General features: G+C 36.4%; 1 non-coding gene across 1 annotated transcript; it reads left to right on the plus strand.

Moving 5' to 3' along the window:
• Positions 1 to 33292: 33292 nt before the first annotated feature.
• Positions 33293 to 33400, plus strand: LOC111900336 (small nucleolar RNA R71). Its single transcript, XR_002853183.1, has one exon. It is a non-coding gene; the product is annotated as a small nucleolar RNA R71 (small nucleolar RNA).
• Positions 33401 to 72089: the final 38689 nt, after the last annotated feature.

The raw sequence follows: 72089 nt of genomic DNA on the forward strand, positions 1-72089 counted from the left end.
CGGTGATGGATGCATCACAAAATATTTCAAAGTCCTCAATTCCCTTCGGGAGGGTCAATACTGGGGCCTCACATAACCTCTACTGAAGGGTCTTAAATGCCGACTGCTGCTCAGGAAACTCCTGACATTCGAGGGAGATTTCAGAACCTCCCATTGCATCACGACCTGAATCTTGACCAGATAGACCAAAATCCCTTGCTGGTTAATGAGGTGACCAAGGAACTGGACCTCTCGTAACCAGATTTCGCATTTCGAGAACTTGGCATAGAGTCGTTCTCATCGTAGAACTCCCATAATCTCGCGAAGATGCCCCTCATGCTATTCTCTAGTCTTGAAAAACACCAAGATATCATTGATAAACACAATAACTGGGTGATCAAGCATCAACCTGCATACCCGATTCATCAAATCTATAAACACCGCAGGCGCATCAGTGAGCCCAAATGGCATCACCTTAAAGTCGTAGTACCCATAACGAGTCTGGAATACGGTCTTCTCCATGTCCACCTCCCTCACTCTCACCTGGTGATACCCAGACCTCAAATCTATCTTGGAGAACCAAGATGCACCCTGAAACTGATCGAAGAGGTCATCAATCCACAGGAGGGAATACAGGTTCTTCACCGTTAACTTGTTCAACCCCCAGTAATTAATCATATTCAGTGTGAACCATCCTTCTTCTTGATGAACAATATCGGCACACCCTACGGAGAACTGCTCGGTCTGATGAACTACATGCCCAACAATTCCTGCAGCTGAGATGACAATTTGTGCATCTCAGGCGGTGCCAAACGGTATGACACCTTGGAAATCGGGGTTGCACTTGGCACAAGGTCAATCTTGAACTCACCTGCCTCTCGGCAGGCACTTCGGGTAACTCCTTTGGATACACATCTGCAAACTCCCTGATAACCGGGACCTCTAAAACTAAAATATCATCTCCAACATGCATATCCACCACATAAGCCAAGTAGCCCGCACACCCAAACCTGGTCGCGGAACAAAACCGTGAACCCATCCTTGTGCCCTCTCCATAGATAACCGGCTCTCCCCTACTTGGGGTTCGAACTACCAATCGCTGACCCTCCAAACTAATTATAGCACAAAACTGACTCATCGAATCCATGCCTAAAATCAGGAAAACATACCCCATGGGAATAGGAATCAAATCGATCGGGTAAGGCACCCCAAAGATCTCTAATACGCAACCCTGATACATTGATTACACATAAAGCCTGTGTTCTTTGTCGATAGAAACCCGCAATGGACACTCTAACTCCCCAATAGGCATATCAAACTCTCTACTAAATGAACGAGATACAAAGGAAAAACTCGCACCCAAGTCAAACAACACAAGAGCAGGCAAAGACTTCATTTAGAACGTACCTAACAGAGGTACATATATAAGCATAACACAAAACATAATCAACAAGATAATGAATAGAAAAATACCAGTCAACACATCTAGAGATGCTCTGGCCTCCTTGGCAATGAGCTGAAAAGCACGAACTCAAGCCCTCGGGAGCTCTGCCTTCCCCTAGAACCCATCTATGATCCTCAAAGTAGCTGGCGCCGGGGCCTACGCTGGCTTGGCGGTGAGAAATGGATAGTTGGCTTTCACACGGCCAACCTGATCACAATGATAGCAAATCCTGATACTCAAAGCTAGGGCTAGCTGATGGCAATCCATCGCATAATGCCCCTCCTTGTTATATTTTTGGCACCCACCTGTTGATCGACAAGTCCTGTCATGAAACTTACCACATTTCGCACAAGTGTGGCCTCTCTGACCCCCAGATCAGAATCATTGGCCTTGAAGGGCTTCGGTGTTGGTTGCGACTGCGTCGTGGCCGATCTCTACTCTCTCGTCTATAGCTCTATCTCAATCTCACGCCGCATGCCAGCCTCCTGCATCTCCAACAAAGAATTATATCGCTAGGTGGAAACAAACTGCCTGATATCCATCTTTAGCATGCTCAAGTAATGGGTCATCAGAGCCTGCCCTGAATCAAACTAAGGGTAGAACATGCCCCTCTTAGTAAACATCATGGTTAACTCCATCACCACTCAGTCCCCTGCCTCAGGTCCAAAAAGTCTTGGGCCCATCACTCGCGCTCCACCCACGACACATATCTAGTACGGAACATCTCCGAGAACTGCTCCTAAGATACATCAGCTCTCTGCTCAGCAGAAGACTATCCTCTAACAAGTCTCCACCAATCCTTCTCTCCGGACCTCAAGAGGTTTAGAGCGCACCTTCCGGTCATCTGGGAAAGAGCAGGTGAAAAAGCATCCCTCAACATCAGATAGCCATCTCATGGCTATGATCGTCTCTTGAACTCCATCAAAAGCCGGGGGATTTGTATTTTCTAAGTCCCGATATTGAAAAACTCTCCCAGCACCAACGCTAGCAGCCACGACGGCTACGGTGGCAGTAGCAGCAACAGCCTCTTTATACAAAGCAGCATATCTGTCATCAAAGAACTCCATCATCGCGGCCTTGATAGACCCAAAACTTCCGGTATCTGACCCTGAAAGATAGCCACAACCTCCTTATGAAGGATCTCCCTGATGTTGTCCACAAACACAGCTGGTTCACCCTGACTGCCAACTCCTGATCCCAATCCAGATCCAGTCTCGAATCGTCTCATCGTCACCATATTGAAAATATACCAAGGAGATATCAGATAACACACATATCATTACAGGGGAACCAACTTCCCCACAAATCCCTTGGGGCTGTGACTTACTTGCTACACGTACAGGTCCTGTTCTTTCAGTAGTATGGGCCCATAGTACCTTGCACACCTACTCGTATTTGTCTCGAGGATCATCACAACAACCGTGACAAGACATAATAGCATGCTCACACACGAAATCCTCACACCCTACAGGAAGGCGACACATCTCGAATCTGGCCAGCTTACCCTACACAACCCATCCTACCACTAACTGCCACACGACCCTCCATTGAAGCCATATCATGATCAGATGAATACAATCACATGCCACATATTTTAAACAATCTTAGGCTAAAAGATTCAATCCCATAATGGTTGGACTCGGACAAGAGCTTCATAACATGATCAAATCCCTTATCCTCATTTCATTTAAACCATGTAGCATGTGACTTAGCTTATCCATTCAATAGCTAGTTCACACGTGAAAGAGTCACACAACAATTAGTTAAGGATTCTATAAGAGATAAGGCATCATATATCAGACAATTCTATCATACAGTTCCTAAAGATCCCTATCCTAACACTAGCATGTTGTTCTAACATATAAAAACATAATCTCAAATAACTGTGCGATAATTTGGGGTATACTTACTAGCTCCGAATGATCGTACATGTCACATCCTCCTTTATTATTTTGAAAACTATTTGATAATTGTTTAAAAAATATTTTTTTCTTAGTTTGATATAGGATTCACACGAATGTTTCATCCAATTCACTCAAACGAAGGCTCTGATACCAAATTGTAACATCCATAAAACTCATGAAAAATTTAAACTTTTAAAACCAATCCACGAATCATCATTGTTTACAAAATTAGTTTTCAAAACATGTTTAATATTAGAGTTTTCCCAAAATCATAAAAAAACACGAGGAGGTTCACGATCACACCTTTACCTTACCGAGATCATTTGAGGTACCTGAAACATAACCCAAAACTGTAAGCTCAAAGCTTAGTGACTTCCCCTAAAATAACAACACATCACATAATCATAATAATAACAGTAAACATCATCCGTGAAGACCCTTAAGTCTGACTGGAATGCCCCACCGACCTACAGTCTACCTGGTACGCTCACAAAATCTTCAACATGACTGGCACGCCTCACCGGGCCTTCAACTTATCTGGACCATGCTCTGGGCCTTCGACATGACTGGTACGCCTTACTGGCCTTCATTCTATCCGGGCCACCCTGGTTCTATTGGCCTTCAGCACAAAGCCGGACCGCCTCAACCCAACCACACATACACCGTGTCGACACACATATATATGACAGACATGCATACTAATAACCAGCCAATAACAAATAGACAAATCTTACATATCACTAAGCATAGCATCATCATATCTACCAGGATACAAATCTAACACATCACAAAACAAAGTGCTGACATTGGTGCCTTCGACCCATAAGTACAGTGAGGAAAACTTACATCGCAAGCTGAACCTAACTGATAAGGTCCGACTTCGAGTCTCAGCTTTCGAGTCGATACCTAATTCCATCAAATGACCAATTCCATCAAAATCCCAAAATACCAAAAGTACCCTCAAGGTTAAACTTAGTCAAAGTTAAAGTCCAATGGTCAAACCCACTAAGCCATATGAGTTAACCCGTTCGAGTGAACTCAACCGAGTCACTCAGCTAACTCGTGCGAGTACAGGGGGCGTACCCCGGAGGTATGTTTAGCGTACGCGAAGCCTCGCATTGACCACCATTGGGGTGGTTGACCGAGTACATGGGCGTACTCCACTTACGCGGGGTGTAACCTCGCAAACACCAAAATCTTTCATTAAGTGCTTAATGGGTTAAGTACTCAAGCCTGTTTTCCAGATCCACGTCTAAAACACACCATGGAGTCATAAAGTTTCCAACTTTATGACTTTACATGCCTAATAAGAGCTTAACATAAGGTTTTAATCCATTAAGACCTCTTACGAGATGCATGGAGAAAAACTAACTAAAAGGACTTCATTTTTATGGCTAAGGACCCTTGTTCAGGTCTGAAAGGACAACTCAAATGTCCAGAACATGCCATGCTCAAGATGATTTTTTTGGGACCAGAAAGATGACATAAAAACATCCAAAATGAGATCTAGCAAAAAGGTCATCAATGTATGAACTTTATACCTTGAGATGATGGAGAGAGGAGCAAGAATTCCAAATCCAAGCCTTGCTTCAAGCTTCAAGCTTCCAAGCTTTAACACCACCTTCTTCTTCTTCTTACGAAGAACTCATAAACACACACTCAACCTTACAAGGGCTCAAGAAAGGATAAGGTTTCAAGGGAAATCGACTTTTGCTAGTGAACGCTGAAAATGAGGGAAGGAATGAGATTTAAGGATGTTTAAATACTTGCCAAACCCAACAATTGGGGTTCCCACTTTTAGGAAGTACACCGAGCATACCAAGATGTACGCCCAACATACACCTCGTAAGCATGGCATACTCCAAAGCCATAATTACCATATTCCCATTTAGGCCCTTATGCTTATAACTCTTGAAATTTAAGACGAATTGTAATACAATTAAATTAAAGGACTGGAAAATAGGATTTCATTGACATCAGGATGTTGCATTATATGTCACACCCCCAGTCAGCGGCGGAAACACCGAGCGGAAAGACAACATCATGGATCATAATCATTTCCATACATAGAGTAGTACAACAACATAACATAATGTATAAACTTTTATTATTGAAAAAGGGTAATTACATCATCTTTAATCTAGGGGTACATGATAATCTGAAATATTGAGTATGCCTTAAGAATTAGACAACTATGAAAATACGACAAGATGATAGATAAACTGTAATTCCATGATTATTTTGTTGTGTATGATTTCTAGCTTCTTAGTTTCTTGAGAATACTTGCATTTCGAGAGAGCATCAACACAATGTTGGTGGGTTCATAGGTTTGACTCAATGTACTTTGAAACAACAACTATGTTTTTACTGTATATAAGTTCTTTCCCCAATATATATATATATATATATATATATATATATATATATATATATATATATATATATATATATATATAAAGTGAGAATGCTGACATGAGTAACGATAAATCCTGTGAAAAACACGATCGCCTGCCAGTGGAAGGTTTATATATACACACACACACACCAAAAAGTATGTTTTGACTATATATAATTGCTTTCCCGACTATATATAAATGCACTTTAAAACCAAAAAGTGCGTATATAAATGGCTTCCCAACTTATAAATAAATACACTTTTTAAATCAAATATGTTTTGACTGTATATAATTGCCTTCCTAGCTTAAATATAAATGTAGTTTTTAAACCAAAAAGTATGTTCTTACTATACATATAAATGGATTTCCCTATCTTATATATAAATGCATTTAGAATGCTCTCAACGTTACAATGAGTTCTTATAACCGATCTACCGACCAGTTGTTTCCCATCCTGACACTTGATCAGACATCATAAAGTTTAAACAATTATCACCAATTGTGACTCTTCCATCAAGGTTGTAGCTGATGAGTTTCGAGCCTATCAAAGATCAACCATTGAGCAACGGAAAAAACGGACAATTGTGGTCTAAGAATCAAAACATCTAGATCTAACTCAACTATCCATGCAACTTATAGAAGACAATAAAATAGAATCATACATTTGCTTTCTTCGTAGGCTTCTTCTTTTGACGCGGCAGTTAAATGGACTAAAGAACCCAACGTATAGTTCCTCTTCTGAAACCGCACCCAAGACACAAGATAAAAGTATATCTAAGTAAATCTCAAACTGCAAGCTTCAAAAAGAAACAAAAAATCGATTCTGCGGCCGACCACAACGTGGTAAAGAATCTGCCACAACATGGGAAGTGCACTTTGAGATTCTTTAGGGTTTTTGAGGATTCCAAACTTTTGAGACTAAGAGGTATTTTTCACAAGTACCAAAAACGGATTTGTAGTCCTCTATTTTAGAGAGGTGATTTGAAATCCTAGAGATAATTACCAAACATAATTATTATTATCTATGTAATTCAAATCATTCAGGAATATGTCATATTCCTTTATTTACTATTAATTAATTAGGAAAATATGTTCCTAAAAGAAATATATTTTTAGATCAACTTTATTTTGTTCTTGCGTGTATCCCAAAAGGACATTACTATTTATAGTAATATTATAGGGTTTATTATGACTATGTGTGCTACTCTCCATTAGTAGGTAGCAACCATAGGTGAGGTTTCATCCTTTATAGATCTATACATAGTTCTCCCTCTCAATTAAGATTTAATGGTTATCGGTCAATGACCTTGCTAAGAATTGCACTTAGGTAATGAAATGTCTCATGTAAGCCACTGAGTGTGTATGGTTCTAAGCGTTTGTGTACCCTAACTTTAAATGTCAAAGTTATTAGGAAAACGTTTGTTAGTGTATACCATTGATATGTTTTATAACCAACTTATAAACTCAAGTTACAAGGGATATGTTTGACAACATATAATTACCATATATGTAATGAAATCAGTGTTTTGTATCAAAGTTTCGATAGCGTAACTATTGTATATGTTTTTGACAGAGTATTGACGGTTCATAACTATTGTACAAGTTATGTATCAGTTTAAATAAACATAGTTTATGTAACGAATAAATAGTAGTTTAAATTTATATAAACAATAAATAGTTGTTTATATAAAAATTTATATAAATAATAAATATTAATTTTATGCATGTGCTCCCCATAAAACTATAAAAAGTTTTTCAAAATAGGGTCGTGAAACTCGCTTTCGAAACATGCTTTAAAAATCATGTTTTCTTTTTTTTTTGAAATCGCTGGATCACATTGGAAAATAAATCGGAGAACGCTTCATCTGTGAAAACGGTCGGAAAATGGCTCAAGAACTGCTCGAATCAGATCTGGAAAATGGCCGTAAAATAACTGGGAAATGGTTGGAAAAATCACCGACGGTGGTCGTCAGCAGTGGCGCTACAATAGCCATCGGTCGTTGGCGATGGTAGCAATGACTGTTGGAGGTCATCGTAGGAAGGGTTGGATGAAGTTCCAACGATGGAGGGAGGCGGCGATTCATGGCGGCGTCGGTGGTGGCTGACGGTGGTGCGTTGCCAGAAAAGTTTGAGAGAGAGAAGGGGGTGGGGGGAGAGATGATGATGATGAAAAAAATGGCTGATCCCTCTCTTATTTATAGAAAAGAAGTTGATGATGTGTATGAACAACAATGTGACGTGTGGAACGTTCTTGGTTCATGTGCAACGGGCCGACGAAAACCGACATGCCGTAAATTTTTCGAAAAATCTAGGTTGATGTCTATGATATTAAATTTTGTAATATGTAAAAATGTATTCCAAATGAGTCCCTCAACTAGGTGAACAAAGCATTTGAATTGTGATTACGGTGGATTCCCGATTGTAGTGATTCGACTGTTTTTGCGAAAGGACCAAAACTTTGCGAAAGTGAAAATCTGATAATAGAATCAAATACTAGACCTTTACTTGGTCCGTAAAACATTATCATGTTCGTCTAATGAGTTATGAAGCTAAACTAACGAATCGTTTGAAGATTCGTTAACGGGGAAGCCAATGTTACACTGTCCGATCCGTAAGGATTTTCTGAGAAAAATGAGTTAAGTATAAAATTGAATACTCGACTGTAATGTGATCGAGGGAAGGAAAATTATTCAGAAATGAAAATTAATCATTTAAGGCACCTAACGAAGCATTTTAAGTTTCGTTAATTGTTTTGTTAGAGAGATAACATGTGCATTTTCTTCAAAAGATCGTAAATTTTGCATACGAACTCTGTTTTTGGTGAACATAATCGTACTAACAAGAACTTTCTGATCATGGAATTATTTGTACAAAATAATTTTCAATACATATATCTATTTCAAATACGTGCATTAATTTACCTTTTTTGTATAACGTCGAGGGTTTATTCATCAAATTTTTCATAATTTGATGATTTATTTGATATGTCGAGCGTATCTCAAAGTATAATATTGAGTTTACATAAAAAATAATCGAATATTATACATTAGGCCTATTACATTGGGTGTTCACGGTGATTTTTATCGACGAACGTTGGCTTAATCTTTATGGTTTTCACAATATATTTGCAAACTCTATCAAGGTTAGGAGTAATGCTTAATTATTATCATGCACATATTATAGGTGTATTCTAGGAAATATGATCTTTATATATATATTTCCAATTTCTAATTATTAGATTATTAGGAAGTGGAATTTGATAGTTTGTTAGTGGTGCTTCATCTTCAGTGAAATATGCATTTTTCTTTTCTTCCAGTAAAACAATAATGAAACATGTAGTTTTTTTCAGGAGTGGGTGAAGGTGAATGTCAATTCTCCTCATATGTAAAAAGAAGCTACTTGCAAAATGAGTTAATTATGTACAAGCATCCATCATGATTGCTAAATTAACGTATAATTTAGTAAAAGTAGATATTTTTATTTGTTTTGTAATTCTATTTCCTTTTGTTTGAATTTCAGGTTTAGATTGCATTGAAATATATTTGGAGTTACAAAAGGTTACAGTCAACAAATATATTGAGCAAGAAAATGTTCTCAAGGTCATAACAAAAACAGGAAGGACAAGCGAGTTGTGGCCATTCAATAAAACTGATATTCATGTACCTTTAACAATTATAGGCCGGTTTATTATACATTAACCATAGCAATCATGTGACTTACTTCCAAACTGAACAACTTGATACCACATAAAGGTACCTTGTTCATGGCCATGAGCATCATATTCATCAAGAATTACCATACATAACCATCCATAGTTAAGTAACATATTTTTTCATTCATTGTGAATCGTGATTTTTTTTTTTCATAAAACACTATTCAACTGCATTTAGTACTTATTATCACATCAGGAGAATGTGCTAGTACTTTTCGACAGTGAAATTTTATAATTGTATCTTCTTGGAAATACACACAAACTTTTATATATATATATATATATATATATATATATATATATATATATATATATATATATATATATATATATATATATATATATATATATATATATATATATATATATATATATATATATATAGTAGGTTGTTTTTTGGTTGCGCTTAAGTGCACCCAACGATGTCCAATCCTTTTGGTATGAAGTCTCTATTCATATTAAATCTAAATAATGGAAGGGAAAGATCAAGGTTCAAATGAAACATTAATATTAGGTTTCTAGAAAATATCATAGTATATTACATCATCCACAAAACCAAAGTTTCACAAACTTCATAAAACATTTCTAAAAAACACATACGGGTGTACGATTTATATCCTAACCATAATTAAAGCAACAAGAATAAAAATCATGAAACAAAAGCCTGTACATCTTCTCGATGCTTCTAATCCACTCTCACTAAGACTTGCTACCTGAACCTGAAAGAAATGGAAACAACATATCTCAGACAACACGTGTGATAAGTTATAAAACAACTTATTATACATAAAACAATTTAATATTTCATTACTTCTTATATCTAACCAATCACATAAGTGACTATGATGATCACATAAAGTGATTTCACATCATTACTCTTACCAGTATATAATTAATCGGACCCTAACATCTCAACAGTTATCATACACAATCTAGAAAATGTTCTTTCTTTCGATCCATCATGAATCTAAATGATCCCTTGAGTATACTTTAGCTTAGCTAGCTTATCTTTCTCATTCTTATCTTTTACTCAAGGAAATACATGTTCATGTATTAAGAATATCTAAGTTTTCATTCATATGATTTCATTTGAGCAAGTTATAGCTGTATCAAAATTTCATCAAAACATATTACTATCTAGCAAGAACTTTATTTACTGTCATATATCCATGCAATCATACTTTAACATAATTTATAACTCACCTCTTTAAAGAGAATATCAACCTACTTCCAAAATTATTCAGGTATTCTTTTAGAGAACTTCAAGTCCTACATGGCCATAACCTGTATCATTTCTATATTAAGCCCTTATTAAATATGTCTTGCACAAGTAGGAGCTTAATAGAAATTCAAGCCAAAATCTCATACTTTGGGTAAAACTTTTTCTTTACAATCTTTTGGCAATAAACTTGCTAAACTCCTCATATTCAACTCATCTACACTTAATTTATAAAGTTATGTAAACATATTTACCATTTTATTATTTTCCCAAAGCTAGGGTTTGAAACCCTAACAATCTAAACATAGATTCAACCATCGAATGTCCATAAAAACCTCGTATTAAACTTCTAAGCAGTTGTCTTAACATCAAAACTAGGTTATTTAAGGAAAATCTCTATCATCCAAATCATACCACAAAATCATCATTAAAGCTTCACAAGCATGTATGAGGAAGAATATGTTACCTTTAGGAGCTTCTAGGATTAAACACTTGTAACTTATACTCCCAATAGCCGCTTGATCTTCCTTCTTATTCAAAATTGTCAGAGCAACACTCCTTCTATAAATGGGGGTGTTTTTGTGCGAGAATGAGACCTAATAGATCTTTAATCTGTGTTTGAAACCCCACCATGACAAGACCATCACCACGTTGTGGCGCCTTCAAGTAACTATGTTGTCTCTACAAATAGCGTCGTTGTAACAATTTTTAATAGTATCTTACTTCTCCACCATGTCGCGGTAACCCATACTGTCACACCCCCGACCGAGGCGACGGAACATGTCGGGTTGTGCGACTTAGTTCATGGCTCATAGGTAAATTAAATATATAACACAAGTACAAAAATATACAAAACAACATTTGTATTTCATCCTGATGTTTGAATACATGGTTCTTATAGATAATATTATTGTATATGAATTGCCTTAAATAGGTAGGCAAATATAAAAAAAGCTAGAAAACTAGGTTTCCTGAAATCCATGACTATTCCATCATTTGAATTGCTTGTTCAGTGATTCCCTGAAAATACATGTCGTTTTGAGGGTAAACACAAGGTTGGTGAGAGTTACATGTTTTCTACTAACAACACTAATGATACTTTTAAAAAAGTTCAAAAGTATTTTCTTTGTAAGTAAAACCATACTTAAAATTGTGTTTTTAAAGATTCTTTGAATAAACTTTGAAAACCAAAATGTGTCCTTGCAAAATTAAATCCATCCTTAAAATGGTTTTGAGATAAACCAAGTCCATGGTTCGTAGAGAGAGAGAGAGAGAGAGAGAGATATTATAGTTAATGTTTATAGTGAGTCTTATAACCGAGCTATGTGACTGAATGTACCCCCTACAACATTTCATTATACATCGTAGTAACGATTGTAGATACTTATCACCTGCTTCAATTGATCGGTCGAGGTTGTAGGTAGTAACCGCAGGCAGGGATGTCAACCTCCTATATATCTATACATATGTATTCCACTTCAAAGATTAACTGTTAGAGTAGTGTAGGTATGCTAAGTGTTTAGACTTAGTTAATGATTAATGTCTCCCTATAAAGCCCTAAACTAAGGTATGTGAATAACTCTCAGCCCTAACTTATATATGGATAACTCACTAGGCATAATGATCAACATAAAGTTTATAAAAGCTGAGTATGTTCGGTATATATGTAAAAGTGTAATGTACTCACTTTTATAAAGAGGTACGTTTCACAAAGGTGATCATAAGTACATGTATATGTTCAAATTTATAATTTTTATGACTTATATGTTGGATTAGATGTCTAAGCCCATAACTATTATTGGTATGTACTCGACCCGAGAGTAGCATGGTCCATTTGGGGTGCATGGCATCAGAACAATTGGATTGACAAGTGAGAAAAAGTTATTTATGATTTATATTCATATATTATAAGTTCTAATATATTAATATGAAATCATATTATTTAATTAGTATTGAACTTATAAACCTGTTTTTTTCGACTTTTAAGGCTGGAATTGGACTAGAATAATCACCCAAAGCTGTTTTTGAACTTATAAACCTGTTTTTGATGTGGTAATGATCATTCTAATCCAATTAAAAAGATAATTGTCAAAAGTTTCATGTTTTGTATTAGTTTAATAGTTAGGCTAATTACATGAAAACTGTTTGATTTGAATAGTCTTATTCATATGAGTTTAATCTAGATCATAGTTTTTCTTGACATGTTTGTTTGTTTATTAGATGATCTAAATGGCCTTTAATGGATTCCACAACTTGTCCTCAATTTGTGGAAAACCAAAAGTCTTTCTTGTTAATGAGTCTTTAAAAGTCATGAGTTATATTTTTGAAGAGTTTTTTTCCCATAAATTGTTTTATGACATCCATAACTTGTCCTCAAGTTATGGATTTTTAAGAGTCTTGCCATTAAAAGCCATATTAAACTCATATGTTAAAGATTCCAAAAGTTTTTGAAGTGTTCAAAACTTTCCCTCAAGTTTTGGAATTTGTAAAGTTACACCTTTGAATACTTTAGTTCCAAACCCTAGAATTTTAAATAGTTTAAATTTCAATCCTTATACTATTATAATATTGTAGGTTTAATATATATATATATATATATATATATATATATATATATATATATATATATATGTATGTATGTATAAGAGTAAAAGTCAATCTTACCGTTAGTAGGCCTTATTCACGAAGTCGGTCTATAAGGGGGTATAAGGTTAATGCCTATAAAATGGTAGTTTAACGGGTGTCCACTCTCACCCACCGCTTCCTTGACTGGTGGAGGGTCGTTAGTTGAATGGGTAGGATAGGACTCTAATTCTCCCTTCGCTAAAAGTATAATGTTAAATATAAAGTAGCTACACACTTATAAATTCATAATCTTAGTTACTGTAGGAAAATGTAAATGTGGTGCTAACCCATGAAATTAAACTTTGTAACTTATCAAGTTATTAGTGGAGTGTGTGTGGTTAACCGACACACTAACATGGACTAGTAGGAGTGGAAAAGGGTAATTTAATGTTTATCATAGATTGGTGGAGCGCGTGTGGTTATCCGAAACATCAATTAGGTGATAAAGTTAAGGGTACCAAGGTAATTTACGTGGTTATTCACACCTTGTTTGTGATCCTCAGCATCGTAGTCACAATCTTGAGAGGGAAAAACTGAGATGTAAACTTGCCATTAAAAAGTTCAATGAATCTCAAAAGATCTAGGAGTTTCAATCCAATTAAAACCTAATACCTATTTCGTTTTTCATGGTGGAAATTGGTGAATCGTCATTCGCCTACCTTCAAATATTTTATAGCTTGGATTACGACATCCCTCTTCCAAGTTATAAAATATTGTGTTGGGTCCTAGACTTAATATTTCATATTGGGTGTTATATTAAGGACTTAAATCAACTAACTTAAATTTCTCCCATTGTAGATGTCTGGTTCAGACAACTATGATCTTCCCAAATCCCTTGGAACAAGCTTTCCTAATGAAGATGACGTCCTGTAGTTGGTTCATGGAAATCATACTTCTCTTCCTCCACCTCCTCCAATTATTCTCCTGACCCACAAACTCGAAGACTTGAAAAATTCAAGGTCACACAAGCCCTACTTGCAATGAAACATGAAGATGGATGGCCTGTGTGTACTCACGTCTTGGAGATGAAGTCACATATCGACAGGCTGAGAGTGTTAGGTGTTGAAGTCTTAAGGAAGTTGGCTGTTGAATGGGTTTTTCAATCACTTCCTGAGTCATATAGTGAGTTCATTAAAGACTACTATATGACAGACCACAACATGACCCTTATTGATCTTACCTATTTGCTTGTTGCTGCTGAATCAACAATGTTTTGGCCCACTGTAAAAGTAAATTTGGGTGGAAGATCTGCTTCTCAGACTTCCATGGACATTGACAATGGTAACATTGGAAGTCCAGAAAAGTTTTCTCTTCCCACTGGAAAGGGTTTGGCCATGGTCAACCCGGTTTACCAAATGGTAGAGAGAAAGGCTAAGTCTGTGATAGTCCCGTGTACCATTCCCAAAGAGTCTGTATGTTTTTACAGTCAAGAGAAGGGACATTGGAAGCGAAGCTGTCCTGACTACCTGAAAGAAAGTAGAGACAAAATGTGTGACTTTGCTTCAGGTAAGTACACTATCTAACTTTGTTAAGTTTCTAATTGATGGTTCTTAATACATGATGTGACTAAGTTGCATTTTGATGTTTGGAAGGATCAAGCAAAGGGAAGGAAGCTTAAAAGAAGAATAAGTTGAATCTGATCGCAAAGATGGATTTCAATCGCATAGTTCGAAGATCGGATTTTTGAGCTATTGCTTGGGACTTATGATAGAATGCTAGGAAATATGTAATAACATAGTTTTTCACTTGTAATTGCATTGTAAGGAAAAGTTTTTCCTCATTTTATAAATAAATAAAATTTTGTTTTTGTTTTATATCTCCTTGCAATGACATTTATGAATAATTGATGTTTCTAGCAATATTGGAAATAAGAATTTGATTCTTTCATTTGTGGTAGTGTCTAAATTTACCAAATAAGGAAAAATTCTCATCACCCAAGTTTCAATTGGATAGAAACTTGGAATCATGCAAGTTTTATTGTATGATGAATGAGGATTTACATCTTTGTAAAATTAAGACTAATTCCTTATTCGCATGTACATGTGAGTCAAGTGAAGGACAAAGGGATCGAGTACACGTTCTTATGCATTGGTCAAGTCCACCACAAAGATCGATAAGAGTATTTGTCATTATTTACTAAAGTTTAGTAAATATGGTTATACTTACAAGTTTAAGTATAATTCTAAAACATTAGAAAAGTTTCAATGTATAGCAGAACGAACGAGAAGAATCAAATTAGGCAGAAAGATAAAAGTTTCTCGAATCTGAAAATACGAGAGAGTAATTTAGTATCATGTTTTATGATCATCTTAATGATTATGAAACCATATCACAATTGATCTTCTAAGGACATCTTAGTGCATTCTTATGGCTAAGAAGAGGATTCATGAATTGTTGAAGTGGTTAAACCAAGAAGATGAGTCATACTTCGTTCCAAAATAATTCTTAGAGTCATACTCCAAGATTGTAACTTGAGTGACATATCTTAAAGAAGGTTTGTAATACTTGTCAAATGTAAGAGTAAAACGCTTTCTACTCTTGTACATTTGAAACTGGTAAGTTGTGATGTTGTGGATAAAACAAAGACTAACTAAGGTCAATTGTGTGAAGTGTTTGTCTTGATAAGAATCCGAACTAGCTCTTGAATATTTGTTGTCAAGTAATTGTATTTGACAAAGAGAAACTTATATGTCAAGAGGTCAGTAGGAGTCTTAAAGATCCTGAAAGAGTTTCAAGAACTAATCAAGAATAAAACCTATAGTTTATCACTAGCACACGACTTGAGATTTGTAACCTATCGTGCTGACATAATTCTTGTTTCTGTGCCTATTCCGGTAAAATTAACTATCTATGCGAGTTCTATGAGTTCTCAATTATGTGCATAACAACTTGGATGCAATGGTAGGCCCATGTACTTCCAGGTGGCAAGAAATTAAGATTGAACAAATTCAGTCCATATGAGTTTGAATTTGTCACTAACCTTGTCTTATGATTATGGTTTTGAGAAATTCACATGGATAGGAACACATACACCATAAAATCTAAGTTTCATAAGGTTTCTCTTCGATTCATGAAAATGATGGTGAGGAAACGCTTTCACTAAGAAGATTCTAAGGAGATAGAAATTGTGATGTTTGCATTATCAAATTTGATCATGATTACTGTAACGCCTGTGTTTCCGGGCTTGCCATTATTAGCAATGTAATAGTCTAGTTTAACCTTTGGAACCCGTTTTGAAATAATAGAAGTGTATTATTTGAGTATTATGTGTTTTGTGCTTAATTGCTTAATTATGTGGTTTGATTAATTAAGAATAAAAATAAGCGTCAAAATTTAAGTGTAAAATAAACTTGATATCTTTGGTTAATGTTGTAGTAGTTGAAACGAAGTTTCCGAATATATATAGAACGCCCAAATCCGACTTCGTATAAGGAAGTTATGATTTATCGAAGTTTCGGCTTAGCGGTGTGCAGCCCAAAATACTCGATTTGAGATCGAGCGGTTTTTAGTCGAAACAATCTAAACGAGGATCGAAGGTATCGTTGTTGGTATCGAAGCGATGAAAAGTTAGGCGAGAATGGACGTCAAACGAAGAAGTTATGAATTTATAACGAAGTTTTTCTGTCCCGGCCTATTAAAAATAAATATTAAAAATAAATTTAAAATTAGCCGACGGATTCTAAACGAAAGTTGTAGAGCGTAGTCTCACCTTCGCGTGGATATAAAGAACGTCGAAAACGGAGTTCGTATGAATAAGATATGAATTTCCGAAGTTTATTAAATATTTTGTATTTAAATTTAATTGAAAAATCTGGTATTATCCGAGGACGAGTCATCGGACTCATCCGAAGTACGCCCCGCGTACACCGAAGATGTCGACACTCGCAGCAAGTGGCTTCGGATGACGAACGCAGTGACGAATTCGGACCAGTACGCCCCGCGTACTCCGAGGCTCCAGCCTCCTATAAATAGGATGCGAGGGCAGCCGAGTTCTTTTGCTATTTTCTCTCTTCTCTCTCTCCTGTTTTGCATCGATTTGCGTGCCAGAAATACCCCGAAGCCTCGGTATTATTCTCGAGCCCCAAGGCAAGTCCCGAGATCCCGAAGATCCCGAGAAGTGCGGTTCCCGAGCCGAAGCTCTGCCCGCGAGAAGTTCGATTTTTGTGAAGATCTTCCAGATTTGCTGAGATTTACTACTTCTGCAAGTCGTAGTGCTGTCCGATCATCTTCTGATCAAGTGAGTGTATACTACCTTTCATAAACACGATAATAATACAAGTATGGTTTGAGTGTATTAAGTATATTGTTGTTTATATGTGCGAATGTGTATTCACTTTCTTCTATCTCATAGATATGATTTATTCTCTATGAAATATGTGTTATGTGTGTGTGTGTGCCTCATCTGTTATGTGGAATATGTATTGATTAAAGCATGCTATACAGGTTTTCAAAACTATGTATAAAAATGTATATTTTATCTACTAATATGTTGGGTAGAACATGGGTAGATAGTTGGTGTGTAATAAAACAGATGAGAGGCCTCATTGTTGCTTGATTTAGTCATCTAGCGGAGTTTAGATGACGACCACAGACTTTTCTAGATAGTCTTGTGGAAACATTAGCAGGTTCGCCACCTGTAGGTGTTAATGAACTCGGGTGTTCATTCATTGTACTCCATCCCCCTCATGGTTGCCTTATTTGACTTATATTGCTGAGGAACCCCTGAAGCATGTGTTGTCGCCCCGATGAAATATTCTTAGACTAGGTCCCTTATGTTAGTTGTTTTAGGGACATAAAGTGAGAATAACGGGAATGGGTAATTGGGTTATTGTTGGTTGGTGGAAATTAAATATGATTATTTATTGTGGGTTGAAAACCCTATATGCTCACCAGGCTCCCAAGCCTGACCCACTCAGTTTTATTTGTATTACAGGAAGTGGCACGAGGGCATAAGATGGATGAACCATCAAGTTGTTTTGTTTACAAGTCTGAATATGTATATATTTGTTGAATGACTTGTAATGTTACCGTTTATGCTTATTGGTCTGTATCAGAACATGACACCCCGAGTTTTGATTATATAATGAAAAATACATTTCTTTTATGAAATGCTTTGGTAAACATTGTTTTATCATATTTTGTTTTTGGGAACAAATTCCGCAACTCTTTCAAATCAAAAGGATTTACTCTGAAATTATTTAAAAGCATAAATGAAAATCGGTCTTTTCTGGCCGAGATTTTGGGGATGTCACAATTACGACATCCCTCTTCATGGTTTGAATTGTGAGAATGGCAAAAGGTCTAAACATTATGATTGCGGAATCCCTCTTCATAATTGTTTGGACACACATGTGAGCTATCTAAGGAAAGGTGTATGATTTTTGATAAAGTATTATCAAAGCATCTCATATCAGAAATCTGAACTTTGGTAAGAAAGTCAATAAGTATTAATTTCTAGAAGTCCATCTGATTTCTAGATACATGTCAAAGCTGGTGGGAGCATAAGTGTTATGCTGGTAAGATAATAATTATTATGCTAGTGGGAGCATAGTTAATCATGGTAAATATTGTAAGTTAGCAATGTTAATTATAGAAAACAAAAGTCTCAATTCGTGAAGTTGCAGGGGTTGAAAAAGTTGTTTTGCTATAATTAAAGGAGAGGAAATTATACTTCATTTCAAATCTAAAAGCTTAGATTGTGAGATTTTAATCAAATTTAGTCATGATTACATTATTTGCGTTCTAAAATTCAATTATGATTACGACATCCCTTTTCATAATTCGAATTATGAGAAAATGAAAAATTATAAGAAATATTGTAGCAAAAGACTGGTCAAGTATCATGTCTTTATGTGAGACATCATGAATCGTGTCTTGTATGCTTCGCATATAGGATCGATTGCATGTTCTATAATATTTATCCGTTCTAAATTTTCCAAATGCCTAGGGCATTAATAGGGAAAAAGGAATGGAAACGGATATGACTGAAATGATTAAGCAATTGTCGTGGACAATCCAAGGTTTACCTAAGATTAGTTTCTCATGGATAGTTGGAAGTATGGTGTAAAATTTTGGAGAGGGACCATATTGACATATTCTGAAAAAAGGCAACTCTTTTTAAGAAGTAAGAGTCAAAATGGGAATATGGAAATGGTTCCATAAGAGGAAGTTATTCTTCAAAATCGATGTAAGATTAGAAAAAGTTAATGCAAGAAGAATGTTCAAAGGAATGTACTTTGAATGTGAGACTTCGTTTCCATGGAATTGATCTTCATTGGAATACTTTGTAATGTTTGTTGCCAAGTCTTTATGACTTTTGTGCATAGTCATTACAAGAGGACCAATGCATATGAGTTTAAAATCTAACAAATTACATTAAATGACAAGAATTTGGTATTCTTACATTTACAGTAAGGATTTGGAATTATGAAATGAGCATCATTGGAATCATGTTCAATTGGTCTATTTCACAAAGTAAGGATCATAGACAAACATTGTGTACATACTTAGAGTATGTCATAACTATTGTTTTTAACAAACATAGTATGCATGCTTGGAGCATGGCATGACTATTGTTTCAGTTCAAGTATTAATTTGATTATTTGAAACATTATGCAATCAACAATGTGTAATAAATATGTTGATTAAATAAAAAGTTTTTTATTTATATTCATAAGGTTTGAGACCATATTGGATTCGATTATTCTTGTGTTTCACTTTGCATGTTTTGACTTCCCGAATAACTAACTTATTGAAACCATCGACAGTCGATCGTACTTTGGAAGTAGGTATTGAGGCAAGACTGTCATGAATGGGTCTGTAGTTTGTCTGGGACAAAGTGGCTGCAGTGTTCATGAGTGCTCCTGGAATGAGATTCGAGTATTGGATTCAACCCACGCTTATTTGAATCACTTCATTGATTTTATCACAAGTGATCATGAGACGATAATATCTTATATTCTTCAAATGGAGACGTGTGATTTGTAGTTGCGAGTTGGTTGCACATTGACATATGTAAACGCAACCAATAACTTGGTTGCTATAAAACAGATCATTGTGTGTGATTTGATGAGTAAGTACAAGCAAGCATTTGGGTCGAAGTTTATCCATTCCTTTTACCCTTGGAGGGATAAAAGCAATATCTATGGGCCCCTCGATGATTTAGTGATGACACCCCTAAGTGTTTGGCCAAGCTTGGACTAATTTGATTTGTTCAATTAGTCAGTCTTCATAAATAAGAAATCAGGAAACAACAAATGGACAGAGAGAATGATTATAATCCATGTCTCAGTCCATATGATATCTAGAATGGAGGAATATTTGATCCCTTATCTACTGGACACATCATTTGACTAGGTCAGAGTTTGATAGCGACTTTAAGAGCTACGGTTGCTAGTCGGGGTCTTGGAGTCATACTTGAATAATAGTCTTAGACTTATCCAAGTGTGAGACTATTGGACTAGATGTCTATGCCCATAACTATTATTGGTATGTACTCGACTCGAGAATAACATGGTCTATTTGGGTTGCATGGCATTGGAACAATTGGATTGACAAGAGAAAAAGGTTATTTTTGATTTATATTCATATATTATAAGTTATAATATATTAATATGAAATCATATTATTTAATTAGTATTGATCAAGAATTAATTTGGAATTGATTTTGTGATCAAAAGAGACTAATTAAATATATATGGGGCTTGAAAAAATCATAATAAGTTGTATAAAGATCATATGAACATGTATGAGTAGCCAAAGAAAAGCTATCGATCCGAGCTACTTGCATACAAAACGGTTTTGTAAACCATAGGGTTTAAAATGGACAAAACAAATCTTCAATGGACCAGAATTTTTCACATAAAATGATAGGATTTTGTAGTATGTTTTTCAAGAGTGTTTTTGCATAAATGAAATATGTGATCACATGTATTCCCCCCCCCCCCCCCCGGAAATATATATAAACTTTAAAATGAGGCCATAAGCACTCACCTTAAATGTGTGAACTCGGTCTAGACGTGAGAATGTGATTGTGTTTAGGAACACGTCGAGATAGCACCAACCTAGCAACCAACTTTGAACCCGATTTGGAATTGATTTAAACCCAAAAAATAACACCAAAACTTGACTCTAGAACTAGAAAAACACCATAAAAGATTTTCAACACAAAAGGTGGTATAAGGTGGTGGTGGCCGAGAGGTGGCTAATTTGGCATCCGATAGCATGGGGCTGCTCCGGCAGCCCTATCTTGGTTTTTTCTGGCAGTTAACGGTGTAAGGGAGGAGAGGGAAGGGGGCTTCAGGTGGTAGGGGTGGTTTTGGTTATCAAAACAAGTGGAGAAGGGGTGGAATCCGACGGTTCTTGGTGGTAGAAGGTCTATTTCCGGTGGGAGATTTCTGGCCGAGAAAAGAGGGAAATGGACAGGTGAGAGTGAGGGAATGTTGGCTGGTGAATGGTGTGATGAAATGGAGAGCCAAAGGCCTCTTTTTATAGTGTCTAGCAATGTATCTAAGCTTGCAACAAACCATGCTTTAAAATTGAGTGAAACACTCAAGGTAACCATGTTTGTACTAAGAGGGAAGAGTACACTCCAAAGGGGTAGGCGGACGGGGGGTAGGGAGGGGTTCATTGGCTGATTTTGATCATGTCTCATGCATGCTAGCAACTAAAATGGTGATGTTACACTGTCAAAAAGTCCCAAAAATGCTTCTAGATTTTCATCTCAAAATCCCAATTTGAAAGTGGCGTATGATAGAGTAGAGTTCAAGGATTCCACAAAACCGAACGAATTAATTTTTCGAGTTGTAGAACTTTGAGAAATCGCGTTTAAAGATTTGCGGTTAATTGACCCGAAACGTCCAATTTTTTGACTTTTGCAAATATTTTTGCTAAAAATATTTTGAGTATTGAATACTAGACCATAGTCTGAGTCTAAAAATGCTCTCGGAATTTCCATCTAAGGTATGCAAGTGCTTCAACGGATAGAAACAATTTTTAGTAGTTTTAAGAAAATCAGTATTATATTGGTTTGGCTTCTTATAATGGTTGTATCTTTTGCATACAAACTCCATTTTGGACGTTCTTTATATTTTTGGAAACATGTGAACATGTACTACGAGACTAGAGTGTTTTCTTTGCTCACAACCACTTAATACAAAATTTTAGTTTTTTCAAATGTATTCACTAGAGTTGTAGCTTGACCTGTTTTGTTCGTTTGAGATTTTCCACAATTGGAAGTAAGATACCATCATGTATCGTATAATAGTTTTAATGATACTATATATTTTTCAAAATATGCATTAAAGCTCAATATGTCAGATTACAAAGAGGATCACGGTGAACTAACTGTCTATAGTTTTTGACCTAATTTTTGGGATGTCACATTACTTCCCCAGTAAAGGAATTTCGTACTGAAATTACTATGATTTAAACTATTTTGTTCCACTAGTGGAGGGAGCACTGTTGAATAATTGCGGGTACTTTTGTTGCATATGATCCTCATTTTCCCAAGTAAACTCCGGCCGTCTATGAGAGTTCCATCAGACTTTTACTATAGGTATGCAGATTTGTTTGAGGGTTTTGATTTCTTGATCCATGATCTGCACTGGTTCCTCCACAAAGTGAAGTTTAGTGTTGACCTGGATTTCATCGAGAGGAATGAAAAGTTTCTCATCAGAGACACTTCTTAAGATTACACACGTGGAAGGTGTCATGAACTTTTTTGAGCTCTTGAGGTAACTTGTGTTTGTAAGCCACTGGACCAACCCTTTCTAGGTTTTCAAAAGGTTCATTGTAATAGGGATTTTTTTACCTCATTTTCCAAATCTAATGACAGCTTTCCACGGTGAAACTTTTATTAGGACACGGTCTCCTTCTTTGAATTCTAGGGGGTTACATCTCATATTAGTATAACGTTTCTGACAACTACGTGCGGCCTTCAATCATTCCTTTATTTGAACAATCTTTTCCGTTATTTCATGGATGATATCAGGACTCGTAAGTAGGGTATCTCCAACGTATTTTTTAGCTAGTTGAGTATCTCCAACTTCTACCCAACATATCAGAGAAAGGCATCTGCATCCATACAAGGCCTCGGATGGAGCAACCTTTATACTAATGTGATGACTATTATTGTATGAAAACTCAAATAGCAGTAGGTGAGTATCCCGTGAATTACCAAATTCTATCACACAAGAACGAAGCATGTCTTCCAGAGTTTGTATCATTATTTCACTCTGTCCATTCATTTGAGGATGATGTAGTACTCATGTCGATTTTGGTTCCTAGGGACATCTGCAATGATTTCCAAAATCTGAAAGTGAATCTTCTATCTCGGTGCAAGATAATAGATATTGTCACACTGTGTAGTCTGACTATTTCCTTGAGATAGGTCCTGGTGAGTTTCTCTATCTTGTCAGTGTCTTTGATGGCTAGGAAATGGGCGGACTTGGTCAAACGGTCAAGCACTACCCAAATGGTGTCATAACCGTTTAAAGTTTTTGGAAACTCTATTATGAAGTCCATAGTTATCTGCTCACATTTCTATTCCGGGATTGACGGCTGTTGGACTAGACCTAATGGCTTCTGGTACTCTGCTTTGACTTTGGAGCAAGGCACACATTTACTGACATATATGTCAATCTCTGCCTTTATGTTGGGCCACCAATAAAGCTTCTTAACATCGATATACATCTTATTTGATCCAGGATGGATCGAATATCTTGAATTATGAGCTTGGTTTAAAACTAGACTCGTTACTTCACCAACCTTTGGAGTCCAAATGTGGTTCATGAAATACCGTCTTCCGTCTTCCTTGAGGTCGAACTGTTAGTCCATTCCTTATAGGTTTTCTTCAACGATATTTTCGGGTTTGAGTGCTTCCAGCTGAGCATCTCGAATTTGGGTGGTGAGATTGGAGTGGATGGTTAGGGTTAGAGCTTTCACACGAAGTGGTTTTGCTCCTTCTTTTCTACTTAAAGTGTTTGGTGCAACATTTGCTTTACCATGATGATAATGAATTTGCATTCATAATCATTTTGCAATTCAACCCACCTTCGTTGTCACATGTTGAGCTTCTTCTGATCAAAGATGTGTTGAAGGCTTTTGTGGTTGGTGAACACAGTACACTTCGTCCCGTATAAGCAGCGCCTAAATTTTTTTAAAGAAAACACTACAAATCCTAACTTTAAGTCATAGGTTGTGTAGTTGGCCTCATTTGTCTTAAGTTGTTTGAATGCATATGCGATGAATTTATTCATTTACATCAATACGCATCCCAACCCTTGGTGAGAGGCATCACAGAATACTACAAAGTCTTATGTTCCCTCTAGAAGAGATAAAATTGGTGCACTACATAACAGTTGTTTCAATTTCTTGAAGGCAGACTCTCGGTTGTCTCCTAATCGAACTTTTTGTCTTTCTGATTTAGAGTGGTGAGAGGCATAGCTATTTTATTGAAGTTCTCGATGAATCTTCGGTGATATACTGCATGCCCTAGGAATTTGTGTACTTTGGTTTTCTTTATTCGTGCTTTCCAATCCTTAACCACTTCGATCTTTTCGGGATCAACATGAATCCCTTTGCTATTGACCACATGACCGAGAAAATGCACTTCGTTCTTCCAGAACTCACATTTAGAGAACTTTACATAAAGTTTCTCTTTCCTTAACTGTTCTAGAATTAATTGCAAGTGTTAGATATGTTCTTCCTTGGTTTGTGAATATATTATATGTCGTCACTAAACATGATTTTGAACTTATCCATATTAAGTACTGAATGCCTTATTTGGAATATCTGCTTCTTAAAATCTGAGTTGATGCTAGTGGGATCTTCGATCGATCCTAAGTAGTAGCATGATCCTTGTAGCTGGTTGAACCGGTCATCGATCCTCGAGAGCGGATATCCGTTTTAGATAAGAAGTTTGTTCAACTCTCGATAGTCGATGCACATCCTGAACGATCTATCCTTCTTTTTGACAAACAATACCGGAGCTCCCCATGGCGAGAAGCTTGGTCAGATAAATCCTTTGTCAAGAAGTTATAATGGTGATAGGGATTAGGTCGACGTGAAATACGTCGTTATTTAGGGCGAGAACGAAATTGGTGAGTATTTCTAAAGTGATTTCTAACCAACCGCTTGCTACTTCTATTGGGTAAGCTTTGCAAAGTTGGCATGATTCATGGGTTATTATACTTCAAAACTTATAGGAAAATAAAGCTTCTATCGACACAAGTATCAAATAATACAGAAGCATAAATATTGTTGATAGGAAATGTACAAGTAAATACTTAGTCATAAACAAACACATATGATTCGTATCGAATTATAGTGCACTGGTGTAATTTGCTCCTGAAATCCTATGGATTTCCAAATTCTAGAGAGATCGATAGATTTCTAAAATCTTACAGATGATAGAGCAAGAAATGAAATCCTACTGATTAAGGTGATAGAGAGAGAATTGAAATCCTATTGATTTCAAATGAAATTGAAAGAAGTAAAACTCTATTGATTATAGATGATAGAGAGAGAGAGAGAGATGAAATCCTACTAATTTCAAATGATATGCAGAGAACTAAAGTTCTACTGATGTGCACAGAAGTACCCACTAATTTTAATATTTATAACCTAACAAACTTAGACTAACTATGCACTTGTAGGCAGTGTACCAAGTCATATTACAATATAGCTTGGGTAAGTCGGGTGTCGATCACAGGGAAGGGTGTTATTAATTAATCTATGTACAACTAAATTAATCTAATTGTTAATAAGCTAAAAGGGGTTTTTATCTGATTTTGCAAGATCAGAGTAACATAACTCAATTTCAATCAATAATTAAAAACACTCTTATCTAGTTCGAATCCACTTCGTCCTTATGGCTAGCTAATAATTATGGATTATTAAGTTGGTTGTTATTATATTAGTAATTTAGGTCTAAATTTACCAACAGTTAATTAATTCATGTATAACTATGTATGGTCACACACAATTAAACACATAACCAATTTTGCTTATGAATATGCTATGTAAGATTTATCACACAAACACAATTATGGTCATAATCTATGTTCTGTAGCACAGCAAAATTAATTACGTCAATTACTAACTAAGATTTTGGTTGAACCTAGCTCTAGCAATTCAATGTTCACTAAATTACTAGGTTATCAAGTTCATGCAGTTAATGGTCACTAAGTTATACATAACATGAATTTAAGCAACTAGAGCAACAACATAAGCATGCTAGGTAACAATAAATCAAACACATGCAATTCACCAACTTAATAAATCCATACAAAATTATGCTATTCATAAGTTAGAAGCTTCATCTAGCTAGATAAGAGTAGCTAGATTCAGCTGCTCATAGTAGCAACTAACACATAAACACAACTCAAATAAGAAAACATGTGCATAAGTATCAAACAAATAACTTAATTATGGACTTTTACTCTTTTGGTGTTGTAAACCCTTTTTCCAGAACCTTACTTCTGCTATAAATCGTCTCCTGGAACCTCTTCCTTTAGCCAAAAGTCTCACAAATCGTAATGGGCAAAGGTATTTATAATATCTTAAAATTTCCCGTTCACGTCGTGAGAATTTAAGTCTCACGTTGTGAACTCAAGATAATTGTGTTCAGCAAGGATTCCTTCACCCGTATGCTTATCTTCTAAAACTCTTTACTCACGTCGTGAACCATGAACTGTTCACGTCGTGAGTACGTCTTTTGGGTGTTTTTTCGTTCTTCTTTTCTTCAAGCCCCCAAAGTTCCAAGTATTGTCACTTCTGGTCCCTTTCTTTGAAAATACTTCTATTTGGCTGCACATAAAAATTTATCCTTATAAGTACCATAATTCTGTGCAAATAACCAAAATATTAAACAAAATGTAGATCAATATTGCCTAAAACTATGTATAAATATGGCAATATCAAAATACCCCACACTTAGGCTTTGCTTGCCCTCAAGCAAATCTACTTATTTAAACTTAAACCTTCATCACTAGCATTACATAGAACAGTCCAATTCCAGCTCAGCCATTATGCCAAGACCTCAATGCATGCATTTGTGTCTAAAACTTTTTCCTAAATGACCCCCATACTTTAAATACTCACAATCTTCATAAACAATTACCCACTTCTTTCGAACAATTCTCATTTTATGCAACCCTCTGAATCCAACCTAAGAGAGCTTTCTAACCTCAAGATATTTTTGTAAAGCTACCTAAGGATACATAAACTAGAGAATTACAACTTTTTAGAAGATACCACAACTTGGAGCTCTTGAATTTTTCTTTTCTTTAATTTTTTTATCTTTAACTTCATTAAATTCACTTCTTTCATGATTTTTGGCATCTTCAATTTTATTTTTTTGAATTTCTTTAGAATTTTTGATCTTTGATCTTCATACTTTGATAGCTCCAAAATTCTTCAAGAATTTTTTACTTTTCGGTAATTTCTCTCTCTTTTTTTACATGTATAACCACTTTTTTTTCCTTTTTTCCTCAAAACCCTACATTCTTAAGCAGAGGCGCTTAACTTCAGCCTTTATTGGTTAAGACATATCTTTCCTGGATACATTTCAGGTTTAGGATGCTAAACATATTGCATTCCTCAAACTAAGCAGAGTTATGTTTTTGTTCCATGATTTCACTAAAATAAGGGAGACCACAAATGCATTATAACGTATATCGGCTCAACTAAACATTTGAGCTCTTATCGGATCATTCCACTAGCAAGTACAGTTCAAATTATTACTACTAGATCCTATTAATAAAAATTTTAAAATTTACCAAATTATCTAGCAATTTACTTTTTCTACCCCTACCCCACCCTTATTTCATCCAATTCCCACATTGTATGCTTAAAATAATATAAAAAATTAAGAGAAGGGAGAAAAATGAACAAACTCCCCTGGGATAGTGGCGTGAGCATCTCCAAAAGTGTGGTTGAAATATGCATCTCGAATATTGTACCTCTTCAAAGATAAGAACTTGGACTTGAACTTGCGAAACCAGCCATCAAACAAAACTTCAATCTTCAAAGAGAATGGTGTAAGCCTCCAAATCATGTAGACAATGTGGGAAAGCATACGCCACATTGCATATTAGAGAAAACAGCCCATCGAATCGTCACAAAAGTGTCATAAGGAATGGCATTAATTCCATGTAATGAAGAAGAACGGAACGAAATGAATATGGTCGAAATTCACAACTCACGACGTGAATCAGTACAGGCTCACGACGTACAGTCGCTAAATCTCGCATTCTGAATTTCCTTGGAACTTTGTTCACGACGTGAGAAATATAGGGTCATGAAGTGAATTCTAGGTAAACCAGAATTAAAACTGCCTTCTTCCTTGTAAATACATATGCTCCACTCAACGTCTTAACGAATTAAGACCCCTCTAAATTCAGTGTATTTTGACGACTCTTCTAACTATAACCTCTCTTTCGACTCACCCCACACTTATTTCCAATTGTGGGTTTCGACTTTCAACTTCTAAACTTGAACTACACTCGCCTAAACGAACACGACTCTTGACTCGACCTTACTCCTTCCCCAAGACTCCTTAGCAAACTGAAAGTTAACAACCAAAGAAGAGAAAAGTAACATAATATCTTAAAGTCTTACAATCGAAAAAAATTTAAAAACAAAATAAAAACAAACCAAACAAGTCTAAAATAAACAAAATAAAACTAAATGATCAATCATCTTCATCCTCCTCGTTTGCTCCACTAGTGCCTGCCCTATCTCCTCCATGTCCTCGATACTTCGTCCACCTCGGGCAAATTGGGTAATGATACCCCAAATGAGGCGGCTGTTCCACCCCAAGGTGTCGAACCACATTCTCCATGGTACCCCCAAATGCAGTTGACGCTCAATGATAACTGGTCAAAATACCCAGCCATATCATTCCCAATGTGTGATCCTACCATGGGTGCGGGTGGATGCATTGGATGCCCTCTCTTTCTCTTCTTCCTCTCACGTTTCTTCTCCTAGTTCGTGGTTGTGGTTGTTGTTCCAGTTGTGTATCAGGCTGCTCATCACCCTCATTACCCTCATCATCTGAAGGTACTATTCCCCAATGCGCCACAAAGTTTCTGACAACCCACATGGTCTCTAAATACCCCATGGCAAACTCATGCTCATCCACACAAGTCATGGAACGAGTAATATCAAGGACAAGAAAATGATGCGAGCGAGCCAAACGCATAATAAATTGGCCTCTACAAATAGGGCTCCCCGGGTGAGAACTAGGTGCACACCCGACCAGAAAACGTGCCAAAAAAATAAGGAATGTTGCAACACACTCCGAGATGCAAGATGCACCATAAGACGAATAGATTTTTCTTTGTTACTTTATCTCCATGCCTCCTATGATTGATGGAGAATGTGATGAAACGGTGGAGTAAGCGGTGGATAGGGGACCGAATACTACTCTCGGGAGAGACTCCGTAATTAAAAATCCCAGATGCAATATTATGCTAGAAAGCATATCTAGTGACACCATCCGTGTACCCTCTAGCTGCCTCGCTTAAGAACATACCAAATTCGGGAGTCATTGCCTCTTTTGGATCATATATTCCAACCCTCCAAGCGAATTCAACGAGGTTGCACTCCCGATACTCACCCCTAACCGGAATACCAAAGCTTGCTGTCAATGTGGGTCTAGGACAGTCTCCTGGAATGTCACTGTTGATAAAAACTCACACAAAATTCTTTATACACCCGCTCTTGGATCCGAAATAGGTTGAGCCATCCCGAGAAAGTGAATGAATACCCATCTCTAATAAATATTTTTGTCAAAAACGGGGACAACCTTTCCACGAGCCCGACTTCCCTCAACCGTGTTCAATTGATTGTAAGAGAAACTACAATCTCTCGGTTGTAGAGCCACCCTAATTTGTTGTTCTATCGGGTCAAGATGTCTCGGGACATTGTTGTGGGAAAATTGTAAAACGGGTGTAAACCCGCAACTCCAAGAGGTGCCTCCCTTCTAGGTCCTATTTCTGCAAAAACAAGCAATAAACACAACCAAAAGAAACAACCCACAAGTTTAGAAATAAAAGAAACAGAAAAGTGTTCAGCCCATAATTCACGTCATGAATTCCTAAGAATTCACGTCGTGAGTTCGTCATCGATGTCATATTCTGTTATGTTCTTGTACAAATCGGCCAATGCAATGCTGGGGGTTTACTCCTATGTTACTTTCGACCATAAATCATCTACATTCCAAGGCTAATTCACGAATTCTAGGGCATATTTTATATATTTCCACTAACTAACAAACCCTAAACCTAAGTTCAACTATTAGAGAAGAATTAAACTTAGTACTTAAGAATCATTACCTTAGATTGAAGTATTACGTAAGAAAAAAGGAAAATAGAGTGGTTGTCGGCCAATATCGAATGGAGGGGACCAGTTACCGCTTTCACTTCGTGAGGAATAAAAAAGTGGTAGGTCAAACTGATTCCTTATCCTTTAATCTGTGGTCCCGAATAATTTACAACTCACGTCGTGAATCCGGAATGGTTCATGTCGTGACTTTTGTCTGGAATCTAAAATTGGGCCATTTAAGTAGGAAGTGGGCTAAGGCATATGTTGGGTCATTACTGAAAGTGGGCAGGCTTACAAAAAATATAGTTATCATATAAAATAACCATGCCCGTGTTCCATCCGAATTCACGTCGTGAACCCGTAATGGTTCACGTCGTGAAGTACGTCTGATTTATTAATTTCTCCAAATTTAATTTTGTAAGATATTCCATAAGTTATCCACTTGGTTTTAATGACACCTTACTTGGTAATTTATTATGCAGATAATAATTCGGATGACATGATCGACTTCCTAAGAACTAAAAATATGCTAAAAACTAAAAAGAAAAAGAAAGAAAATGCAAACGAAACTCAGGTTGCCTCCCGAGAAGCGCTTCTTTTTGAGGAGTCTTGAGCTGGACTTTGTGCCTCCTACGTTGAATCATCTGAAGAGTCCACCACTAGGATCTTTTGCTCCTTGAAATGCCTCTTGTAAGCTTGTACTCGTCTTTTATACGCCTTTTTCGAATTTTCCCTTTTTGCTTTGACCTCGTCTCCATCAAGCTTGCGTTTGGTCCTTATAGTCTCTATCTTGTCTTCATACATAAACTCCATAGTATCCTTTTCTTCCTTTACCACTGGTCTTGTTATTTTTGATGTAACCTCCTCTTCATCACACGACATCTCATCATCTTCCTTGCTCACCCAAGAAGTTGGATTCGTGTAGGCAATGACTTCAACTAAAAATGGAACAGATGCTCTCGGTTTTGTTCTTTTGACTTGTTGAATTGTTTTGATTTCTTCTTCCATGAGCTTCTCTAATTCTTCAAGTTCATTTTCTTCATCAATGTTGAAAACCTCTTCTTGAGCATGATTCCCTTGGAAACCATCTTCTATTCCAAAAATTTCCTTCTCTTTCCCAACTCTCAAGGTGAGCTTGGACTTGCGTACATCAACCAGAGCTCCAGCAGTGTTGCGACCAAGACTAATTGGAACATTAGGATCATCTTTCATATCCAAAACCACAAAGTCTATTGGAAAAACAAATTTCCAAATTTTCACGAGAATATCTTCCGCAATGCCCTGGGGCTATGTCACTGAACGGTTCGCCATGTGAATAGTCATCTGTGTAGCCTTCAACTTCTGAATATTTAATTTTTGATAAAACGAATAGGGCATCAAATTTATGTTAGCCCCAGAGTCGGCTAAAGCATAAACCTTCATATTATTCCCAAACTCACATGGGAGAGTGAGTCGTCTAGGATCCCCCATTTTCTTAGGTATTTCTCCCAACATAGCTTTTGAGTTTTGCTCACTTAGAATCACCTTAGAATTCTTCTTCAATTGTTGACGAGTGTCTAACAAGTCTTGTAGGAACTTAGCATATTCTGGAACTTTTGCAAGTGAATCAATAAAAGGAGTATTGATAGGAATACCCTTTAATTGCTTGATAAACTCCATATGTTCTCTCTCCAGTGGACTGAGATTAGCTCTAGACGGGAATGGCAAAGGTGGTTTATAAGCTGGAACATATACGGATTTCTTCTGTTCATACTGAGCCCACGACGTGAGCATGGTGGGCTCACGACATGAACTGGGTATTCCAGCAGATTCTTCAATTTCGAGCTTCGGCTTCTTTGGCTTTGGATCGGGCTGCTGTGGCTCCACTTATAAGGCTTCTAGGAACTCAGAAATCGCCTCTTCTTCAATATCTATGGCCATTACGTGAGATTGAGTTTTGTTTTCACGGCTTTTTGGAAATATCTTCTCATTAACCAAAGTGGTAAGTTGACCAAGTTGTACTTCAAGGTTATTGATGGAGGCTTGCTAATTCTTTATTAATGCTTGCAGATCTATCATCATTGCATGATGATTCTTCATTAGAGTTCTTTGTTCTTCCATTGCAGCGTCAGTAGCATCATGTCTTTTTTCTGAAGCTTCCATGAATTTCATCAACATGGTCTCTGACGCTGATTTCTTCTCAGCTAGTGGTTGCTCTCTTTGGTAGAAGCCCCGACCAGTTTGCCTAAATTTCTCTTCTTTTTACTTCTTGTATTCTTCGTAAGGCAGCCATTCTTTCTTTGGTTTTCTCTAATCTTCATCATACTTGTCCTCACTTGAGTAGCATACTTGAGCTTTCTTGTTTCCATATTCATCCATATTGCAATCCTTTGTCAAGTGTGGGCCACTACATCTCTCGCAACCAACTCGAATTGCATGAATTTATTGGTCCAATTGAGTCAATCTCCTATCCATAGTGCTAAGCATTGTCATCACGGCAACCATCTCTTCAGTTTGTGTACCTCCACTGCCTTTTATTCCATCACGCCCTGGGTTGTGATACTCAAAAGAGTGCCTTGAAAACTCTTCAATCAGCTCCTTGGCCTGATTTGGGTTCTTCTTCATTAGTGGTCCTTCGAATCAAGGAGTTGTCTAGTCATGACATTCACCCCATCATAAAATATTGACATCTCTTGCTGAATATTGAGGTCATGTTGAGTACAATTCCTTAAACAACCCCTTGTAGCGTTCCCAGGCCTCATATAATGACTCCACCGGATTTTGCTCAAAGTTGGCAATTGCCTTCTTGAGTTTACAGATTTTGGAGGGTGGACAAAACTGATCTAGAAATCTCTCACGCAATTGGGCCCATGTGGTGATTGTACCAGGTGGGAGTGCCTTCAACCAGTCTTTTGCTGCTCCCTTAAAAGTCACCGATAGCATCCTTAGCAAAGCTGTCTCCCTTGGGATATTGGGAGTATTAAAATAATTCAAATTCAGGCTCGGTATCGTACGCGGAATCGGCTTGGACGGTTATTTGATCTAAGTGTTCAAGCTTGCTCTTGTTCTTTGAAGATGAACTTGACTCCTCCGTTTTCTTCCCTGACTTCTTTGAGAACACTGATTTGAATTCTTGTAAAGGTGTCTTCTTTGGTGTTTGATCTTCTTTCACGCTCTTATCCTTGTTTCTGTGAAGTGTAGGCTCGGGATCTTCAAGTGGTGGTACCAAAGGTGTGTTAGAACCTCTGGTTATGAACTCCTTAAATAAGACAAAAAGATAAAACGTAAAACTGAACTAAGAAAAACGAACTGAAATAAACGAAACTAAGGACTTTAGTTCTCACGTCGTGAATCTTAAAGGTTCACGTCGTGAGTCCTATAATGCAGAAAAAAAAAATTAAAACAGAAAAGTAACTTCTTGCAGGTTTTATCCTACAAAAAGGACCGATTAATTTAAAGCAAACAAACTAATAATTAACTATGTCGTTCCATGGCAACGACGCCAAAAACTTGATGTGCACGCAAGTACCCACTAATTTTAATTTTTATAGCCTAACAAACTTAGACTAACTATGCACTTGTAGTCAGTGTACCTAGTCAGATTACAGTATAGCTTGGGTAAGTCGGGTGTCGATCACAGGGAACGGTGTTATTAATTAATCTATTTACTACTAAATTAATCTAATTATTAACAAGCTAAAATGGGTTTTTATCTGATTTTGCAAGATCAGAATAACTTAACTCAATTTCAATCAATAATTAAAAACACTCTTATCTAGTTCGAATCCACTTCGTCCTTATAGCTAGCTAATAATTATGGATTATTAAGTTGTTTGTTATTATATTAGTAATTTAGGTCTAAATTTACCAATAGTTAATTAATTCATGTATAACTATGTATGGTCACACACAATTAAACACATAACCAATTTTGCTTATGAATATGCTATGTAAGATTTATCATGCAAACACAATTATGGTCATAATCTATGTTCTCTAGCACAGCAAAATTAATTACTTCAATTACTAACTAAGATTTTGGTTGATCCCAGCTCTAGCAATTCAATGTTCACTAAATTACTAGGTTATCAAGTTCATGCAGTTAATGGTCACTAAGCACACATAACATGAATTTAAGCAACTAAAGCAACAACATAAGCATGCTAGGTAACAATAAATCAAACACAAGCAATTCACCAACTAAATAAATCCATATAAATTATGCTATTCATAAGTTAGAAGCTTCATCGAGCTGGATAAGAGTAGCTAGATTCAGTTTCTCATAGTTGCAACTAACACATAAACACAACTCAAATAAGAAAACATGTTCATAAGTATTAAACAAATAACTTAATTATGGACTTTTACTCTTTTGGTGTTGAAAATCGTTTTTCCAGAACCTTACTTTTGCTGTAAATCGTCTCCTGGAACTTCTTCCTTTAGCCAAAAGTCTCCCAAATCGTAATGGCTAAGGTATTTATAATATCTTAAAATTTCCCATTCACATCGTGAGAATTTAAGTCTCACGTCGTGAACTCGAGATAATTGTGTTCGGCAAGGATTCCTTCACCTGGGTGCTTATCTTCTAAAACTCTCTACTCACGTCGTGAACCATGAACTGTTCACATCGTGAGTACATCTTTTGGGTGTTTTTTCGTTCTTCTTTTCTTCAAGCCCCAAAAGTTCCAAGTATTGTCACTTCTGGTCCCTTTCTTTGAAAATACTTCTATTTGGCTGCACATAACAATTTATCCTTATAAGTACCATAATTCTGTGCAAATAACCAAAATATTAAATAAAATGTAGATCAATATTTCCTAAAGCTATGTATAAATATGGCAATATCAAAATCCTAATTACAGATGATAGATAGAGAACTAAAATCCTACTAATTTCAAATGATAGGGAGAGAACTAAAATCCTATTGATTTCAAATGATAGGGAGAGAACTGAAATTCTTCTGATTTCTCCAACTGGTTTCTTATCCTTGACCATTTCTTTCTCTTCTCCAGAGTCCCCCTCTTCAGTGGGTTCTTTAGTTGGTTCGTCGTCAAGACCATCATTTTCATCTTTTAGAAGATAAGGGAGAGAGAAGTTTGGAGACTACTGAACGGTCGATTGGGGGCTATGGGTTTCTTTGCTACAAGGGTAGCGGAGCTATTGGTTCTTTTTTTCTTTTTTTGGATTTAAGTAAACCAGGAAAATATGGGATAATATATTTAAGTATTTTTATGTAAGCGTTGTTTTTTGGGGTTGATAAAGGATTCTAAGGTACTAGGTTTCTGAAGCAGATCTTGAGAACATTCTTCAAGCTCTAAAACTCTTAACCATTGTAGTCTTTCAAACACCTTGCTCAAGTTTGGTTGTGCAGCAGCTTGACCATAAATAACATAGGTGCACAATCTAGGTTTTTCTTTGGAAGGAGTTATGTACGATACCAACCGTCGTCGAGGTGTATGACCTAAAGGATTGAGTTTGTAGTTTTAGTTGAAAATATGCTAGAATTTTATTAAGTGTTCTCATTGCGGGCCAAAGTATATATATAACTCTTATATATTATTGTTGGTGAGGTTTGTAGTGCTATTAGTTTTTATTTTGTACTCTAAGACTATCAAGTATGAATTAGGGCCAGACAAGAAGCACCAGAGGGAAGGACCATTTTAGCATATAGCCGCTATGACATCCAACAACCCAAGCGACACTTCAAACCAGTTAACTATGTCGTAAGTAGTTGAGAAATAGTGTAATTAATAATAATACATTTATTAGGATCCTGTCGCTATATTGGTATTCCTTTTTCGAGGATACAAGTTCTCTATTGCCAATTTAATTCTGATACCATTATGTCACACCCCCGGCCGAGGCGGTGGAACATGTCGAGCTATGTGACTTAGTTCATGGGTCATAGGTAAACTGGATATAAAGCACAATTACAACAATAAACAAACATCATTTGTATTTCATCTAGATGTTTTAATACATGGTTCTTACAGATAATAGTATAGTACATGTATTGCTTTAAATAGGTAGGTAGATATAACAAAATCTAGTAAGTTAGGTTGCCTAAAATCCATGACTATTCCGTCGTCTAAATTGGTAGTTCAATGATTCCCTGAGAATACATGTAGTTTTGTGGGTCAACGCAAGGTTGGTGAGAGTTACAGGCTTTCTACTAACAGAAGTAATGATACTTTTAAAAACATTCAAAAGTATTTTCTTTGTAAATAAAACCGTACTTAAAACTGTGTTTGTAAAGAGTCTTTGAATAATATTTGAAAACCAAAATAAATGTAGAAAAGGGGCGGGTTTGGAGCGAATCGACCTTGATCCAAACCCATTTAACAAATTTCAAATCTCAATCCAAACCCGCTCCGTAACTCGTAGAATTTTGAATGATCAAACATATACCCTTATCCGCCGAATCAACAGATATCCAAACCCACCTTGAAACATGTAGATTTTTTAAATAATGAAACACATTTTACTTAAACCTCAAAATAACATTTTTTAAATAAAACAAATGTTGATTTAAGTAACACATTACGTACTCGAGGACTTTCGATTGGAATTAAATTCATCTTTGTAGTAACTTCTGATTGTTTTTTTACCGTCAATTACATTTATAGGGAATAGCAATTGCAACCTTTCTTAATAAACTGTATAAAGATCGCAGTGAAAATGACCTTTTTTACAGATTGGCCTGAAAAGGTGAAAATGACCTTTTTTACAGACTGGCCTAAAATAAAACCTAACTCATGTGAAAATGACCTTTTTTACAGACTGGCCCGAAAAGGACTAAAATGATATTCAAGTTTGCAAGAATCATAATAAATTGTATAAAGATCGCATGAACGTGTGTGAGTAGTACCATGAAAGGTGTCGATCTGAGCTACTTACATACAAAATAGTTTTGTAAACCATAGGGTTTAAGATGGACATAACAGGTCTTGAATGGACCATAATTTTTCACATAAAATCATAACATTTTGTAGTATGTTTTTCAAGAGTGTTTTGCATAAATGAAATATGTGAGAACATGTATTCCTCCCAAAATATATATAAACTTTAAAGTGGGGTTGTAAGCACTCACCTTAAATGTATGAACTCAGTTTAGACGTGAAAATGTGATTGTGTTTGGGAAGCACCTCGAGATAGCACCAATCTAGCAACCAAATTTGAACCTGATTTCAACTTGAGTTAAACCTAAAAAATAACACCAAAACTTGAGTCTAGAACTAGAAAAACACCTTAAATGATTTGCACACCAAAAGGTGGTATAAGGTGGTCGTGGCTGAAAGGTGGTTAGGGTTGGTTACAGGTGGCAAGGGGTCGCTTTAGCAACTCCTTGGATTTTTCCGTTAGTTAACGATAAAGGAGAGGAGGGGGAAGGGGGCAGCAGGTGGCAGAGGGTTTGGGGGTGGTGTTTGGTCATCAAAACTAGTGGAGAATGGGTGGCCGCCGACGGTTATCGGCGGTGGAAGGGAAGCCTCCGATAAGGGGTTTCTAGTCGAGAAAAGAGGGAAATGGAGAAGGGAGAATGAGGGAATGTTGGCTGGTGAATGGTGTGATAAAATAAAGAGCTAAAGGCCTCCTTTTATAATGTCTAGGAAGGTCTCTAAGCTTGCAACACACCATTCATTGAAATTAAGTAAAAAACTCAAGCTAACCATGCTTGTACTTAGACATAATAGTGCACCCTAAAGGGGTAGGGGGGGGGGGGGGGGTTAATTGGTTGATTTTGATCATGACTCTTGCATGCTAGCAAGTACAATGGTGATGCACACTTTCAAAAAGTCCCAAAAATGCTTTTAGATTTGCTCGCCAAAATCCCGATACATAATATTTTTTTGGAAGTGGTGTATGGTAGAGTAGAGTTCAAGGATTCCAAAAACTCGAACCGATTAATTTTATGAGTTGTAGAACTCTAGATATTTGCGATTAATTAACCTGAAACGTCTAATATTTCGAGTTTTGAAAATATTTTTCCTAAAAATATTTCGAGTACGGGTTTAAATATTAGACCATAGTCCAAGTCCAAAAACACTCTCATAATTTCCATCTGAGGTGTGCAAGTGCCTCAACAGAGAGAAACGGTTTTAACAGTTTTCAGAAAATCAATTTTATAATGGTTTGGTTTCTTATAACAGCCGTATCTATTGCATACGAACTCCGTTTTGGACGTTCTTTATATTTTCGAAAACAGGTGAACATCTACTACGAGACTAGAGTGTTTTCTTCACTCAAAACTGCTTAATATGAAATTTCATTTTTTTTCAAACGTATTAACTAGAGTTGTAGTTTGAGCTGTTTGGTTTGTTTGAGGTTTTCCACAATTGGAAGTAAGATACCATCTAGTATCTTACAATAGTTGACACTATATATTTTTCAAAATATGCCTTAAAGCTTAATATATAAGATTACAAAGAGTTCCCAATGAACTGACTATGTACACTTTTAGACCTAAATTCCTGGATATAACACATACTACTACACCGCTGTGCAAAAGTACATTTCCCTCTATGTCAAAATATTGCCCAAATCACCACTTTGGGAACCACTCCACAACACCATTGCACCACGGTAGAGCTGAACTCGGCTTTTGTGCTATTTTTAAAGACACTTCTTTTCTCATATTTTATACCAATAACCTGCAACCCTTTTATCCATACATAACAACATATACCATTACTTTAACTATCAAAAAACATATAAAAATGTACTTCATACCATTATACAATTCATGATTTACCACATGGACCAAAATGCCCTTTAACACATAATAACAACCTAACATACTTTATACTAACTTTTAAGTTCTTACAGGCGTATCTCGAGCTACTTAACCACATGATTATTTCTTTAGGTAGCTAACTTGTACCTCGATTGATATTTTTTTAACAGTTTATCCAACCATGCTTCAAGTTTTTGTACCAAGATATGTATCTATTTCTTTGAACTTTAAATTTATTATTTTCAATAATTTGCATCATGATTATCTGTGTTGCATGGATCAAAATGTTTGTTGATAAATGAGCATAATAAAAAGATGGAACTTATAGAAATAGGGGTATTATGATGGTTATATGGTAGACCTTTGTCTGTACAAGATACCAAACACAACAATTACAAGTTCATTGGGAGCAACTATGATGCCCGTAAAGTTGACTAACAAAAACTGGGTTCAATATTCAATATACATACCTTAAACATGTAACTTGAATAATTTCTAAACAAAACCTCCATTTTAACCATGACAGAAAACATTCACAAAGCGATCAAATTACAAAAGGTGAAGCAGATGAACAAATCATCTAAATAACTATAACGTAGATGGATTTTTCTGGCGTGACATCTGAGTTTATATGCCTCCCTAAACAACTTGAAACAAATAGAAAGACACACTTGAAACAAAAATAATACATTCCACCAATCACGAAGCACAAGGAAACCTTCTAGTTATCATGAAACAAGCCCGACTATTATTACTTTATAAGACATACTAACTATTTAATATACATAAAAAAACTAAAAGGGTATATTTTATACATATGAAATATATTCATATGATTTATTGTTTGTTACTTTTTATATATTTATTTATTATGCGTTGCGCATGAATTTAATTACATAGATAAAATATTAGAATTATATGTCATTTAAAATACGTTAGGGAATTCGGTTTGTAAGTAGTTGTGAGATTTGATAAAATTGAATAGAGGCAACATTAAACATATCTTAAGAGGATGGGGTCGAGATGTAAGTTTGGTGTCCAATTTTCTTCTCTATATTAATAGTAAATCACATTTAGAAAAATAGTAGTCTTGTAGAAATCGACGTTGGCGGCTAATTAATCATTTGACAGCCTTGAGCCGATTATGATTAGGGTGCTTGGTGGAAATTGGTCAAAATCGGTGAAACTCGTGCTTGGCAGGTCTCGGCGGGAAATATTTAAAAAATTCAAAATTTTTAATTTTCAAATATTACCCCAAAATTTAAAATTTTCAAATTTTAAAATATTATAATAAAATTTTAAAATTTTCATATTTTCAACTTTTAAATTTTCAAATACTTAATTTTTTAGGAAATATTCATTTTTTAAATAATTTTATTTATAATTTAGGTTACCCGATTAATCCCCGCCTACTTCGATTAATCGCTAATCACCAGTTGACTGCCGAACGATTTTAACAACCTTGCAAAAGGGTTTGATTTTTTTGGTGCACTGAGAATAAATTACATTTAAGCAAAGAGTTTGCTTTTTCGTGTTAATCTTCAACATGACTATACATTCATATATTTTACCTACACGAATATGTTTTGGTATTGCATTTGGGGTTTTGATTCATATCCAGGAACGGTGTGCTTTAAGAATTACTATATTTAGGCACTACACTTTAATATATTTTGAATGATTTTTACGAAAGCAATGCCCATGATTTGGATATGACACAATATCCTAATGACTTTTTTCTTTCAAAACGACAAACTAGTATACTCCTAGTTACCACCTATGTTTGAAGTGAGGCTTGAACCCATGACATCGCAATTGAGAGAGTCAATCATTACCACTTGATTCAAGGCCCTTTGTTCTATGATGTTTGCTGATTGGTTTTATTTTGTATTGATTGGTTGTATAATCAGGATAAAGCTTATTGTAAATCAAGTTTATAGCCTGAATTTGTCTATTCGTTAGTTATGAAATTCGACTTGTTATATACAGTTAAAATACTTCCTTCATCGTTATGTATATTGAGAATGTGGTTGTTTCTCTTTGTATTCTTGTGATTATGTGTATATGTATTTTGTATAGCTGTCATATTGTACGTATATCTTATGTAATTTAGGATAATATCATATCCCTTAGTTACATGTGATAATAATGTGGTCTCTATTTCATAGGAGATTTAGTTTGCTGATTTTTAGGCTTTCTCTATATAAGTTCCTTTCCTTCCTTATATAAGTACCTACCGAGTTAAGATCAATAAGACATAAACCATTTTTCTTATTGCTATTGGTTTGTCTTGGTATCAGAGCTGGTCTATACCTAGGCTTAGTGCTCGACGACACCAACCATCAATGACGGGCAATTCCAAAATAGATGATGTACCGAAAACCATCTCAGTGTTTTCCTTGATGTCTAGCGACAACCCTTGTAACTTGATTACACATACTTAGTTGAAAGGACCTAATTTTGAGGATTGGGCAAAAGCCATCCGTATGTCTCTTCGAGCCGAAAGAAGAAAGGATTCATAGATGAGACCATAAAGCAACCAACAAAAGACTATATAGATATTGAAGACTGGTGTACAGTAAACTCCATGATTATCTCATGGATATTCAACATCATTGAGCCAACTCTGCGTTCCATGATTTCTTATAAGGAAACGGCAAAGGAACTATAGGAAGACATTCAACAAAGGTTCTCTGTTCGTAATGATGCAAAGGTACATCAGCTAAAAACTGAAGTGTCCAGTTGCAAGCAAAATGGAGATAGTGTCATGGGGTATTATGGTAGAATCAACAAGATTTGGGATGATCTCGGCGACTATGATAAACTGCCCATGTGTAGCTACCATGGTTGCAAATGTGATTTGAATTCGCGTTTGGAAAAGAAGGTTGAAGACGAAAGTGTTCATCAGTTTCTTATGGGCCTTGATGATGCGTCTTATAGCACCATACATTCTAGCATTATTGTTGTTGATCCCCTACCCAATATGAATAGGGTGTATTCACAAATTACCGAGCAAGAATATGTATTCTCAATGACAAAGTCTTCTACCTCAGAGCGTCAAGAAGCGATGAGTTTTGTTGTTCGAATGACAAACACATGAGGAAGTGATTCGAGAGAACCACATGGAGAATGACCCTATTGTAAGAACTATAAGCGTCATGGTCATGTGATTGACAAATGCTACCGAATTATTGGTTTTCCTTAAAGTCATCCAGGAGGACGGGGAAGAGGAAAATCACACGTAGGAAAAGGACGTGGTCAGATCAAAGCTAATTCTCTTCATGCACCAGTGTCATTGTCAACACATACTATGAGTGATGTTGACAGAGTAGGTCTGGAAGATCTTAGTGCAGAAGATTGGAATAAACTGAAGTCGATTATAAACTCACATAAATCTGCTCCTGGGCCACATTTTTCTGGTAAGACAAAATTTCCTTCGTTCTTTGATACCAATGCTTCTCACCATATGACCGGAGTGGCTGCCGAGTTTCATATCCGACGAGATATTTCACCTCGACCCGTTAAGATGCCGAATGGTGACCATGTTATAGCAACCAGAGAGGGGACTGTGCTATTGGGACCTATAACTCTCAAATATGTTTTATATGTTCCGGTCTTGGAATGTAGTTTGATCTCAATAATTCAACTCACTCGAGATAAAACATATATGTTGAAATGTATTGATAGTTTATGTATTCTATAGGACAGCACTTCGAAGACGCTGTTTGGAGTGGGTGAAGTTTGGGACGGGTTGTATGTGTTGAAGGAAAGTGTATCGGCACGTGTTAATAAGGTCTCTCGTTCGGTCAATGCTGAAATATGGCATCAAAGGATGGGTTATCCTTGCGAGCAAGCTCTGGAATCATTGTCTCCTTCAATTCGTGGTATTCAGTTTAATTATAAGACTTTAGAACATTGTGATGTGTGTTTTAGAGCTAAGCAAACAAGCAAACATTTTGTTCCTAGTGAAAATAAAGCAAATGAGATTTTTGGTCTTATACATTGTGATCTATGGGGGGCCGATCGTGAAAAGTCTATTTGTGGTTTCCAATATTTTTTAACAATTGTAGATGATCATTCGCTTGCAACTTGGGGTTTGCTTCTAAAACATAGGGATGAGATCGCTCAAACTCTCAAACATTTCTTGGCTATGGTTGAACGTCAATTTAATACCAAAGTAAAAACTGTACGGAGTGATAATGGGAAAGAATTTACTTGTCTGACAAATTACTTTGAGCAAATTGGCATTGTTCATCAGACTTCTATGGTTGAAACTCCTCAGCAAAATGGTCGTGTCGAGCGAAAACATCGACATATTCTCAATGTAGGGCGTGCATTACGTTTTCAAGCTAACTTGCCTATTAAATTTTGGGGTAAGTGTATTATGGTAACTGGACATTTAATAAATCACACTCCATCTGTTACTTTGCATGCCAAAACACCTTTTGAGGTGTTGTATGGAAAATCACCGTCACTTGATCATATATGCACTTTCGGTTGTCTATTTTATGCTCACAGTCTGAATCGGTCCAAAGATAAGTTTGCAAGCCGTAGTCGAAAGTGCATTTTTATCGGCTATGCATACAGTAAAAAGGGACCGAGTCTTTATATTTGGAGTTCGGAGATATTATAGAATCGAGAGATGTCATATTTCATGAGAATAAATTTCCTCATTCTAAAAGCCTTTCACACCCAACTATTGATTATGTTCCATCTCATGCTGAGATGGAGGAGGATAGTTATTGGCTACCTAATAATTCGACATTGTCGGTTACTACTCCCATCTCAGTGACACAACAACTAGAACAAGATAACCAACCACATATATCAGAGCATCAAAAGATTGACATTGCAGCAAGTTCTGAAATCCCTCAACAATTTGAATAAGAGAACCAACCAGGTACATTAAATCCACAACAAACATTGTTGTGGAGGATGATTCTAGCGGTTATCCTATCTCCAACTATGTTGATTGTGACAAATTCTCTATGTCCCATAGACATTTTTTGGAAGCAATCACCACTGGAACAGAACCTTCTAGTTACAAGGAGGCAAGTCTTCACCAATGTTGGCGTGATGCCATAGGCAAGGAGGTTGATGCATTGATATCCAATGGCACTTGGACAGTAACAACATTGCCTAAAGGAAAGAAAGCTTTAGGTAGTAATGGGTTTTCTGAATCAAATATAACACAGATGGTTCAATCGAACGTCACAAGGCAAGGTTGGTCACTTTGGGAAATCTTCAAATTCAAGGTATAGATTACATAGAGACATTTGCTCCCACCACAAAAATGGTCACTGTTCGTACTTTTTTGGCGGTTGCATCCATCAAAAAGTGGGAGCTTCATCAGATGGATGTTCATAATGCATTTTTGCAAGGGGGTCTCAAGGAGGAAGTTTACAAGCGTCTCCCTCCTGGTTTTGATGTTCCGCGAACAAATCAAGTGTATATGTCGACTACAAAAATCACTATATGGTCTATGTCAGGCACTACAGTGTTGGTTCGCCAAACTAGTTACTACTCTTTTTGGTTATGGTTTCACTCAATCCCCGTATGACCATTCTCTCTTCTCTTATACAAAGGGATTCACTCACTTAAATGTGTTGGTGTATGTTGATGATCTAGTTATTGGTGGCAATGATTCTGTTGTAGTTTAGACCTTTAAAGACTACCTGAGCAAGTGTTTTCATATGAAAGATCTAGGAAAATAGAAGTATTTTTAGGCATCAAGTTGCCCGCAATGCCACTGGAATATGGCTTAGCCAATGCAAATATGCACTTGATATCATCTCAGATGTCGGTTTGTTGGGTGCCAAAACCGCTGTAACTCCTATTGAGAAAAATCATAATCTTGCTCTTACTGATGTTGTGGACATGGTGGACTCGGCTAAATATAGAAGGTTGTTCGATTGTCGTATCTACTTAACCATTACTCGTCTCGAGCTTTGTTATAGTGTTCATATCTTGGCACAATTCATGCAAAACCTAGAGGTTTCTCATTGGGAGGTTGCTTTACGTGTCGTTCGTTATCTGAAAAATAGTCTGGGGCAAGGAATTCTTTTTAAATCTTCTTCCCAGTTACAACTCAGACCTTATTGTGATGCTGATTGGGCAACTTGTCCTCTAACTCGACGATCTTTAACTTCTTATTTTGTACTTCTTGGGGACTCGCCAATATCTTGGAAAACTAAGAAACAACCAACTGTTTCAAGATCATCAACTGAGGCAGAATATCGATCACTTGCTGCTGTGACATCTGAATTTAAATGGTTAAAAGGCATGTTATTTGCTTTTGGTATTCATCATCTTGCTCCTATGTTTATCGCTTGCGACAATTAACCCGCTCTTCAACTGGCTCAGAATCCGGTATTCCACGAACGTACAAAACATATTAAAGTCGATCGTCACTTCATTTGAGATGAAATTAGTCGTGACGTGATTCTTCCAACCTATGTCTCGACCACTCATCAGCTAGACGATAGTCTAACCGAAGCTCTATCCAAACAAACTTTTGACACTCTACTTAGCAAGTTGGGCATCTCGAATCTCCATGCTCCACCTTGAGGGGGGGTGTTGATGTGTGGATGTATTTTGTATAGTTGTCATATTGTACGTATATCTTATATAATTTAGGATAATATCATATCCCTTAGTTACAAGAGATAATTATGTAGTCTCTATTTCATAAGAGGTTTAGTTTGCTGATTTTTAGGCTTCCTCTGTATAAGCTCTTTTCCTTCCCTGTATAAGTACCTATTGAGTTGATGAGATCAATAAGACACAAACCATTTATCTTAAAGAAATTAAGTATCCTTCTACCTTTTGATTCTACCAACCCTCCTACCCATTTAAATGATGACATGTGTCATAATAGTATCCTAAAATATCATTAAATCTCATTAAATGAACATTAAATGTTATACATGTCACAATTTCATTGGATAAAATGATATATAGGAACCAAAAGTAAGAGAATATTTAATTTCTCTTTTTCTTATTGTTTGTGGTTTGTCATCTTGCATATTAAGTGAAAAAGTAAATAACGGAAAGAAATTAGAATAAGTATGTTCAAACTAAAGTTTAATAACATTATGTATGATTTATATGTATTAAATTAGATTTAAATCATGTTTAACATTGATAGTTAGTGGAAGTCTAGTTGGTAAATCATTATTAGTAATGTATGGATAAAAACAATATTCTTTACTTAATTAAATAAGTTGTTTTTGGAAATTTTGTTTTCTTTAATCGAAGAAAATAAATAGTATAAAGACATTGCATGGTTTACAAAACGAGACTTTTTTTTTCATCACATTAATGTTTATAAAAAAATTACTATTTCTCCATTATCCTACTTTTTTTTTTTGAAGAAAATACATTTTCAACGTTAAACTAGTGATGCCGGAATATTGACTTTTAAAAGTTGAACACTATACGATTATAGATTTTATATATGTGAATTTAGGATTTAAGATTTTATAAGTTTTCATTGTTAAACTTTTGTATTTTGTTGTGCATATTAGTATTGTATATGAATCTTATTAAATACAAATAATGTTTTCTTGGTTGTATTATAAAGAATATATGTTTTACTATATATTATATAATAAATAGAAAAGAAATATGTTTATATAGAAAGTTTTATATGTTTAGCTTTTAACTTACACTAATAAAGTAAATAAAAATGGTTATTAAATAACATTTAAATGTTAATAATATAATAAAAAATTAGTTAATTGAACTGAAAGTTCATTTAATATTACGGCTTTTCAAAATTAAGAGTTAGTTAATATTAAATCAATACAATTTAAAAGTTTTTTCTGTAATACCAAGTTTATAGTTATGAGTCTGAACTAAATTAAATTTGAATACTTTAATTGTCTTTAGTTATTTAGTTGTTGATAATGTAGTCATTATTCTTTAAATGAATTTTTTTGTCAAAAATCTTAAAATTTACTAATAAAAACTTAATTAATTATAAGCATCAAATATATATATATATATATATATATATATATATATATATATATATATATATATATATATATATATATATATATATATATATATTATAAAAACATTTTATTTTAAACTTAAAAATAAATAGAATTTATATTTTTTACTATAAACACTTAATTAATTATAAGCATCAAATATATATATATATATATATATATATATATATATATATATATATATATATATATATATATATATATATATATATTATAAAAACATTTTGTTTTAAACTTAAAAATAAATAGAATTTGTATTTTTTACTATAATTCAATTGTATAATTGTATAAATAATTAAACGACTTATTTAGAACTAAAAACAATGGATTATTCTATTTATTTCATAACTCATTGTTATTGTATTTTTTTCGAATATTTTTCAACCTCTTTTCAAGAAAGGTCATACTTATATGTCAAACCTAATTTTTTATTAAAACCAACTTTTTATCAAAACCATATACTAATATATTACTACATTAAAATTTTATTATAAAATTATAACTATTCAAATTTCATGTAAGAGTTATTTAGAATTAAACAGCTACAACTAAATTTTTTTATACTAATGATACTTAATAAATATGATTAAAATAGTTAAATTTGCTTTTAGGAAATTAAATAAATAATATAATCATTTAATACCTTGATCAAAAGTTATATTGATAACCCCCATCCCAATTATAAACATATAATATTTGGTTTGTAATATTTATATAAAATAAAATATATACAACTATGATTTTCAGATAAAAACATTCTATTTTCAACCTAAAAATAAATAAAAATATTGATTTTCTAGTAGCTCAACTACATTAATAGTTAATTGGTGTATTTACAACTGAAACTTGGTTTAAGCTATCTATTTCACTAACTCATTGTCAATTTTTTTTTCATTTTCTTTTTAAAAGTAATATTATTGTGTCAACTTTTATTAAAACCATTGTTGCTATATAGAATTACTAGTGTGTGGTTAGTTGTCCTTCTGGGACACCATTTAATGAACACTCGGGAAATCACACTAGATAAAATTGACAAGGGCTAGGTTAGAAATCTATACTGTGGTGTGGACCTTAGTATTGCTCTTCGATGTCTAAGTTAGATATCAGCTGATACATTGTAAAAAATAGATTGATTGGTGTTGCCTCCTGAAAGAAAGATGAAATTACCTTATTTATAGGCAAAGTCCAGTCCACTTAATGATTTTCTCATAAGGATCTTGCTTCAGTCCATAAGTCGTAAGGGTAGGACCCTTTAATAAAACAATCCCCGCTATTTCGTGTTCCCTGGGATGTTTCTTAGGAGATCTTATACGAAATATTTGATATGTAAATTATTACTGGTCGTATGACTTATTACATTGGCTAAAGATCTGTATTGTATATTTATGTTGTGCATTTATTTATTTCATTCATTCCTTCGTCGACTTGCCTCTATATGGGTAGTTCCCCATAGACCATTAAGCGCCCAACCTAATTGTCAAAGGTGGTTTCTAAACCATTTTTAATAATTGGGATTAAACATGTTTTTAACTCTATTGGGCAATCGATGCATTTGATGATTGTTACACGCGCCTTGGTGTTTGCACGACTGTCTACTTGATTGATTTGGCAGCGGTTACTTTTCCTGTTTCTTGTCCTTTATAGATGTTTTTCACATCTGTTAGTATTTTCCATATTAGTTCTTCCGTTATCCATTGTTCCTTCATTCATCTTGTTTTCTTTTCTCTGAGGATAACTATGTATTGTCTGATAATTCCTGCTCTCCAATCTACTGTTGCTCATGAGCGTCGTGAACAAATTTCCTTGAATTATAATCTTGTTGAAGAAGATCGTTCCGTTCTTCCTAATTCCACATCGATCATCGATTTCCCTCCCTCAGGTATGATTGGCTTTTATATTTACTATTTCAAGGTTGCCCTTCACGTGCCTGCTTCTCCCTTTTTTGGTTTTATTGTGGAGGCTTACAAGATCCATACTTTCGAACTGAAACCCAATTCCATCTCTAAGATTGTTTGCTTCGAGATATTATGTTATGTCATCCTTGTTGTTCCTACTGTTGCTTTGTTTCAATATTTATTTTAGATTTGTAGCAATGGTGCTTGGTATTATTTTCACTTTAGGGGGCGAAGTTTCATTTAGGGTCTTCTTGAATCCATTACGAAATAGAAAATGAGTTTGCTTGGTTTAGCTCGTCCTGCTTTTCTTATCGCAATGTTTTCCATCCTCTTGGAACCATTATTGACTAGAAACCTGATAAGACTTCTGAGTTAGGACTTGTAATGCCCGCAACTTCAAGCTAGACAATTAAGATATAATAAGTGATAATTATTATAATTTAAGCCCTTGAATAGGGAGATCGCTAGTCTTGCATGTTGCAGACTACGTGTTATAAGTGAATTTATCGATAAGCGATAAAATGACATTTTGATAGAAGGTTCTTTAGGAAAAATAATCTTAGTCAAGGTTATATTATATGTGACAAAGATTCTGTACATATAAATAAATTTGAAATCTGACTTTCTATGAAGAAGTTATGCTTTTTCGAAGTTTACGATTAAAACGACATGGCTATGCGTACTGTAAAAAGTGAATTTTAGATAGGTTGTTTATTAGCCTAAGCAATCTACAAGAAAGTCATAGTAACCGTAAAATTGAGAGCATAGATATAGAGAACATCGAAATCTGACTTTGTATGAGGAAGTTATGATTTTTCGAAGTTTTAGCGCAACATTGTGGGCACATAAATCGAAATTCAAATCGGGCGAGTGTTAGACAAAACAATATAAACGAGAGTTGAAGATCTACTGATTAGGAATTGGTCGATATAAAGACAGTAGAGAACGGAGTCCGTATAAAGAAGTTATGAATTTTACACGGTCCTTTGTAGTGTAATATTCGTAGACTGTTAAAATTAAGATCGTTTGAGAATTAGCCAACAGAGTCTAAATGAAAGTTGTAGTGATCGGAAATACCTACACGTGAATGTAGAGAATGCCAAAAATGGAGATCATATGAGCAAGCTATGTAGTTTTGGAGTTACAGATGTTACCTAATCCCTTACGACACAACACCATTAGTTACGCGACACGTGTTACATTCTGAGAAGGACGCTTGTTGACCACGACAGGGGACGATGTGCTCCTTGTCGAGGTGCAATGCATAAGCTAAGAATTCTGCTTATATAATGCTTTTAGCCCCATTTCCATTTCCACACAGTTTCTAAACATTCTCTCTACTCCTCAGGCTTAAAATTAAGTTCCTCATTCGAGATTTCAGAGTATTTCAGTTAGCGAAGCTCAGGGAATCTACGATCGACTAGTAGAAACTCTCCTGTCAGAGTTCGACCAGTGCAATTTCCAGACTTTTGTCTGGAAAATATTTGTTAGTTAATCTACACTTACATTATATTTATACTCGTTGTTATGAACTTATAAATAAGATTTATAAGTGATTCCAAGTCATTATACTGATTGATCTACTTACGGGAACGATGTCTAGGCTGGATTTAGTTAGGTGTTTAAAGTAAGATTTCCAACCAGTATACTCTGTATACCAAACGGATTTTAATTTTGATATGATGCTACCTGGTTGTTCCTCATTAGATAGATCTTGATGTAGACGTTGGGATTAGTGAGGAATCTAGCGTAACACCTCAAATTTCAATACAATTTTTTTTGTCATTTTTAATTTACCCAAAATACTGTTCATAGACCAAACCATCAGAAAAATCACAAGTCTAATGTACAAATTATCACTAAAATTATTAGAGTGCCACATAGTGCCCAATAACAAAATCTCTCAGCGAGTGTGTATAATCAGAACTTTGATTTCCCGTGATCCTCAGAAGTACCTGCAACACATATAATCAACAACTGTAAGCACAAAGCTTAGTGAGTTCCCCTAAATACCACACACAACACAACACAAATAAACAACTATGGGTTATCAACCACCCTGGATACTACTCGAAGTCTCAGTGGGCAAACAGCACGCCCGGTGGGTTATCAACAACTGTAGAGACTACTCAAAGTCTCAACACACATAATATCACATATCATAGTAGCAACACTTACACTCAACTGGTCATCACATATATATATATATATATATATATATATATATATATATATATATATATATATATATATATATATATATCTACACAACTATTCTACCGCACATGTAAGAATAAGTAAGGAGACTCACCTAATACTAATGAAGGGTAAATCTCACTCCCGAATTGCTGGAACTAGAATCCGCCTAATAAACAAAACGTGTAACCCTAGTCAATTAAGGTCATAATACGACTCACGGGTCCAAATCCCACAACTACGCTCCTAAAGAGCAAAAAGACCATTTTCTGCTTCCATGGTCCAAAACACTAAATCTTTTGACCAAAAGTCAAAAGTAAACGAAATTCAACAAGTTAAAATCCTCGTCCGTATGTGCGGTGTAAAAATCGAATCAGCAAAACCAGGGAAGGGCCTGGCTACGCAAGGTGTAGCCAGGAGTACGCCCGACGTTCGCCGCCTAGTCACAAACCCGACTTTTCATGTCTTAATCCTTTAAGACACTTATTCCAACTTCAGATTTGACCACTATAGAATGTATTAACCCATAAAGTCACCGAGTTTAAACATTTTCATGGCTAGATAGGGCTCAAAACACAAAACTTTAACTTTTACAACACTCCAAGTCACTTAACTCGTGCATCGACCAAGGGAAATGGTCAAGCAACCATTTTTATGAATCTAAGCACTCTAAAACATCTAAAAGGACAACCAATATGCTATGGAGTACCCCATACTCACAAAGGTCCAAGATTTGTGACAAAAAGCTCATAAAAACCCATCTAAAGAGATCTAGAAAGAACATCAGCAAGGTACGGACTTTATACCTTCAAAACATGCACAAGGTGAGGTAGTTTCTGGATCCACAAGATTGCATGCAACACCACCTTCTTAAAGGCCTTATTCCTCAACAAGAAAGCCCCAAAATCTCAAATAGCTTCAAAATCTTCACACACAAGGATGATACTCAAGATTAGGGGTTGGAAGGTGTGGAGGCTGTCTCTAGAAGTTCCAAGGGAGGTATAAGGTTGTTTAAATAGGGAACAAACCCTAAAATTTAGGGTTTAAGGTCTCGGCTAGTACGCCCGACTTACCACATGTATACCCAGCGTACTAAGGATGGTTCTGTGATTACAAGTCTCTATTAGGTACGCGACATGTACCTCACGTACGGCCAACGTACGAGCTAAAGTGAAATAATTTTTGACATAAGGAACAAAAATATAAATATCTAAGCACTATCTCAGTGGTCCCCACGACCCTCTGACTGACCTCTCCCTAACGAATAGGAATTCGACACCTCCTTCCGTACATAAGCTCAAATGGAGACATACCAATGTTAGCATGATGGCCATTGTTGTAAGAAAACTCAGCCAAAGGAAGATAGGACTCCCAGCTCTCACTAAAGTCAATGATGCAGACCCGCAACATATCCTCGAGCATCTGAATAGTCTACTCACTCTGCCTATCAACCTGTGGATGGTAGGTGGTACTGAAATACAATGTGGTGCCCAACTCTTCGTGAGACCTCTTCCAACATATGGAAGTAAAACGAACATCCTGGTCTGACAAAATAAAAGTCGGCACCCCATATCGAGTCACCACTTTCCGAACACTAAATATTAGCTAGCTTCTCTACAGAAGAGCCCTCAGTTATGGCTAGGAAGTAAACACTCTTCGTCAAACGATAAATTATCACCCACATTGCATCAAATCCCCTCGAAGTCTTCGGCAATTTTGTGATGAAATCCATAGTGATCTACTGCAACTTCCACAGTGGAACATCTAAAGGCTACAGTTTTTCGCGTGAGGGCACTGGTTCTTGGCCTTGACCTTTTGGCAGGTTAAGCATCATTGTACAAACCGGGCCACATCCCTCTTCATACCCGACCATTAGTAACTCTGCTTCAACTCAAGGTATATCCTGGTAGCCCCAGGACGAATGGAGAATCTTGACTTGTGGGCCTCCTCCATCAATACCCGTTGAGTCCCACCAACATATGGTACCCAAGCCCGCCTGTGAAGATTCAAAACCCTGTAGGAACCCATTTTTATACGAACGGTGGATGCGGAAGAATAATCTTGATATTTATCATGTTTCAAAATATAAAAAATATGAAGAACATGATGAGAATTCCTAGAAGATGAGAAAGAAAGAGAGATAAAATAATATTCATGAAGAACATTGGTGGGAGAGAGAAAATATCCCTAGGTGGAGAGAAATCACCAATTCTCTTTCTACAGAATTACATTGTAATAAGGATGCATACTAAGAAATGACCAGCTCTCTCTTTATATAGGAAGGAGAGATAAAATACACCAACAATACAATAAAGGGAAAAATACAACATAACTATCACTCATTATTTGTAGAGAATTTCCATGCTCCAACATTCTCTCCCTAAATGCTTACATATGATGAGAGATATAATAAGTGATAGAAGGCTATAATACAGTAATCTGACTAGCAAGTGTGGTAATAAAATGAAAAATAATAAGAACCAAATGCTGAAATGTCTCTGAAACCCTAAAGTGTCTGTGAAGTCTGAAAGTGGCCATGAATATCTAAACAATAAAGGTCTTTGGCTTCAAAGCACAACCAATGAAGCATAAAAAATAAGATCCAAATCTTCAAACCAGTCATAATCACCAGAAGAAGAAGGTCACCATGAGCAAGTAGAAGATCCAATAAAAGAAACACTTCAACTTCAAAAAGTCTGAAAAACATCTCGAGTTCTCGAATCATAATACATCAAGATTCTTCAAAGTATAACCTGCTAAAAATGTGAAGCATCCATAAAATGAAGTCCGGATAAAAATAATGTGAGTCCAAAGACATGGTCCAGCAATGACAAATATTTGATCCAAGGATCAAAAATAGGTTCCACGTCACATTGCCAAAATAATCTTCGTCTTAAAAATATCACAAATCCAAACTCGAGAAATCATAAGATCTGAACTGGATGCGAGCACAAAATCATCCTGTGGTAGAGTCCGAATAATAAATAATCTGAATTGGAAAACATCTAGTAATGCCAAAAATTTGATCCATAAAGACCAAAAATAAGTGCCACATCGCATCACTAAATAAATAATCGTCTTCAGATCTCTTCAAAAAATCCAAACTCAAACAATCATAAGAACCAAATCCAGATGATATTCTCTCCCTATTTTTGATAACCAATGACAGGATATCAAAAATCAACAAGTCATCGGATGGAAAGTGTCGGATACCAAGAGCTAAGAGGGCTCTCCGTAGATGTATGAAGGGTCTCGATAAGACACGAGAAATAGAGTAAAATAGATACTCTGTGGTCATGAGAAGATGGGTGATATAGTTTCTGAAGCTGCATGAACAAATACTATAGAACGAAGAATCATTGCATGAAAAATATGTCTGTTGTGCCGAAACGATATCAACATACCAAAATATCCAAATTGCAGTGCCGGAACTCTCAAAGTGGTCTTTAATAGAAAATAAAGTCCACATGCTCAAGATACATGATTCGTTAATCAAAGATCAAGAGCGCCAAGTCATAATATCCCATAAAGTGAAGAATGCGAAACAATGTTGATCAATCGCCGTTGCGGTGTAAGCATCACAAGGAATAATATGAAGGCCGACTGCAGTATGGAGTATTCTTCCAAAATATCGGTATGAAGTGAACCAATGTGACAATCCAAGGTTCGGTTGTGGCAAAAATTATCATTAAAAAAATTGGTTTTAAAAAAATAATTGGTTTTAATAAAAAATTGGTGTTAAATAAGAAAATTGGCTAATAAAAAAATAGTTGTTAAAAAAATATTAGCTGAATAAAAATAATTGGTGTTAAAAAAAGTTAATTGAAAAAAAAATAATAATGCTAAAAAAGGCTGAATAAATAAAAAATAATGAACATTAAAAAAAATAAGAAGGATAAAAAAATGAGAAGGGCTGATGAGAGGGGAGGAGAAAAGGAGGAGGAAAGGAGGGGGGAGGAGGAGGAAGAAGGAAGAAAGGGGGGGGGGGGGAGGCTGGAAGGAAGAAGGAGGAAGGAGGGAGGCCGAAGGCTACTGATGGAGGGTAGTTGCACGTCAGGTGTTGCGGATGGGGAGTTGGGCTAGTGGGTTCGGACGAAAGACTGCGGATGATGACGACTTGGTTGCGGATGCAGACTGCAGTCGAGGAAGATTGCGGTGTGCGAAGAAGGTCACTACAGGCCTAGCGCAGGTGTGGTCCAAAACGGAGAAAGAGCCTGCGGTCCGAGCCGAAGTTGAGAGGCTGCGATCCGAACCAATAAGGAGACTTTGGTCCGGAATAAAAAATATTGCGTTAGGGAGTCCGGACTTCGGTCCGAAGGCAAGAGGGAGGTTGCGGATCCACGGTTGAGAAGGGTTTCGGATCAAGGGTAAGAAGGGTTGCAGAGAGGCTTCTTAGGAGGCTCCGGTAGGCAGTTTTTTGCTGTAGTTCAAGGGTCTGAGAAGGGCTGAATAGGTGACGAAAAATGCTATTTTTTCATGAAAAATGGTACCGCAAAGGCCATTTATTCTTATTTTAACAAGTGGTCTTGGAAGGCAGAAAGAAGAGTGTGCAGGTGGGTTTTTAGGGACAAAAGGTGATGGGATTTGTCATAGTGACATGGTTTTGTCTTTTGAGGGAGTAAATAGTGGAATACTCTTTACCCAAAAGAGTAACAAGGACAGGATGCTTTTTTACAAACATATTACGTCCATTTTTTTCTTCACATTAAAGATCCACAACAAGAATAAAGAGGAATAAAAGTCTTCATACCTCAAGAAGATTCATAAGCTGCTGGGTAGAATAAACTCCACTGTCTTCAAGAAAATAAACCCATTATATTGTGTCTTTTCTTCCAAGATTAAAAGAACTCCCTGGAACAATTTCTTCAACAATTTGAGACCACAAAAATAATTTTTTCTCCCATTTTTTCTTCATTTCTTCAATAGAAAAATACTAAGAACTTCAACATGATGAGAATTCTTAGAAGATGGGTTAGAAAGAGAGATAAAATAATAGTCATGAAGAACATTGGTGGGAAAGAGAAACTCTCTCTAGGTGGAGAGAAATCACTAATTCTCTCTCTACAGAATTACATTGTAAGAATAATGAATACTAAGAAATGACCACCTCTCCTTTTATATAGGAGGGAGAGATAAAATACACCAACAATACAACAAAGGGAAAACACAACCTAACTATCACTCATTATTTGTAGAGCGTTTCCATGCTCCAACAAACCCCCTGATGTTGATATCAAAGGCTGGAATCTGACTGAGCCGCCGTTCACTTTTCCGATTTTCTTCCTTTTATGCCCTTTGGCTTTACTTCTTTGATTGTTTCCAAAACTAGGGTCATCACAGTCATCCTCATACATACATCCTGAATTGGGGTACTAGTCGCCCTCCGGCTCAAGGCATCTACCATAATATTCGCCTTACTTGGGTGATTGAAAATCTCACAGTCAGAATCTTTCACCACATCAAGCCACTTCCTCTGCCTTATGTTCAGGTTTGATTGATCCATAAGATATCTCATGCTCTTATGGTCCTTGTGGATGATACATCGAACTCAATAAAGATAGAGACGCCAAATCTTGAGAGTGAAAACCACCGCCCCTAATTCCAAATCACGGGTGGGATACTTCGCTTCATGATGCTTTAGTTGCCTTGAAGCGTATGCAATCACATGTCCCCTCTTCAACAACACACCACCCAACCCTAAAATAGACGCATCATAGTTGACCAAAAAATTCTCAACTCCCTCAGGGAGGGAAAGTACTCGTGCCTCACAAATTCTATGGTGACGAGTCTCGAATGATGCCTGCTGCTCAGGCCGGCAACTAAACACAACATCCTTCCTTGTCAAATTAAGGAGAGGAACAACAATCTTGGAGAAGTCTTGAATGAATCTCCGATAATATCCTGCCAAACCAAGGAAGCTCCGAATCTCAGATGGGGAGTTTGTCACTACCCACTGCATCATTGCATCTATCTTGGTTGGGTCAACCAAGATACCATTTTGGTTGATGAGGTATTCTAGAAACTGAACCTTGCGCAACCAGAAATCACACTTGGAAAACTTGGAAAAGAACCTATCCATCCTCAAAAATCCGATAATCTCGCGCAAGTGCTCCTCATGCTGCTCTTTGGTCTTCGAATAGACCAGAATGTCATCGATGAAGACGATCACCGATCTATCAAACATGGGCCTACACATGGGGTTCATGAGATCCATGAACGCTGACGGTGCGTTGGTGAGTCCAAAAGGCATCACCACAAACTTGTAATGCCTGTAATGAGATCGGAATGTCGTATTCTTAATATCCTCCTCTCGCACCCTCATCTGATGGTATCCATACCTCGGATCAATCTTGAAAGCGAAGATGCCCCCCCCCCCCCCCCGACAACTGATCGAAGAGATCATCAATCCTTGGCAATAGATAACGGTTCTTCACCGTTAACTTGTTCAACTCTCGGTAATCAATACACATCCGGTGTGAACCATCCTTCTTCTTGACAAAAAAGGATCGGTGCTCCCTATGGAGAACTGCTCGATTGAATAAAATCCTTTCCTAACAGCTCTTGAAGCTAAAAGGATAACTCCTGCTTCTTAGGAGGTTCAAGACGATACAGTGCCTTACCAATTGGCGTTGCACCAGGGATCAAATTGATCTGAAACTCCACTTGCCTCTTAGGAGGCACACCAGGTAATTTCTCTAGGAAAACATCAGGGAAATCAAACACAACAAGAACATCAGAAATAGAAATCGATCTCTTCTCATCAACCCGGGTATCCGCAACATATTCCAGATTAACCATACACCCATGTTGTAAACTCTGCCTCGCCCTGGCGGTTGAATAGAAAGCTGATCCTGACCTAGTACCCTCCCCGTAAATGGTTAGCACTCCCTCACTAGGATCTAGTTCTATCACCATCTGCCGCTTACAGTCAATTAGGGCCCAAACTGGCTCAACCATTCTATACACACGATAAAACAGACATATCCCATCATAATTAGGATAAGATCTATCAGATATCCAACACCAAAAATCTCTGGCACACAACCACAATGAATTTCAGTAGCGGAGACCGGATGCTCATCATGTATAGAGATTCTCAATGGTTTGCTCAAGGTCTCCCGCTCAATACTAAAACAATGACAAAACGATGATGACATAAAAGATCAACTTGCACCCGAGTAAAACAGCACAAGTGTAGGTACAAAATTCACACGGAAAGTACTAGACACAACGTTCGGAGTTGCTCTGGCCTCCTCTAGTGTGAACTAAAATGATGTCCCTAGGCACTCTGAGCCTCAGCCTTTCCCTTCTGGCCATCAGTAATATGCAGGGTCGTGGGGACTAAAGCCTGAACCGCCCTAGATACAAGCTGAGGACACTCAACCCTCACATGACCCGCCTGGTTTGAATTGAAGCAAAATTGAAATCCCTTGGGGAAATCCTTCACCATATGCCCCTCCTTGCCACACAGATAGCAAATGGTCCCCGACCGACAAGGTCTCTCATGTCCCTTGCCGCACATGCTGCAAGTGTAGCCCTTCTGGCTTCCAACTCTTGAGTTAGAGGGATTTGGATGGTTAGTTACCGGCTATGACTGCACTGCTCTCCTATCTCTTACCTAAATCTCTTTCTCTTCTCTCACCTAGGTCTCCAGCTTGATCTCTCTCCTGTTGGCATTAGTCTGCAGCGCAACCAATGTTCGATACGAGGCGTTGGCCATGAACTCACGAATATCCATCCTTAGAATAATCAGGTACCGACTCACTCGTGCCTGCTCAGTCGACACATGCTCAGATAAAAATAGGGCCCTCTCATGAAACATCCTAGTGATCTCAGTCACTGTATCTATCTCTGCTTGAGAGACAGGAATTCTTGGGCCAACCTCTCTCTCTCTCTCTCTCTCTCAACTACTAGTACGAGATCATCTTTGAACATCTTAGTAAATCCCTCCTAGGTAACTTCAGAATTCTTTGCAAGAGTATAATCAGCTATCACAAACTTCCACTAATCCTTTGCTCCCAAGCAAAGCAGATTCAGCACAAAACAAACCCTCAGATTCTCCGGACAAGAGCACGTGTAAAAACAACCCTTAACATCAGAAATCCGTCACATTATGGCAATTAGATTCTGGGTCCCATCAAAATTGGGTGGCTTCATGTTGTTGAAGTCCCGGTACCAAACCAAATCACCATTGCGGTCTCGTAGTAGCAACGACTGCGGTGGCTATAGCAGCAGCAGCCTCAGTGCCGACGGTGTAGTGCTCATTGAAAGTCTCAATCAAAGTGCTCTTAATAGAACCAAACATCTCTGGTATAGCCCCTTTGATCTTTGTGGCCACCTAAATTGTAACAATCCTACAGATCTCATCATCAATGACACTAGGCCTCTCAGGGTCACTGGAGCCTGAACCTCTGGTAACCACCATACTAAAACACATAAGAAAACCATTAGAATTATGCTAAAGCACATATAAAAAACTCTACACACTCCTGAAAGCTCTTTAGTTCCTTAAGATTACTTCTTGAGCCATGTGTAGAGCCAATGCTTTTCAGTAGAATGTGCCCAATACTGCCCTCCACACCAACCCGTATTTATCTTAAGTCATCCTCTCAAGATCCTAAGTCACAAGGACTCTATTTCTCAAGATCAGCTATACACTCACACTGTTGGTTCCTCATAACCACTACTAAGCATCTAGGTACACATTCTAGACTATTCCCCAACATTGCTCCTCCTCACAAGATCTCTACTAACCTTGCCATTTGCTTTGCGCATGCCATTCGTACACAATGTGAGACTCGATAGACATTCGAATAAATAATTCTATCTCAAATCCACAACCAAACAAGGATTAGGAAGAAATGCTAAATCAGGCATTCTAAGGCTATAAAATTCTAATGTAACATCTCGAAAATACGACTCAAAATTTTCATTTTTAAGTTTACCAAAATCACAAACATAAAACATCATTGATTCCAAAACCATAAAAACACAAGATAGTTATAATGTATAATCGAGACAACTCATAGAAAACATTATTAGATCATAAGTCCCAAAATCTCTACTGTAGAAAATTATAGTGTGATGTGATGCGATCATGCCGACCCCTTACCCTTCGAGCTGGAAGTACTTGAAACACAAACTGAAATAGTAAGCACAAAGATTAGCGAGTTCCCCCCACCATACCACATATAATGCAAACATACTGTCAGACATATTTGGGTGCCCGACCTACCCTGCCGAGCATATATGAGTGCTCGACCTACCCTTCCTGGCATATCTGGGTGCCCAACCTACCCAACCGAGCATATGTGTGTGCTCAACCTATCCTACCAGGAATATCATGGTGCCCGACCTATCCTTCGGTTTATTTCAACTGGTTATGGGGTCTATTTTTCCCCTACCATTACCACATAATAACACATATAAATTACATAATCATTAAGTAGTACGTAAACATGATAATTATCACACAGATAAACCATCATATTGTGCAATAAATAAAGGGCCGACCTTAGTGTCTTCGACCCGTAATTTCGTGAAGTGAGACTCACCTCAACTGTGAATGTCAAATCGTACTCCTTGGATGACTCGAGACTTCTCTCCCTATAGCATAACAAACTTCCTAATTATTCATTGGATCTAAACCTGACCCCATGGCCCAAAACCCAATTCATAACATAAGGCAAAGGTTCCTTATTCTTTGCTCTATTAGGCCTCTTCCTCCTAAGGCCCAAATTTCAAATTAAAATGTCCAAGTCCATCCAACTAAGCTTTAAGGCCTAATACCATAAATCCTAGGCCTAGGCCCAGAGGCCTTAATCCACATGTAGGGTTGAGGCCTAACAATTCCAGGCCCAAAATCCCAAAGCCTAAAAACCACTTTTGACCCACTGCATGCGTACGCGCGGCATACTTGGCATGTACGCCCAACATATGCTGGCCTTGACTAGATATGGGAGGTTAACCCAGTATGCACAACGTTCCAGGGGTAAGCCCAATGTACCATCCAACCATATTAATAACTTCATTGTAACTTAATCCGTTAAGTCCTAACATCCAAAACATAAATCCAGGCCCCTAAAAAAGTCCTAAACCATAATGTTATAACATTTATGCTTTTGCATGCATGGATGGGGATTAAGCCACAAATTAAGTCCATAAGCTCACATAGTTGCCATCTAGAACTTGCATGGTTGAGGCTAAACCATCAAGGTCTGACTTTTATGGCTCTAAATACCTCCAAGAGCCTAAAAGGACAACTCATATGCACTGGAACTTCCAAAACTCAAGGAACCTCAATTGTGGGACCAGAATACAACATAAAACACCCCTAAACTAGATCTAAGCACGCAATGGTCAAGGTTAAAGCCTTATACCTCAAATAGGTCAGAAATGACGCCAAACTTCTAGATCTACAAGCCCTCCTCATGTCCTTACTCCTTCTTCAAACTCCTTCTTCTTCAAAATCACCAAATAACAGAAAAATGCTCAATGTAAGCTCAAAATTCATGCAAGAGACTTAGGGTTCGAGTTTAACACTCTACGGATAGTGGAGGCTAAGAGAATGAGGGTTAAGAGGGACTTAAAGTGTTTAAATATGGTGTAAACCCTAAAATTTAGGGTTTGCATCTGGCCAGCCTACACCCAGCGTATGTAGGGGCTTCCCCCGATTCCTGCCTCACCAATGTACACCATGCGTACACTATGTACGCCCAACGTACGACACCTTCTTTCCATATTCATAAAATTATTATTTTTATTTTGAATAAGCAGCAAAAGAAGATACCTGACAACTTGGGCCTGGCACGTAACTATGTACAATTGTGCAACATACACCCAACAAATAGCAATGACATATTCAATCTCCTAAGAGCAAAGTCCTAGGCAAAATACATCACAACTCGGGCAACCCCATCACATCTTTCTTGTAGGATCCTTAGCCTATCACTAGTATGCAGTTCTATCAGTTAATAAGATATCAACTATACACTACTCATAATAAAATTTGAGATATTTTGGGAACCTGTCGCTTGAGCTCTGGCTGATTGTACATGCTACTTCACTGGGTTTTTCACCTGCAAATTTTTTTGTTTCTTTGAAAAGTTTGTAAGAAAATCTATAGATCCTTAGTTTGAGTTAGGAATTCCCTTAGAGTTCATCCAAATCCCTCAAACCAGGGCTCTGATACCATATTGTAACACCTAAAATTTCAAACCAATGTTATTTCATTATTTTATTTACCTAAAATATAGTTCATAAACCAAACCACCAGACAATCACAAGTATCAAGTACAAATAATCACTACAATTATCAAAGTGCCACATAATGCCTAGTAATAAAATCTCCAAGCGAGTGTGTACAATCAGACCTTCGCTTTCCAGTGATCCTCAGAAGTACCTACAACACATATAATCAAGAACTGTAAGTATAAAGCTTAGTGAGTTCCCCTAAATACTACACATAATACAACACAAATAAACAAATATGGGTTATCAGTAACCTTGGAGACTACCCAAAGTCTCTGTGGGCAAACAGCATGCCCGATGGGTTATCCACAACCCTAGAGATTACTCGAAGTCTACACACGCACAATATCATATATCACAGTAGAAACACATAGACGTTACACATAGACTGTTGGGTAATATATGCATCAAATACACTGAATAACTAGGTAGTAGAAGAATTAAAAAAACAAAACGATTTACCTAAGTGTACATGCAACCTATGGATCTATGGCTTCATACTATTACTTCTACCCTATGAAATCCAAAAATACAAGTAAGAATACTAACATCTTTAGCAGATAACGATCTCAGAGCTTGACTCCTTGTGCGTGCCACCTTTTTTGAATGGTGAGGATCCAAACTAGAGTACCTCTCTTGGTTCACACCCAATGAACTCAAAAGAGTAGAAACAAATATTAAACTAGGAGGGATGAAATAAAAGAAAGTTCTTCCACAATGAGGAAGAAAGAAGGTGGCAAATACTCAAGCCAAAATAAGAAAGGAGGAATCAATCCATATGCTCATATTTATAGCCTTGGATACCTCCTAGGGTTTTATCCTTCCAACCATGTGGGATGGGATAGGCTATTATCCAAAGGGAATTTTCGTCCAACCCCCTTTATTCTAGGGTTCTGGAATGTTCCCTGATTAACCAACTATTGATTAATTCACATTCAACCATTCTATTAATTAAACTGTTAATTAATTCCCAAATTTTTTTCTAATTAGTTTCTAATTAATTATTAAACCATAATAATTAATAAACTAATTACTCCTATTATTTGTTCTACTCAATTTTGAGTCTTGAGGGCAACCCAAGAGGACCCTTCTATTATTAGAAATATCACCAACTAGTTAATGACATTGGACACACTTCCAACAGTCTCCCACTTGGACAAGTCATTAAGTAGGTATATATATGGTTCTATATTTCTCTAATAATCAACAGAGAGAATGTCATCCAATGCATTTGCTGAACTCTGATCTAATCAGTTTGACCCCTCATATAAGTGATCAACTATTCCTTCATCCTCATGATATCTGTATGAATTCGAGACATGGATAATGGTCAATCTCAGAATTCAATATTATGTTTCCCGATATAGATTTGTGATGAATACATTTGACTACTAAATCAAACACATCAATTCTAGCCAGCACCTGACCAGGCTTTTAAGGTGTCAGCACCAAATCATCGAGGGGCCCATAGATATCGCTTCTCCTATTAAGGCAGAAGGGATGAATAAACTTTGACTACATAGTATTTGTCTATTTCATCATGTTACACATGAATACACCCGTTATAGCCACCAGTTATGGATAGCGTTGGAGTATACTAATGCATAACAAAATCTTAGAGCAAAGCCCCACATGTATCTCGGTTTGAAGAACAGAAGATATTATCATCTTAGAATTACTCGTGACTTAATCCATGAAGTAATCTCCAAGTGCGGGTTGATCCAACAATTAAATCACTATTAAGTCCTCATAAGTGTTGAGACAATCACTATGTCATGCTCAATCAAAATGGTGAATCCATAAACACTCATGACAGTCTTGAATCACTACTTACTTCCAAGAGTATGACCAACTGTGGAGGTTTAAGTAAATTAATACTTGGGAAGTGGGTTCTAAACATGCAAAAGCGAAACACAATATTAAATTAATAGAAATGATAGAAACACCAACACTTTATTAAGTCTCCACAAAATAAACACCAATTCTATTACAAATTCATACTGCTAAATGTTTAAATATTTTATCATACTAAACAACTAAACAATTAAACCATATCTTTAGCAAATCTAATGCCTATAGATCTAGTATGACTATCATGCTTGATCCTTGATAATGGTTTAGTGAACGGATCGGCTGGATTCTCCTCCAACAACACTCTTCTCATGACAATATCCCCATCCTCGACTCGATGTCTCACATAGTGGAACTTTCTAAGTAAATGTCTTGAGTTACCATGGTCTTTGGGTTCTTTAGTCAAAGCGATTGCACCCTCATTGTCACAGAAGATTTCCAAGGGATCCTTGATGCTTGGAATGACACCAAGATCTTCAAAGAAATTCTTCAGCCATGTAGCTTCTTTCGTAGCTTCACTAGCCACTATATACTCTGAATCGCACATAGAGTCCGCCACTGTCGACTGCTTGGAACTTTTCCAAGTGACCGCCTCCTCCATTGAGCAAGAATTCCCATCCTAACTGTGAACATGAGTTGTCCCTATCAGTCTGGAAACTGGCATCTGTATAACCTGGGACTCTCAACTCATCCTTACCCCATATAGCAACAACACATCCTTTGTTCTTCTTAGGTATTTCAAAATGTTCTTTACTGCTATCTAATGACTTTCTCCTGGGTTGTCCTGAAAACGACGCACCATGCTCAGAGAAAATGAGACGTTAGGACGAGTACATGTCATGGCATACATGATCGATACTATAGTAGAAGCATATGGGACTCGACTCATTCTTTCTTGTTCATCACTAGAACTGGGACATTCAGTCTTACTCAATCTCGTGCCATGTTGTATAGGTAGATAACCTTTCTTGGAGTCCTACATATTGAATTTCTTCAAGATCTTATCCAAGTATGTACTTTGGCCCAGTCCTATTAGAAGTTTTGATCTATCTCTATAGATCCTTATACCAAGTATGTATGCAAATTCTCCTAGATCTTTCATAGTGAAACAACTCCGAAGCCACGTCTTAACACCTTGCAACGTCGGGATATCGTTTCCTATAAGGAGTATGTCATCTACATACAACACTAGGAAGACTAGATTACTCCCACTAGCTTTGATATATACTAAGGACTCTCCTTCACTTCTTGAATAACCAAACTCCTTGATCTTTTCATGAAAGCAAAGGTTCCAGCTGCGAGATGCTTGTTTTAGTCCATATATGGACCTTTCAAGCTTACACACTCTATTTGGATATTTTGGATCTATGAAACCCTCAGGTTGTGCCATGTATACTTCCTCTACGATTTTTCCATTAAGGAAAGCGGTCTTCACATCCATTTGTCATACTTCATAATCATGAAAAGCTGCTATGGCATAAAATATCCTAGTAGACTTGATCTTGGCTACTGGTGAAAGAGTTTCCTCATAATCAATTCCTTCAATTTGAGTGTAACCATTTGCTACCAACCTAGCCTTGAACGTGTGCACATTCCCATCCATGCCTGTCTTCTTCTTGAAGACTATTTGCACCCAACAATTTTACTGCTAGGTGCAGGATCAACCAAATTTCTAACTTGGTTGTCATGCATAGACTGAATCTCGCTCTCCATGCTTTCCTTCCACTTGGTAGCCTCAGTGCCTGCCATCGCTTCCTTATAGTTGGATGGTTCTGTTGGGTTTTGAGCATTCTAACACTTCCTAAGTGTACATGCAACCCTAAATACCTTGGATCTATGTTTTCTCTATTATACATGCAAATAAGAACTTCCAAGGTATTATCCTAATCTAGCATATAAAACAATGGATATAGTAGGATAGAATACATACCTTTTTGGTGTAGTAAGTCTTCATGAAGCTTGAGTGCTTAGTGCCCCAAGTGTGACACCTCAAATGGAATCACAATCATCAAAACACTTGGAATGACTTGAGAGAATTCTACACTCATCAAAATCGGCTAGCCCTTTCTTCACTATCTCTAGTGGCCGATTTTTCCTCAATAATAAGATGCTTATATAGTTACACAATTAGGGTAAACTCTTAATTGTCATGGCTTTCCATTTCCTTGGATCCATGGGTACAAATACACCATGGAGCATCCATGGACCATCCTATGGGTTTTAGCCCAACTTGATTATCCATGGAGCATTAGCCCACTATACAAGTATGGATGATTTACACAATCAACCCATATATTTAATTAGTCTTCTTTTGATCACTTAATTAATCCTAGATTAATTCTTGATCAATACTAATTAAATAATCTTATTATTCTTATTATTAATATACTAGAACTTATAATATATTAATAACCATAAGTGTCTTATTTCTCTCATTCAAGTGCATGATGGTATGCAACCCAAATGGACCATGCCGGGTCGGGTCAAGTCTTACCAAATATAGTTATGGACTTAGACATTAATCCAACAGTCTCCCACTTGGATAAGTCTAAAACTATTATTGCGTATGACTTCAGGAACCAACCGGCAATCGTAGCTCTCAAAAGCTTTTGTCGAACTCTGACCTTGTCGATGAACTCTGACCTTTGTCAGTGACTTGTCCATTAGATAAGGGATCATATATTCCTCCATTCTAGATATCATATGGACTGAGACATGGATTATAATCATTCTCTCTGTCCATTTGTTGTTTTCCGATTTCCGATTTATGACAACTGACTAATTGAACAAATCAAATCAGTCCTGGCCCGGCCGAGCACTTCCATTTGTCATCATCAAATCATCGAGGGGCCCACAGATATCGCTTTTATCCCGAAGGTAAAAGGAACGGATAAACTTCGACTCATATGGCTTGTTCTACTACTTGTTGAATCATACACAAAGGCACGTTTTATAGCACCGAGTTACCAAATGCGTTTTCGTGCTATCAATGTACTATCAACTCATAGTAACAACTCATATCTCTAGGTTTGAAGAATATAAGATATTATCGTCTCATGATCACTCGTGATAAAATCCATGAAGTGATTCCAATGAGCGCGGGTTGAATCCAATACTCAGAACTTATGAGCACTCATGATTGTTGTAGCCTTGTCCAACACCTTAGACCTCTACAACCCATCATGACAGTCTTAATTCATATCTACTTCCAACATATGACCGACTGTGGATAGTTTGAATAACTTAGTCATTCCGAAAGAATAACCCAGTTTATTCGGGAAGTCAAAACATGCAAAGTGAAACACAATAATAATTGAATCCAATATGGTATCAACTCTTTGAACATAAATAAACACCTTTTATTTATCACCATATGATTACACATTATTCATTGTATACTGTTTCAGCTATCAACTTTAATCTTGAATTTAAAACAATAGTTGTCCCATGCTCCAAGCATGTACACTATGTTTTCTAAACACTAGTCATGCCACACACTAAGTATGCATACTATGTTTGTCTATGATCTTTACTTTGTGAACTAGATCCATTGAACATAACTTCAATGATTCTCTTTTCACACCCCCAAATCCTTACTGCAAATGCAAGAATTCCAAATTCATGCCATTTACTGAAATCTGTTAGATTCTAAACTTATATGCATTGATCCTCTTGTAATGATTATACACAAAGTCAGAAACACTTGACAACAATCATTACAGAGTATTCCAAAGGAGATCAGCTCCTTGGAAACATCCTTCTTGCATTAAGTTTCCTAATCTTAAACAGATTGAAAATTCTAACTTTGAAACATTTCCAGATTCCATTTTGACTATCACTTCTGAACAAGATTTGCCTCCTTACAGATTATGTCAATATGGTCCTTCCAGAATTATCACTATACTTCCAACTGTCCTTGAGCAACCAATCTTTGGTAAACCTTAGATTGACCTCGACAATTGTTTAATCCTTTTAGTCATATTCAGTTCTAAACCTTTTCCCTTCTTAATGCCCCAGGCATTTTTGAAAATTTTAGAACGGATAATTATAGCACATGTAATCGATCCTATATCCGAAGCATATGGGACACGATTCATGATGTCTCACATAAAGACTAAACCAGTCTTTTGCTATAACATTTCCATTTCAATTTGCCAAGTTCTCATAATTCAGATTATGAAAAGGGATGCCGTAATCATAATCGAATTTTAGAACGCAAATAATGGACCCATATACAGAATTTCCTTATGTTGAGCCATTCCAACATGAAATTCATATATTTCCTTGACTAAATGATTAAAACCTCAAATCTAAACCTTATAGATTTGATATGAAGTATAATTTCCTCTCCCTTAATTATAGCAAAACAACTTTTTCCCAATTGAAATTTTTTTGTTTTCTATAATTAACATTGCTAACTTGCAATACTTATCATAATTATCATGCTCCCACTAACATGATGATTACTAGCATAACACTTATGCTCCCACTAGCTTTGACATGTACTCAGAAATCAGCTGACTTTCTTACCAAAGTTCAGATTTCTGATACTAGATTGTTTTGATAAGTCTTTATCAAAAACATACACCTTCCCTTAGATAGCACACTTGTGTATCTAAACAATTATGAAGAGGGATGCCGTAATCATAATGTTTAGACCTTTTTGCCACTTCTCACAAGTCCAAATTAGTGTGCCGGTTAACCACACGCGCTCCACTAACGACTTTGAGAATGCAAATATCACAATTGCTATCTAGCTAAAATCTACTTAGTGAATGTGTTTCCTCACCATCATTTTCATGAATCAGAGAGAAACCTTATGACACTTAGATTTAATGGTGTATGTGTTCTTATCCATGTGAATTGTCAAAACCATAGTCACAAGACAAGGATAATGACAAATCCAAACTCATATGGATTGAACTCAATCTTAACTTCTTGCCACCTGGCAGCTCAAGGGCCTGCCATTGCTTCCAAGTTGTTGTGCAACAAATTGAGAACTCTAAGAACTCATATGCAAAGCCAACTTTAACTGGAATGGGCATAGATATGTCAACACGATAGGTTATAAACCTCAAGTCGTGTGCTAGCGAAGAACTTCAGGTTTTATTCTTGATTATTTCTTGAGACTTTCAAGACCTTTAAGACTCCCACTGTCCTCTTGACATATAAGACTCCCTTGTCAAATATCCAAGAGATAGTGAGGATTCTAATCAAGACAAACACTTCACACAATTGGCCTAAGTTGGTCTTTGTTTTATCCAAAACATCACAACTTACCAATTTCAAATGTACAAGAGTAGAAAAACTTTTACTCTTACATTCGACAAGTGTTTTAACCTTCTTTTGAGACATGTCACTCAAATTACAATCTTGGAGTATGACTCTAAGACTTGTATTGGAACGAAGTATGACTCATCTTCTTGATTTAACCACTTCAACAATTCAAGATCCCTCTTCTTAGTCATAAGAATGCACTAAGATTTCCTTAGAGAACTAATTGTGCTATGGTTTCTTAATCATTAAGATGATCACAAAAACTGATACTAAAGTACTCTCCCATCTTTTCAGATTTGAGAAACTTTTATCTTACTGCCTAAATTGATTCTTCTTATTCGCTCTGCCTTACATTGGAACCTTTTCCAATGTCTCAGAGTTACACTTAAGCTTGTAAGTATAATCATATTTACTGAACTTAAGTAAATCATGACGAATAGTCTTATCAAACTTTTTGTGGTGGACTTGACCAGTGCACAAGAATGTGTACTCGATCCCTTAGTCCTTTACTTGATTCACACATCCATGTGAACAAGTAATTAGTCTTAATTTTCCAAAACTTGAAAGTTCTATTCATCATGCTATACAACTTGCATGATTCCAAGTTCCGGTCCAATTGAACCTTGGATGATGAGAATCTTTCCTTATTTGGTAAATTTAGACATTACCACAAATGAAAGAATCAATTTCATATTTCCACTCTTGCTCTTAACGGAATTATATAAGCAACAATTTTTCCTCAAATGCCATTGTAAGGATATTTTAAAATAAATAAAATCAAAAAAATTCTCTTTTATTTTAAAACTTTGCGGAAAAAACTTATCCTTACAATCCATATGAGAACTTGTTGTTATCTATTCCTAGGCAATATCTCATAACTCCTAAGAAGTAGCTCAAGAATCCGATTTTTCAAACTATGCGATAGAAATCCATCTACGCGATCAGATTCAGCATATTCTTTCTTTAAGTTTCTTCACTTTTTTTCCTTTGATTCTTAAAACATCGCCATGTGACCCAGTCACATCATGTATCAAGAATCTCAGAATAGAAACTTAACAGAGTTAGATAGTGGAATTTACCTGAAGTAGAGTCAAACTTATTGACTTTAACATCCTTAGGTAAATTTGGCAGCTTCGCAACCAATGCCCTTTCTTTGGCAATACAAACATATGGACCCTTTGATAATGGTACACAGGACTATCACAGACTTAGCTTTTCTCTTTACCATTTGGTCAACCAAGTTGACTATAGCCGATCCCTTTCCATTGGGAAGAGAATGCTTTACTGGATATCCAATGTCATCATTGTCAATGTCCATAAAGTTTTAGGAAGTTGATCTTAACAAATAGACAAGATCATTAAGGGTCTTGTCATAGTCTTTTTCATAGGTGTTCCAAAAGAACTCACTATGTGACTTAGAAAGTATTTGAACCACCAACTTTCTCAAGACTTTGACACCCAACTCTCCCGGCTTGTCAATATGTGACTACATCTCCAAGATGTGACCACACCTAGACCTTGCCTTGCCAGTAGGGCCTGAGTGACCTTAAACTTTTCAAGAACTTGTGGGTTAGGGAGAATAATTTGAAGAGGTGAAGAAGTATGATATCCATGGGACATCATCTTCATTAGGAAACCTTGTTTCAAGAGATTTGGGAAGATCATAGGTGTCTAAACCAGACATCTTTTGGGAGATATTCAAGATAGTTGATTTAAAGTCCTTAATATGACACCCAATATGAAATATTAAGGCTAGGACCCAACAAACTATTTTATAACTTAGAAGAGGTATGCCGTAATCCAAGCTATAAAATATTTGAAGGTAGGTGAATGACGATTCATCAATTTCCACCAAGATAAACGAAATGTATAATTAGGTTTTAATTGGTTTTGAAACTCCTAGATCTTTGAGATTCATTGAACTTTTCAAAGGCATGTTTCAATCTCGAGTGTGCCCTTCAGGTTTTGTGACTGGGATGCCGAGGATCACAAAACAAGGTGTGAAGTAACCATGCAAATCACTTGGTACCCTTAATAAATTACCCCTCAATCGATGTGCCGGTTAACCACACACGCTCCATCGATACTATGATAAATATTAAGTCACCCTTTACCTACCTTGTTAAGTCCAAGTTAGTGTGCCGGTTAACCACACACGCTCCACTAACGACTTAGACAAAGTGTAAAGTGTAATTTCATGGATTAGCACCTTATTCACATTTTTCCTAAGTAACTAAGATTGGGTATTATTAAAAGTTTAGTTACTTAGTATTTTCATTAATACT

This window comes from Lactuca sativa, chromosome 4 (genome assembly GCF_002870075.4).
Source record: "Lactuca sativa cultivar Salinas chromosome 4, Lsat_Salinas_v11, whole genome shotgun sequence".
In the NCBI taxonomy this organism is placed as follows: domain Eukaryota; kingdom Viridiplantae; phylum Streptophyta; class Magnoliopsida; order Asterales; family Asteraceae; genus Lactuca; species Lactuca sativa.